General features: G+C 35.2%; 1 protein-coding gene across 1 annotated transcript; it reads left to right on the top strand.

The window, feature by feature from the left end:
• Nucleotides 1-23,155: 23,155 nt before the first annotated feature.
• Nucleotides 23,156-54,591, top strand: LOC149544179 (putative galacturonosyltransferase 13). The gene is made up of 6 exons (XM_089798703.1): nt 23,156-23,825; nt 24,141-24,196; nt 26,133-26,285; nt 52,800-53,387; nt 53,502-53,804; nt 53,932-54,591. The coding sequence occupies exons 1-6, from the start codon at nt 23,615-23,617 to the stop codon at nt 54,208-54,210; spliced, it is 1,590 nt and encodes a 529-aa protein (XP_089654829.1). The 5' UTR covers nt 23,156-23,614; the 3' UTR covers nt 54,211-54,591.
• The last annotated feature ends 17,498 nt before the right edge of the window (nt 54,592-72,089 follow it).

Below are 72,089 nucleotides of genomic sequence, written 5' to 3'. Positions count from 1 at the left end.
CACAAGCCAACTCTAGGGTTACTTGGCTAATCTTTTAATCCTCTAGACCCCTAGTGACTCTATGCAGCACTAGTATCCTTCCATACTGACAAGGCATACTAATGATGCATGGTCACAACCAAGCGTCCTCTCTACTCCCATCCTAGTATGTACTAGCACTTGAGGCATGAGCGAGGAAAGACAAAGACTATTATTAGGTTCATTTTATACTCATTTAGTGTAGTGTTTTCACTTATTAACTTCTTACAATGGGTTACCCATTAGCCTCTTTAGGGCCCCGTCCTCTACTGCAAGCCACTTCCCAACTTAACATATAGATAACCTACCCTAAGCTCAGCAAAGCAAAAAGATCTCAAAAGGCCAAAATCATACATCAGTTCTCTAAACAGGCAACTGACAAGTACCAAAATCGCTTGGTCAAAATACAAGCATCACAAATATGATCATTCTAATAGGATTGATCCAAGAAGGTACACATAAATCAAAATATAACAATACATATAATCATGAAAACAATACTTCTCAGCCTCTAGTAAACATCCTACGACTGGTCAACACTCTAATCAACCCCCAATTCTGACATACAAGAAGGGATTCAACAAACAATATAATATCATAGTTTTGTTTGATTTTGAAGACACATAGTATGAGTTTATAGTAGGATTTAAGTTTTTGTTTCAATAAAAGTTTTCGAGTTGATGAGATTCCCACTTTTCCTCTTACAATTTAACCCTTTCCCATTTAAAAACAATACGCAGAAATATTCTTAATTCTCAAGACAACATTATCTCTATAAAGATCTTAAATTTTAATTAATAATTATTAAATAATTAGTTGCTAATTATTTAACAATATTAGATTTTAAATAAAGAATTTCCATAATCAATTTCATTTATAATGTTCCATCAACAATTAATTAATTAATAACTAAATTAATTAAATTAATTGTTTATAACAAATATTTCAATATAAACCCTAAATGAATTATCATATTTTAATAATTTAAGAAAATTATTAATAAACATATTAAAAACTAACTTTTAATTAAATTACAATTTAAATAAATTTAAATTTAAATAATGAAAACCTTTAAAGTTTAATTAGATTTAACATAAATTTAAATTTAAATAAATTAAATTTAACATAATTAAAAATAATAATTAATAAAAGTTCAACATTTTTATAAGGCTTGTCGGCCTGCGAGATCCTATGGCTGTAGGCAATAGTACTATGTACTGTTACTATGTGTAGTAGTAAAACCTATCACGTGCAGCCTTTATGGCCACATGCAGAGGTGGGGGAGTGGGGTTTGGTGGCCCCACCCCCAACCTCATACAAATTATATTTTTAAATTTTTTTAAAATATATTTTGTGTAAGATAAAACAAAACAACCCTATCCCAAACAATTTATTTTATATATATATATATAAGAGAATTATAAAAATATTCAGATAGGGAAAACCCAAAAAAGCAGTCGATTTTATATTCTAAAATTTTGATTTCTTTTCAAAATCCTTCCCGATTAAATTAACTTTTTAATCTAAAGAACGGGGGTTTCTAATTTTTTTTCAATCCTCATATATAGATAGAATTCGATACGAATATCAATGAAATTCACAATGAAAGATTCATCGTCAACAAAATTTGAAAAATTAGATTTAACAAACATGATGTAGATAGGAATTTTGAAGAACATAATTCATTGTGTGAATAAAACACAAGATTCTACCTAAATCTGATGCTAATACGCAATTGCATGAAGAATGTGAGAAAATCCTCTTTCCTCTGAAACTCTTCTTTCTAAAAATCCTTCCTCCAAAATTCCCCTGGTCCCTCCAAAATGAACTCCCAATCTCTAATAAGGAGTTCTTCCCTAAATTTGGGGCACTGGCTGTGCAATCATGCAAGGTAGTTCTCATTGATCACAATCTTTTCAATATTTGAATTATTACTTTTTGAGTATTCATGCACACTTTTTGCAATTTAAAATATCTTTATTAAATTAATTTCTCTTTCTCTCTTTAATTATTTTTCGAAGCATTTTTTGATAAAAATATTTATTAAGTAATAATAATATTTAGCATTTATTTAAAAATGATCTCCTAAATATATTATTATTAAATTATTATGCTCTAAAATTAGAACTTTAAATTTCTCTTTAAGCTTAATTCTTTTATTTAATTAATTTCTTAATTAATTAAGTATAATTAAATATTGCAATTATCTTAATAATTTTCTATTAAATTAAATCATTAAGTATTCTTTTAATTTGATTTAATTAACAAAAAAATCACCATATACCCACAAGACGAAATATGAAAACCCATCATAAAATACAACATACAAGATCAAACTCAAGGGTTATAATCATGAGTTTACGTCATATGATGAATTCAGAAGGGTAATCATCTTAGATACTTGTCTTGATTTTTAGGACAATTGATTTTAAGGTTAGGATTTGAACTCAAGAATTTATCTACCCTCTCTTACCATTGAGATATTGCGATAGGGTACACTCATCCTGGCAATTCAAGGAAGTCAATACCCGGTACCTGCAATCTGCATAAAATCCATGCATGTACAAACACATATATTCTATACTAAACAAGCAATGGTAGGAAGTAGTGCATCGTGTAGATCCCGATTAGTAGGTGACTACGACTCCCTTCCTTGACCACATCAGAAATGTCAAACATAAAGAAAGCATACACACACACACCATACACATGCAATATGGGGTAAGTATCTATAAAAAATAAGTATAAATAATCCATCTAACTAACATTATTAAATAGCTAGAATCACTGTAAATAATCATCATCAAAGTATAATCATGCATACATAAAATAACTAGTACCAAAGTAGTCTCATCATATAATCAATTGTGTATAAAAACAATATCCAATAATCTAGAAAACAATGTCACTGATCATCAAGCATAAACATAAATTGGCCTAAAAGAGTTTGGCAATAATAACTGAAAAGTAAACTAGAGGTAGGCACTACATCCAAGCTTCTCAATTCAGGAGATTCCTTAGATAGAAGGGTTTAGAGAAGTGCACTCTTTTTGTGTGTACACCTCTAACCCAAATTTAGGCTCCTTATTTCTAGTGAATAATGATTCTCTACATAGAATATTTGTCTACCTCTTTCATTTTAGAACTTCTTGGAGATATTCCCCTCAAGAATTTGATCAGAGTTGCTTCCCACTCCTTTGTGCCAATATAATTATGAATGGAATTAAATGCTTCTGATTGTCTCTCTTACACCACTGACCATTTAGTTGCATATTTTCAATGAAAACTTAATTTGTGAAGTCCTCTATCAATTATTTTGTCCATCTTTAAGACACCGTTGAACAAAATTTTCCACTTCCTTTAGGGGGGTATAATTTTGAGATAACTTGTCATCCATTACTATATGTTCATTACCATTTGAAGATCTACAAATTTCTCCTTATGAGTTAAACCTTCACCATTGACATTATTTGGTCTAGGTTCTTCTTCATCTGTTCCCCCCTCCCTCAACTCCCTCCTCTTATTTGTTCTTAAAAAAACCCTTCCTTTTTGAAGTCCTTCACAAATCCATGATCATCTAGTGTATCATTCTTTTCACCCTCCTTTTCATAATCTTGACCAAACCATTATCATCTAGTGAAGCATCCCTATCTTTCCATTCCTATGAGCTTACTATTATAATGCCACTAGTCTCAAGGTTAAGGTTTATCTTTATATTGGTAAACCTATTCCCATAAAGAATACATTTATTTATGATGCCCCATTATTTATCTCTCAATTCTCATTACTTATGTTTCTCCAACTAGATCTAGTCCTTTTCTTCATCTTTGCAAAGGGGCATGCAACTGATAATCATCAACCTAAGCAAATTGTATTATTTCATCAACCATATGAGAATTTGATGACTACATTGATGACTAGGTTTCCTTCATTTTTTGACCTTATTATTCAACACTAGTCAATTTTCCAATATTCCATTCACCCCTACTATTAATTTCACTTCCTTCTCACATCTATTCCATTGGTTAAAATATTATCTAGTCCCTTTTTTTTTATAATAATATATAACCCAAAAGAATCTTCATAAGTGTTGAGATAATGGGTGTTGCACACATTGCATAATATTGTTATATTTTATTATTTTATTTTATTGTGTAATGTTGTGCCTAGATGGACACGCAACATGTAAAGATTCTCATGGAATATTCTTGATGAGTTGTATTGTAACATTGTGATAATATTTCATGTAATTATTTAATATTGGGAAAAAAAATTAAATGCCCAATATTAAATGTGGGGTCAGTGGGTTAGGTAGCACATGGTTTTAGCATATGGTTTATGTAATACCACTTAGTGGTTTTGTGGGACTTGCTACTATATAAGTAGCCACAAGGGTAGTTGTTGTAGAGAGAGTGACAAGGAGAAGACAAAAGGAAAGAGTCGAGCGGGACAAGGCTTGATAGGTTAGCCAAGGGAGCATTTGTGAAGGTTGGAAGCATGGCATGGGATGTGTGGATTCATGCTTGTTCACATAGTTTGCTCGGTTGTGGCTATGGCCATGAAGGCTTCCATGGTTGTATGGCAATGGTATTTTTGCTGAATAATACATGGTGATGGATGCTTTTGGAGGTTGGGTTTTTTTCCTCAATGAGGGTTTCACAGGGTATATCTTGTGTCACAATCTTGTGGGTATGTTGTCTATTCTCTTGCATGTGGATTTTAATTCTGTGTTTATTTCAGATCTATTATGGGTTATCTGGAAACGGTTATATTCTTTGTTGCTAAGTTTCCTTACAAGTGGTATTAGAGCTATGGTTTTATTATTGTAACCCTAGATTGAATCCATGGGAATGCATGAGAGGATAAAAAAAAAGGGGCAACATATATGAATGATTTATTGCAGATCTAAGAGTTTTTGGATTTGCTGTTATGATGGGATGGTAAAATATTTGAGCATGTGAAATTGTTGGAGAAAAGGATTTTTTCGGATGTTTCATTTAAATGAGGGTTTTGGGGGGTAGCATGCAGAAATGACCTCCTAGGTAAAAACAAACCTCACCATTGGATCCGGGTCGACATTTCCATAAAATTTGATATATAACATGCCCTAGTTTGGCCATGTTAAGAGGAAATGAAAGAGTTTTTTGGTTTTAGCTCATGATGGCCGTCAAATTTAATCCCGTCGGAATTTTCGTCACTGAAAAAAATAAAAAAATGAAAAATCGTACTGAAAATGGTAAAAAGACTATCTTAGTAAAATGGCCATAACTTTCTCTCAGAATATCAAATTTCAGAGTTCTTACAGGCGTTGGAAAGCTAATTCAGAGCACTACAAGATGTGTAGGTTTGGTTCTATGATTTTGAGATTTTGTCAAGTTTTAAGATCCCTAAAGTCAGATGTTGTTTATTTTGAGCATGAATTAGGGCATAACTTGGGCATACGGAGTTGGATTTTGGACTTCAAGTAGTCAACAGAAAGCTCTTGGAGAGCTCTACACATTGGTTCAGATTTGGTGCAGGTTTGACATGATTTATTTGTTGATATATTGATCTAAACTGTTTATAGATATATTTTGACTATGGTAACATTATGAGTTTATGGCATTGAAAATTTAAGATTTGATGTCATTGTATACTCAGTTCATATTTCAGATTGGTCTCATGATGATATGGTTATTAGTGTTTGGTTTGGATATGCATGATGACTTGTTGGGTCTACAAGTTGTGTAGTGTTGTAAGCGGTCTTACTTACAGGTTGCATTTATAGCTTGGTTATGGGTTGTCTTTGCCCATTGATCTTTCATTATTGATGCATATTCAGATTGGTGGCTTGGATTTAGGTTGTCTATGCCCTAAGTCACATGATTTTATCTTCATGTAGAAGGGATGAGATGTTGTTACCAGGTACAGTCATGGCAAAGGATTGTGGTTGACTATGCTGACAGGTTGGACACTTTGAGAGACAGATGCTCGGTTCATGAATGTGATCATGGTGTCATGGATTTTGGCATGACATGATTGGTTATATAGGTACATCCTTGATGTTCATTAGCTTGGATTTTCTGATTTGGTTATGGTGGTATATCTTCTTGGTTGAGGATCATGGTTATTTAGTTTCTTTTGAGGAGCTCATGATGTGCACTTTGAGTTCTTTGATGGTTTGATGCCTTGGTTGATTCTCATGGTTAGAGGATGGGTTTTTCATCATGATGTCATGGATAGCTTGGATACATGGTTTAATGAGAGCTTGTGATAGTGATGAGGTGACGGTGCAGGATTAGTTCCTGGTTTGGTTTATATCTTCTTAGTTTGGAGATGATGGATTTTATGATGCCATAGGTGACTTGGTACCACGGTTGAGTGGGAGTTGTTGGCATTGATATATTTATTGAGTGTTTGCAGATGTTGCAGTTTTGTCTTAGATCCTGTTGCTGCAGAAGCATTTTTTGACATTTGCATGGTGCACTTGTTATCTTCATGGTATGTGGAGATGGTTTTCTTCATGGTGTGTGGAGATGGTTGCATCTTGAGGACTTATGGGGTTCTTGGAAAAGGTGTGGTTTATGCTTTTATTTGGCATGTTATCCTTGGTGTGAGGATGGTTTCATTATTATGTCATGGTATACTCTTGATACGCATTTAGAGTTGTGACATGTTATAGTATGTTCATGTAGAGCATGTTGAGATGGTTAGATCATGTTGTCATGTTTATGTTCCTAAGACCATGGTTGGAACTTTGACATTGATCTTGGTTTAGTTTCTTGGTATTGAGTACACTGATCATAAGCTAGATACTTCATGATATTGATATGTTGCATTTGGATTTGGCATGGATTGATTGGTTACAGGTGCTCATGGATACTTAGAGACGGTGGTGATGCTGATTTCTCTTGGATTAGAGAAGTATTTTTTAAGACAGTTGATGGTTTCAGCAGGAAGTCTGAGGGGTAGTCACCTGATATGGACTTGAGAGGAGATTGTTCTTAGATGAGTCTTGGTTGGAGACTTGGGTATCTTGATGAGCATTCTCATTCCCCACTCTTGGTCTACTTGACAGTTTGCTACTTGAGAGGTATAGCCCATTGTTTCTCTCAGTTGCATTATATTTATGCTTGTCTTTCATGGATATGGATCTTGAGCTATGGTACATGAGTTAGTTCTGGAGGGTTCATTTGAGAGATGGTTTAGCATTGGTTATCTCCATGTGCATATGTTGTTATGCCGGTTGAATTTGGGAGATGGTTTTATATTGGGCATTTTCCTTGGATTAGGAATGGTTATTCCTTGGTTTAGGAATGGTTTATTGAGTTTGATCTTCTTGTGAGAGGCTTACATCCATGATTAGTTATATGATATGGTTTGGGTTTTGTTGATGCTTCTTGTTGGGGCTTTATGGAGGAGATCATACTTGCATAGTTTACATCTAGAGGTGTGTGTAGAAGGACATGATATAGGTTATGATTTGCATGGTTTCTCTAGTCTTGATTATCTTCTTGGATGTTTAGTTTTTCTTACATTAGATTTGAGATTGGTTAGAGATTGTGATCATTGGTTTGTGCTCATGTATGTCATGTGAGAGATGGCATGGTTATTTCTTTCTCTTTCCTCTGGTGGTTGTGGTGAACTTGGGAGAGCATTGGAGACTTGTTATGAGAGTTGTTCTTGCAGGATATTAGTTTATGTATTGTGGATGTCCTTGATACTACATGGATTCACTTCTTTGAGATGTGTTGAGTGGATTGGTTATAGATTTGACATTATCTTTTGCAGTGGGAGCTTCTTGGTATATATGTGGTAGGTATTGCTCTTGAGGTTTGTGATTGCAGGTTATAGATTGGATATGTCGGTGATATGAGATTCACTTGTTATACCTTTGAGGTATGGATAGTTGGATGGGTTTGGCACTTTGCTGTGGGTGCTATTTTAGCTATGAATATTTTGACAACTATGAATACATGTGATTACCTTTGGATCAGGTTTTTTTGTGCTTGGAATTTCAGTTGGTATAGGATTTTATGATCTTCTAATGCGACAGGTTGGGTGGTTTTCTCTTTGGATGGCTTCTATGTATGTCCAGTGGGAGTGGCATAATAGGAGGTGAGATCACTCATGTTCGAGATGCTAGATACTTTGATTTTGTTGCAGGTACCAGGATGGAGCACTTGGTGTATTTTGATCCATGATGGTGGATGTGCTGGGAGGGATTGTTCCCTTGTTCATTTATGTGGCTACGGATTGACCCTATGCAATGTATACAACAAGTGGGAGATTGTTGAGATAATGGGTGTTGCACACATTGCATAATATTGTTATATTTTATTATTTTATTTTATTATGTAATGTTGTGCCTAGATGGACATGCAACATGTAAAGATTCCCATGGAATATTCTTGATGAGTTGTATTGTAACATTGTGATAATATTTCATGTAATTATTTAATATTGGGAAAAAGAATTAAATGCCCAATATTAAATGTGGGGTCAGTGGGTTAGGTAGCACATGGTTTTAGCACATGGTTTATGTAATACCACTTAGTGGTTTTGTGGAACTTGCTACTATATAAGCAGCCACAAGGGTAGTTGTTGTAGAGAGAGTGACAAGGAGAAGACAAAAGGCAAGAGTCGAGCGGGACAAGGCTTGACAGGTTAGCCAAGGGAGCATTTTGAAGGTTGGAAGCATGGCATGAGATGTGTAGATTCATGCTTGTTCACATAGTTTGCTCGGTTGTGGCTATGGCCATGAAGGCTTCCATGGTTGTATGGCAATGGTATTTTTGCTAAATAATACATGGTGATGGATGCTTTTGGAGGCTGGGTTTTTTTCCCTCAATGATGGTTTCCCAGGGTATATCTTGTGTCACAATCTTGTGGGTATGTTGTCTATTCTCTTGCATGTGGATTTTAATTTCGTGTTTATTTTAGATCTATTATGGGTTATGTGGAAATGGTTATATTCTTTGTTGCCAAGTTTCCTTACAATAAGAAGATCACAATTTATTCCTTTTGTATAATATTGACAATAAAAAGCCCTTGAGAATTCATCTAGAAAAGCCACCTCATTAAAATCTTTCCAATTTTCATCATTCTATATAGACAACTCCTTTATAGAAATGGATAAGTTTTAGAACTTATAGATTACAACGTGTTGGTTAAGATCTTTAATGTAAGGATTCTGTGTTTCTTCTAAGAAGATAATGTTGAGGTCTTTTCTTATAGATTAAATTAATGGTTCTATTTGTTTAATTAGTTAAATGCTTCATTGGGCCAATCTTTGAGGTTCTACTACTAATGTTTTTGCTATTGCCTCTAGTAATACCCACTGTCAGAATGAACAACAGAGGTTGAAAACTCATGTTTTGATAAAGGTCATGCATAAGTGAACCAAGGAATGCACTAAGTGTTTCAAAGGGTGTCCAGAGGGAAAGTGATCCATAAAGCTAGAAGATAACAAATGAGGCTTCTAACCTTAGTGCATGTAAAATGATTGCATCCCTTTGAATGGTAGAGGAACTTCTCTTCCCCAATACCAAAATGCATAAATATTGTGCACAAGGCCTTGAGGAGTAATCATCTCCCAAGTCCATTGAATGTTATGAGTGTTTAGACAATCATTTGAATGTGTAGAAAGTCCATAAAGAATTCAAGAAGTTGAAAATCCTCTTTAATCAACAAAAAGTTAGTAGCTTGTAGAGATGATTGGCCCTTCTGGGGGTTTCTTCTCAAATTGGGTTTTCTTAATTTTCATACTTTTTTATGCTCTTGAACAACTACTATAATCTTTATCATGAATGTTTGCACCTAAAACAAGCTTGTTCTATGCATGGTTTGCATGAGGAGCAACTATATCAATCATGTGGTATTTGGAATGTAAGAGTTTCAAATTGATAAGCCTAGATGTGGAATATCCACACTGTTTACAAATCAAACATACAATAGGTTGATGTACATTCAATTTTACAATCATTAATCAAAAACTTAATTATCCTCAAACTAGACCATTATTGAAGTCAATTTTTTATATCTCTATTTCAAATGCATCCAACAAATAGGAATAAATAAAAAATCTAACTGCATTATTATTCTCTAATATCTTCCAATCCCAATATTCTCTCATAGAACACAATTGCACTTTCCTTGAAATCTCTTCAGGGACTCTCAGGTTATACCACCCATTGTATGTAATTGGGAAGGGAATGCAATTGTAATTGGTTACATCTATCAAATAATCTTTTATAGATTGGGGTGTAATTGTAAAAAGATTATAGAGAGGCATCAATGCCTATATGACTATTTACACATTTCTTTGAACATGTAGTGAGTCCAAAAAGTCCTCAAGAAGTCAAAGCTCCTCTAATCAATAGAGATTTGGCAGCTTGCATACCTAAAATTTAACTCTTATGAGGTTTCTTCCCACATTGGATTTTTGATTCAAAGGCAATGCTATGTTCTATTTTCATTCTTGTTTATGCTCTTGAATTTTTGTTATAGTCTTCCTTGTGAATGTTTGAACCTATAATAGGCATGTGTTATATGCATGTTTTGCATGATAAGAAGAAACTATATCACTCAATGGTGATTGGAATGTATGAGATTTAGATTGATAAATCAAGTCATGGCATATCCATATTATTGACAAATCCAACATGCAATAGGCTGATGTGAATTTGTTTTTTATCATCACTGATCAATAGTAATTATCCTCAAATTGGATCATTATTGAAGTCATTTTTTTATATATGTATCTTGGATGCATCCAAAAATCCAAGTGCATTGTTATTCCCTAACATATATGAACTCTTTAATACTTTTCTTTTTCAACACGATGATAGGCTTTTTAACAATATTTTCAATCTCACATTTATGCCAAAGCATGTTGTCTTCAATGTCATCTCCACTTCAAGACAGATTCAAGATTCCTTTCAATGCATGTCTCATGTTCTCAACCTCCAACAATATTCTCTCTAGTTATTCTTAATTACTGTATATAATATTTCTTCTACTTTCATATTAATGCACATCCTTCTACAATAGTTGCACTTTCTAGTTTTTATTATATATTTTTTAACTTTGCATTTTTCAGCACACCATACCTATTGTAATTCAAAATTATATGTCATACTCAAATGCCTTGTGAATATGTACACAAATCCCACCATTTAAAAACACAATGGAAGGTCATGTTTCCTCTCAAATAGCCTCCCTATTTAAACTCACCCAAGTTAATAAATGAAGGCAATGATGCATGTTAACCAAAAGCACCTATGTGTTAATCTCATTCATTGTACTTACCATGTTAAACAATTTTGATGCATTGTGATTGTTACAAACAATTTGATTCTCTAAGACTACACACATGAAAGCAAAGGCTTGGATAATTGTTCTTCATTGCAAGCAAGGTTATTACTCTTCATCAAGCATTTAAAGGTGAATATCAAACATGGAGTTGCAAATGGATCTCAAAGATGGTTAGAGTACTTTAGCCTTGGGGGCTTGGTATGAATTTTACATCATGCTTCAGATATGATTCTTTGTACCTTCATACATGCACATTTATGTGCTAGGGCTTCACTCATAGAGCAAATTCTTAGCATTTAAGAATATTTACATTCTAGATCTACAAATCTAGGACATGTACATACATACATACACATGACATTTTTTTTAATAGCTATTTGTGGCAGTGGAAATCACCAAAACGGGGGGTTGACTAAGGAAAATCCCTTCATAGCCACCCCCACACACACATTTGGTATAGATCTACTATTTGAGATTTTTTTGGAGTCATCTATTTTAGATCGCTAGACTATGTCAGCTTGGTTATAGGAGCTCTTCCCTAGTTGACCTAGTCCTTTAGTCTCAAATTTCGAGGAGATTTTTGGATTTCGCTTTTTTCGTCATTTTGTTTTGAGATCTGTGATGGAAAGTTCTAAAAAGGCTTAGATTTGTGAGTTATTCAACAAAAACATATCTTCCTCTACACATTTTGAGCTAAGTACTTTGTCATTTATTTTCCTTGTAGTATATATCTACTTTTAGATCTCTATTAGGTTTCTTTATATATATCTTAGATCTATATTTGTTATATTTTTTTTTACATTGCATGAAAGGGGACTTGCTATTGTACTTTCTCAATAACATCCTAATTTTTCTATTGGCATCTCTTCATCCACCTTGGGGTCTTTGCTAATCAAATCTAGGGCTTATTGAGAGTTATGCTTGGAAGCCCCTCTTTCTCTTGTATTGAATGGCTCAGGGAGAAATTGTTCAACTTGCCTAGTCTTGTTTGTATTATTATTAGTGATGTCATTTTCCCCCTGAACATTTTGGTGAACCTGACATAAACACTCCTTTTGTTTGATCTTTGTTGTTAGATCTTTTCTTTATGCATTGCATTCATAAATTCAAAAAAACAATTTAAAAAACATTTACATTTTTAGAGTTACTTTGGATTTTACATTTAGGTTCTTGAGTATTGTTACATTAATTCAAGATGTATGATTTCTTTTATGAATATTTTGATGATGTGTATAATAGTGAACCCAAAACTATTTATATCTCCTTCACCTCCATTTTTTTTCGCACTAAGTTAAGCTTTTTAATTTAATTTCTAAAAAAAATGATGATTTATATTTCCAAACATAATAATTTTAACAAATATTTTGAGTGGTGTTTATTAAATTTTTTTTGAAAGTATATTTTGTTTATAATTTAATTTAAAATTTTGACGTGTAGATGGTTGTCAAAATTTTAACCTCAAAAGGTAAAATATAACATTAACATAAAATTGTCTTTTGAAGGACAACAAAGACTAAATGTGAGCATGACAACTTATGTACTTTTATGTTTTAGAAAATTGATTGGTGAGTAAATTAAATGTCTCTCCTTTCATGATTGAGTAAAGATAATTTTTTATTGTAAGTAGAATTTAACATGACAACTCCAAAATAAGCAATTTTACAGTCTCTCTTCAAAAAATGGATGAAATAATATGACATCTAAGAAATAGTGAATGAAATAATAAACAATCATAATAATTTACAATAAATTGTCAAAAAAAATTATTATATATGTAAAATAATAATAAGACATTTCAAAAATTATCATGAAACAACATTATATGTAAATAATACAAAACACAATGATCATCTTCATAAAAGATAGAATGACCTTACATCCCAATATTTAACAAGTGTCATGCAGTAGCTTGCATTTGTCTTATAAGTTAATTAAGTAGAGTAGTTAAAATAAAGATTTAATAATTATAAATTTGATCAAAAAAATTAATAGATATAGAAGAAAAAATAAATTCATTGTAATGATAAAATTGAATATTATTTAATTAATATTTCATTCATATTTCAATATTTATTAATATTTTCATAATTTTACATGAAACATCTATATAATTTTTTAAAAACTATTAAAAAATTATTATTATATATTAAAAAATATAAAAAATATTATTTAATATTAAAATATCTAGACTTCAAAATAATTTCTAATTGATAAGTTACTATTATAACTTAGTTTTGTTTTAGTTTATTAATTACTATTATAGATATCATAAATAAATCAATCTAAATATTCATTATAAAATGATTAAAATTTATTTACTATATCAAAAACTATTTATATGTCCTTTATCTCCATTTTTCTGGCACTAACTTAAGATTTTTAATTTAATTTCTTAAAAAAATTGATGATTTAGATCCCCAAACATTATAATTTTAATAAGTATTTTGTGTGGTGTTTATTAAATTATTTTTGAAAGTATATTTTGTTTATAATTTAATTAAAAAATTTGATGTGTAGATGGTTGTCAAAATTAATGTAGAAAGATAAAAAAAAGTTAATATTAACACACTCACTATCCTACTCCACCCTTTCTACCATTGTAGAATGTCCATGGACATTAAGTATAGATATTTTAAATAAATAAATCTTTAGAAGTCCTCATATCAACTACAAAATGATTAAAATTTAATATACTTCACCCAAAACTATTTATATTTCCTTCTATGTTCATTTACTTTTTTGCACTAACCTAAGCTTTTTATTTTAATTTCTTTGAAAAAATGATGATTTATATCTTCAAATTCCAAACATTATTATTATAACAAATATTTTACTGTTTATAATTAAATTATATATGATTGTCAAATTTAACTCAGAAAGATAAAATTTAACATTGACACACTCACACCATTTCTGTCATTGTCAAATGTTTATCCATATAATTAGAAAGTATTTAATATGTTTGTATTTTCCATTTAGTTTAATTAAATAGAGTAGTTAAAATAAAAAATTAATAATTATAACCTAAAATTTAATTGTAATGAGAAAATTTAATATTATTTAATTTAATATTTCATTCATAGTTTAATATTTTAATATTTTTACAATGAAACTTTTACATAAATTTTTTAAAAAGATTTTAAAATTATCATTTTTTACATGTATATGTATATATGTATATGTGTATATGTGTATATATGTATGTATGTATATATGTAATATACATATACATATATACATACATATATATACACATATATACATGTTTGTGTGTTGCTTGGATATCAAAATTGCCTTGAAATCCTCACCTTTTTTGAGCTATGGTTATTTTTCGGAATGTGCCTCATTTTAAGCATTAAAATGGTCACTTTTTCTCAAAGTTTTTGAGAAATTTTGCCCTTCAAATACCTTTGGCTTGTTCTCAGCTCCGTTTTGCCTTTTGAATTTTTGAATTCTAATTCCTAAGTCTCAAATTATCAATGGTTAATGAAAGACACCGAAATACGTATTTTCAATCAAATCCTTAACCCTTAACCTTTAAAAAGGTTAAGGTTCGAGGGTCAAAACACATATTTCGAACCATTAACCTTAACCATTAACCTCTCGTCCAAAACAGTTAAGGTTTGGGGTCCAAAACACGTGTTTCACTTTGAAATCTTAACCTCTCCATCAAAAAGAGGTTAAGATAAATTTCCAAAACATGTATTCTGAACCATTAACCTTAACCTCTCGACCAAAAAAGTTAAGGTTAAAGGTTCAAAACACATATTTTTGAGATGGTTATTAACCTTTCAGTTGATAACGTAAAGAAAATGAAAGGTAGAGACAATGGGGATTACTCGAGTTTGAAAAGCTCTCAAACTGCTTACTCAATATATTGAAGAGAATCCATACAATGAGCAATGGGCTAGTTCGAATTTCCAAGAGTTGAAAGGTGAAGTAATAGCCAGTAACCTGAGCATGTGACTTTCTTGACAAATTAACCTTTATCATTTCCTCTGTCTAGCCCATGGCTTACTAGATGGTGTTATTAATTATTTTCAAATGGATTGAATAATTAATGTGAACATGGATTTTTTAATAGAAGCCATATCGGATGGATGTTATGAAGTGCCTTCATACAAACACAATCGATTGTGATTAAACCAAATATTTCACCTTGGCATCAAATGCACAATAGGAGAAGTCATCGAAAGCTTATTAACACTTTCTATAACTAGTGAAAGTTCTTGAAGTAGAGAGAAGACCACATTATCTTCCTTTGGAGATATCTAAGATTCCATTAGAGTTATCTCTTCCTACCTCAATGCATTGAATATTGTGCAGAACATTTAAATAAGCATTGGTTAGTAAGCCCAATATGGAATTGATCTAAGGATGGATAATTTTATAACCAACATGATAACTATTTGTCAGAATGTCCTCTAAAGCCGTATACTTGAGACATTGATGGATAACATGGAATATGTTTGATCAAATGTTCATGGTGAAAGTGTGGTGAATATAAAGGTGAAACATGAAACTGCAAATCAGGTCTGTGATAGCATTCTACAAAATGCCATGTTCAAGTTAGAATGTTTAAATGAATCTATAGAAAGTGAGAGTAGGCACACAACAGGGGAACCTCATTGGTGTTATCCTAAACTGGTGAAAAGTCTTGGAGCAAAGGAAAGACCACATCGTGGAAACATAACCAAGGCATGAGATCCGTGTGATCTGAGTTTTTCATCCTCCATCAGACCATGACAAAGCATGCAAACTCTTTAGCAGGATGTCTCTATTGTTAGCCGTTGCTTTCCTACTTCTCTCAACCTATGACACTTGATGATTTTTCTTTGAAGACTCTTAAAGACATGAGATAAATGCCAATGCCTGGCATAGACAAAGCACTCAAACTATTTGCCAAAATGTTTGTGTAAATGCACACAATAGTTTTTGAAGGATTGGGTGATATACCTTGAATGCAAAGTGGATAGGTATGCTTTGGAATAAAGTGGTAATTTCATATACATTAAACCCAAAATAATAGACACACCCCAAATTGGTGCAATCATAAATGAAGGAACAAGTTAAATTTTAAAAGAAAATCCAAGCTTCAGTGCATGCTGAAAGATGTAGATATTCATCAGATTACCTTAATAGGAAACTCTGAGTGATGCACAGGTATTTTATGAACAATTTTCAAATTGAATTGTGAAGTCTCCAATTTGTGAAGTACCTTGAGGGAATTGAAAGCATTTAACGTAATCAACAGGAAGGATCAATAGTTGAACCATGAAATACAAATATCAAAGGCCAGATTATGCTCCCATTTAAAAAAGTACACTTCTCGACATTGGCGATACCATCTAGGAAGTGTTTGCCTTCAAGATTTTTGGTCATCTCTTGAGAGTGAGGACAAGACCCTTTTAGCCAAAAAAATATTGGAAAGCAACATAGCTCGAGCAGGAGGGCACCCCATCTCAACACAGTGCCTTGATCTAGTGTTGGAATGCATGGAAGCCTATCATCCAAATGCTAGGGAAGTCATTTCATCAAATAATAAAGTGATCATCCATTTGGATCATGTTTCTATCACCATTGCTTTCTGATTACCTACCAGAGTGCAATATACCAACATCAATTTAAGAACTACCAAAGAGTACTATATGGCAAATCAAACCCAATGTTTAAACATCATTGTTAGATCGTGGCTCTCGCAACCAAGGAAAGGGAAATCTCAACTAGCCAAGTCCATCCATAGATCATCGTTAAAAGAAGACATAGCAAATATGGTAACTCTATTGAGTAGGATAATAGGACTTTGAGATTTGCATGAGTTCGAAGGTTGGATGTTCCTATTTATTGACATGGTCTGCAAAGGGAAGAAACACATTGATTGGGCAGAAATTATTAGTGACTCACTGCATAGGCAACTCATAGAACTCCAAGCAAGTGATTATTTCTACATGACTTCTTATCTTTTCTATGCTATTGCGAGCATCAAAAGTTGGCTAGGGCTTAACCGACAAGGTATATGTGATGATACGACTATTATTTACAACCATCTTCCTTAGATATAATATGATAGTAGCCTGCACCATTTTAAAAGAGTGAATGATGCATTCACAATGTTGAATTCAGGGAAACATGTGACTTAGAATTTCACCAGAAGCAATGATGAAAGTACAAAAGTATGGAAGTGTTTTCATACAGTTCTCAAAGTTCACTTATATCAAGTCAACCGCTTATGATGGGTATCCCCTTATGCTACCTAGATTTGCCGATGATAAATTGGTCTTGATTGAAATGTGCAGACATATTAGTCAAATTAATAAGCTTTGCAAGAATAGGAGGATAGATGAAATACCTTTCCCTATCGGCATTGGACATTATAGTTATGATATTGCATCAGATACAAGGAACATAGAGAGATCCATCACCATAATTAATTTGCATCCATATACCATGTGTTTTCCTTATGATAGTAAAGGCTATGCAGTTAATGAGTTAAGCTAACCCCTAGCCTTGGTCACTTTTCGACTTTAGAAGATTTTGGGGAAGATTGTGAAAGTGATTTCAAATTCAGGAAGAGAGATTGGATGCGACTTACTATAAGGCAAGTGATAAACTTCAAGGTAGATATCGATGTGATAGGTATAAATGATGATGAAGTTTCCTTGGTTGATCCCTTCTACTATGAGAAAATTGAATTAGTAGATCTTCCCCCTATTGATTGGTCAGTTCAAGAGTTAAAAAGCTTGAAGGAAAGAACTGCTTATGTCCTTAAAAGAACAAGGGACTGGGTTAATAGAATCAGAGTAGAAAAAGTGACCGATGAATTTCAAACTAAAGAGAGGAGAAGTAATCAAGGAGAATCATCTAGAATGACATTGGAGGCAACTTCTAGTGAGAAAATGAAGCAAATAGATACGAGTAATCTAGATAAAGATGAAAATCTAAATCGGCTGGCTAAGTTTACAGTCAAAAGAAGGAGGACAAAACTGAAAGGTAAATCTAATCGAGTGAATCAGGAATGAAATGAACCTAATGAGAAGGATCAAAGAACCCCTCAAACTATTGAACAACACATCCTAGTTACATCCTCTCATGATGTAGTAATTTTTTTTCCTTCGAGCCTCTCTCCTCTTGAGATATCATTAATAAACATCACACAGTTAGATAATCAATTATCTAATTCATAAGATTTGATGATGATTTCTGAAAATACAATAGATGATATGCAAGCTTCACTTCTAGCTACTACACATTCATGGCTCCAAACTAGTCTCCAAAAGAAGAATAAATTTGTTTAGATGATCCCACCTCCATTTGATGTAATCTCTAGTTTCCTTCAGAAGCCTCCTAAAGCGAAAAAGACTAAAGTGATGTCTATGTTGGTCGTTGATAAAACTTTAGGCAATTTATGCGTAGAAATAAAAAAGCCCATAATAGAGAAGAATGCTGATGAAGCATCTGAGTTATATTTCATTCTAAATAAGGTTGATCTTGGTCCATCTACTGTGGAAAGTGATTTTCAAAATTTTGAAGTTATTGCTGCCCAAATGTTACAAAGAGTGAAGAAAGAGAAAAGATCAAAGGAGCAACTCAAAGAGCAAGTTCAGATGCTAGTGTCTTACATCAATTCGATTAGCAATTCTTCTAATGTGAAGGCAATAGTCACTTCACCAACCTTAGGAGGCCCTGATGGTATTCTTGATCATGTCGTTGTTGAAAGAGTAAACAAACACAAGTCACATAGTATGATGATCGAAGCTTGGATGAATAGAATGATAGAAGATGCTTCAAAATTCATAACTAGAGTGAAGGAAATATATGGAAAAGCTATTGAACATATACAAGAGATGTCTAAAGAGCTAGAAAGTAGTAAGGAGCAAAAAGTCACCTGGCAAAAAGTAGCTGACGAACTACAAGAAATGTCCAAGTTAGATATAACACCCTAATTTTTGAGAAAATTATTGCTAATCCAAGTGAGAATCAAACACGCATCTGGAGTAAAAACATTAACTAGAAAATGATAAATATCAACAAAGGGATCACTGAATTTGAAAAACTAATAGTTTCATGTGAATAGTTGAAAATGAAAGTTGCAGATGAACTAGTCTCTACTATCATAGGTGGAGCAGTAGTAAATGATCTTCAACATATCGATTGCCAATCTCTTCTTGATTCCTTCAGTATCCAAATTCATTTAGAAATGGAGAATCAAATGTTAAATGCCGAAACTATGATGAAGCTTAGTCTAGTCGTAGTCACTCTAGAAGATTGCAACATTTCAACCTACCAACAAGAGTCAGAAATAAAGGATAAATACTTGATGACCAAACTCAGGATGGAAAACATGTTCATTCCCAATTATGATTCAATGGTGATCATCCTCGATGCTTATAGGACTTTCTGGGATAAGACAATCATGTCCAAATAGGTAGAGTTCATAGCTAGAAGACCAGTGATTGGATATATATGCATTCTTAATAATTCTAGCTTAAGTTATGTTTTTGGAGTTTTCCTTCTATAGGTTATTTTTAGTGAGGTTAATTAACCTCTCCAAAATTACGTATTTTGGAGGTAGTTATTAACCACGAAAAAGTAGTTTTTAACCTCCATGTCTATATAAGGAGTCATTTTTGGCTTTGTAAAGGGACTTTAGAAAAAGGGAATACTATGCTAAAATTTTGATCTGAAGATAATATTTGGAAAGTGTGTACAAATTTTGTCTTTGTAATAAAAAATTCCTCTTAGGTTCTTGGTGCAAGAAAATAAATGAACGTGCAATTGAGTTCTTTTCTTTTTAATCTAAATTGTTAGAAATATTGATTCTCTTTGCAGTGAATATTTTCACGGTACTATGCAAATGTTTATGAATCTTTGGATCAACATTGTGCTAGTAATAGCTCTCTCGATTGTTGTTATTAGTGGTTTTAAGTTAGTCCAGGAAAGCTTTGAAGTCATGTGGTGCATTTGTCATTGATGACTTTCTATTTATGCAAACAAATTTCCACAATCCATGATAGTTATACTAAGTTTCTGGATTAGATTGTGCGAAAATTTTTCCATCAAAGTTTCAAATCACACTATGTGATCCATCATCAGGATGAGAGAGTAGGAGGTGCAAAACAATGTGAAAAATCTCAAAATTATATCATACGAGGGAGTTGCCCCTCTAAACATAGAGGAAGGCCACATATCAAGGACCTATCCAACGGTTGTGAACAATTTGCTACATACACTCTGTTAGGCCATTTTTAAGTGACAAATCTGTTTACCAACAATGTGTATATGTACATATATGTGTATATATACATGTGTGTGTCTATATATATATATATATATATATATATATTTGAAAGGTAATATTATTTAGATATAAAATATTTATATTTCAAAAAAATTTCTAATTTATGAAATTATGTAATATATATATATATATATATATATATATATGTATATATATATATATGTATATATGTATATATATATGTATATATATATGTATATGTATATGTATATGTATATACATATACATATACATATAAATATACATATATATATGTATATACATATACATATACATATAAATATACATATATATATGTATATACATATACATATACATATATGTATATGTATATACATATACATATACATATATATATACATATACATATACATATACAGATATACATACATACATACACACACACACACACATATATATATATATATATATATATACATATACATATACATATACATATACATATATATATTGATGGAAACAATCGGATTACATAGATATCGACATCTCTGCCTTTACAAGCTGATTACAACATTATGAGGTAGAATATATCTAAATCAGAAGCCGTCCTTCGGCTAAGCCGCCACGTGCAGGGGGATCCAGTCTGTCAAAGTCACCCAGGGGTCGAACCTGGCCCAAACGTGTCTCCGGGGGTTTGAACCTTGGTGGATGGCAATTTCAACTGTACCATCATCCTCACCAATTGTGCCCAACCAATTGAGCTACAACCCTTTGACTATGTAATATGTTTTAAATGTTGTATATTTTACACATGTACATCTTAAATATTCAAAATATATGCACCAATCAAATTAATCTAAAATAATTTTAATAATTTTAAAACTTAAAAATTTAGTGTCTAAACATTAGAAAAATCAAAAAGTAACAAGAGCTGTGTTACAACAAGAGTCCAGCCTAATAGTAAAAAAAAAAAAATTGTTTGAATAGATTGAACAAACATTGGCATAAGTAAATGATTGTAAATAATTATAAGAAGAAAATTAAAATAAAGTAATATAAACTAATAATTATTAAAGAGTAAATCAAGTAAATTAATTTTATAAGTTTTAAAATAAAATTTAATTCTTTTATAATATAAGAACATAGAATAATGAAATAGAAAATTAGAGAAAATTAGAGGAAAGTGTTGTTTGAACATATATTTTTTATTTTAAATCAATTAGTACAATATTATTTTAAATCAATTGACTTAAATAATTTCATTTATATGATGACTTCAAATTTTCTTCATAATTTATGAATTTATTCTAGTGTATTTACTATCAATCCATTTAAATAATATGTATTTCATTACTATCTACTAAAATAAAAAATTACTCAAACTTTTTTTTCAATATAAACATTAAATGGGTAAATATTGTGGTGCTTATCTCTAAATGCAATTCTATTATTGACCCTAACCTAACATAATATAAATCTAATCTTAATTGAATTCCCATACTAAACTTTAACTTTACTTGTAAAACTAATTTGAATGCTAAACTGAAATCTCATTTTAAAATTATAATAATGAAGGAGATTAAGAATTTTATATATATATATATATATATATATATATATATATATATATATATCTCAAAAAAATTATTATATAAAATAAAGTATATAATAAAATTTAATAACATTTATAAAATTTAATTAACTTCTATAATAAATTTTATAATTTAATTCTTAGTCCTTTCCTTTCTCCATACTACTAATTTTATATATTATATAGCATATAATATATAAAGAGAAAGTCTAGAGATATGGAGACTTAAATTTACTTTAAAAAAAAGACTTTTAGTTGATTAGATATTTTTTTTGTAATTTTCAGAATGAAAAATTAATTAAACCCCTAGCAAAAATAGGATCAACCAATAAGAAAAAAGAAATACTTTTCAAGAAATTCAAAAAAAAAAAAGACACTTTTAATATTTTGTAAAGGCACAGCCTTTAAGGCAAACTAATAGCCTAAAATCAGGTGAAAACATAAGTCTCAGCCTATAAATACGCTGGACTAAAAATAAAAGAAAAATATTTAAATTTAATTGATTGAAATAGAAACAATTAACACCAAGTGAGTGCAACCTACAACAAATACTATAAAAAAATATCAAATATATTAAAAAAATTTAGATAAAAAGGATGCATAATGTACATTAACCTCATTTCAAATACCAAAACTCATTTAAAAACCGAAGCCTAAGCCACTTGAGAATGGTTGACATGTTCTAACTTGTATGAATCCATTGGCATTCAGGATAACAAGTCCTAGGTGGCATCCCAAATTTACAGCGTGCATATGAGACATCCCTGCGGCCACTGGAAAAACACATGATGTAATTATTTCAATTGAAGTTATCGAGATGGAAGGACACCAATCAAAATCAGTGTTGCGGTTGGCGCTCTGTACAAGGACTTGTGTCCCACCGGAACGCTTCTACTCAATAGTAAAACCCACTCTTTAACTCTCACCTACCTACCATCTCAAAAATCTAACTTCCAGACCGTAGAAAAGCCAAAACTAGGCTTCAAATCAGCAGAGATAAAAGAGTTTAAGCAATTCAATCAGACGCTACTCATAAAGAGTCGACTTTTAAGACGAATATTGTAGAAAAATCTCCAGTTTAAATTTACCCAGTCATGGTTTCAGAAGGTCCCAATTGAAAAGTCCACTGTTCCAATTTAAATACTCAAGGTTTCAGAAATGTCCCAGTTGTGAAATCCCCTGTTTCAATTTAAGCCCACATGCAAAACTGGAAATTGGATTTCAAAACGACACAATATGTTTGTTTAAAATCGTCCATTTGGCAAGCATTGGTATTTGATTAAAAGCACGGGGAAGAAGAACTGCTTTTTTGAAACATTGGTAACTGAGCACATCCATGGTGAAGAGGACCAGAGTTTTAGAAGATTTCGGTTCTAAGACATTTTCGGTACGAGAGTATTTCGATTGAGAGTTCTTATTTATAGGGATTCGGTACATAAGAAGCCATCAAAATGCAGGTCCATGTATCTCCTGGTATGAAAAGAATCACAATATCAATTTCTAGTGGTCTGCTGGACTTGATGAAGATTAAGGTTGGAGGGCGCAAGCTCTCATACAGAACTAAGTTGTATTGCATATTACTTGTAGCATTGTTGATGTCATCCCTGTTTGCTTGGATGGCAGTTGTTACTTTAGAGGAGGTCAGCGACTGTTCTTCTTTGAGTAAGTCATGCTATCTATTTAGAAAGGTCAATTTGGAAAACAGAGTTTATAATCTCATAGACAATTTCGACTTTTTTGTTGTATCTTAGAATGGGTGGTATCAAAGCCGATATAGAATTTCACTTTGCAAAAGCTGGTACATTTGTCAAACTCCTTGTTTTGGATTGAAATGAAAGTTTTATGGGTTTTTCTCTGATTTCAAATAAATCAACCAGTACTGTAGACAAGTTTCTATCATAGGTTTAAGGCAAAGGAATTTAGGACAATTTGTTTCAGAGGCTAAATACTGACTTGAAATTGGCATGATTTTTGCAGATTGTCTTGGGAGGAGATTGACGCCAGGGTTTTTGAACGACTCTTACAGCTCAAGAGTGAGTCATAGGTCTAGTCTTACATATTGAGGTCTTTGGTAAATATGTCTTTATCCTCTTTTCAGTTCTCTCCTTAAATGCCGTATATGATGTGCAGAGTTTTCTTTCAGATGATAGAGTGACTAAACTGTTTCTTTTGCTAGCCCAACGCATTTTGTATGATGCCAACTAAGTTTTGTACAAAAATACAATCAACTAGCTTTGATTCAAAATAGCCCAATGCCACAAAGCCTGGAGTCAGACAGTAGATAATTATGAAGTACCGGAAAAACCGTTAAAGCACTAACAAGACAAGTGTTAAACTCTTTATCATACCCAGAGATCGTTCTTCAAATATAATACCATTTGCTCAATATATATATTATTAATTAACAAATTTTTAATTTAACTTTTCCACATCTGAAAAAGACTGTCATGTACCATTTAAAGGAGCCCGAAACAAGAAACATGGTACCAAAGAGAAAGATGTTCTATATTTCTTGTTGAATCTGATTAAGTCCAGCTTCATTCCACAAAAGTTCAGATAGCATGATTCAGCAAACTTGCTGAATAGATTTATGATGGTTTCAGAGCCCATGTTATTCTTCCCCTTAACACAGCTCCCTCATCAAATCTACATAGATTACTTTGGTAAGCTTCTCTGACTTTGATATAATCATCCTCTAATATTTTAATTGTTAATTATGTGTTTCAACAGTGATGACATCCTCCCTCATGGTTGTCTGTTTCCCTTACCATGGCAGTTATCTTCTCCACATCTCATGGCCAGCAAATTATTTAAAATCCTTTTCCAGTTTCTAAATGTCTCCCATCCCCTCCGGTGGTTATTGACCAGTCAATCAAAGATATAATGCCCAGATTCAGAGCTATCTTCTTGATGCTATGATTCAAGTACTACAATGTTTTTTGTCACTCTGAAGCCGCCTTGTATCCTCAGGAAACTTGAAGCTAGAATTCCTTTCTTTCAAAAATCAGGATCTTTCAAACCAGTGCTAATCTAGATCTCGTTTTATTCAAAGCTCTTATCTTCTATTGAGAAAGCTTTATGTTCTTCTTCCTCCGTTACCTTTAGCCTTTGAAGCCCTTTTCCAAGGTCACCCTGTACATAGTACACTCAGCCATACCATTGAAAATCATGGTTTATCTCTTCCCAGAATGATACAGTTAATCAATCAAGTATCTATGTGGTCAATCAGAGTAAATGTATAGCATAAGAAAATCGTAGACCTTGAACAAATAATCTGCTGACAGAACACTGATTCCATATGAATCTATCAGAGAAGTTACCTTATTCCCAAAGAATACCTTCATGTTCTGTAGCCTGCAGGTATCAAAAGCTTCATTTTGGAATTCCTGAAGCCGCTGAAAATGTCTACGCCATAGTCCAATTACATGCCAAGCTATTCGGAATCAATATATAGCACAAATCATAAAGCTTGACCAACCAATCTGCTGACCAGTGTAACAATTATTCCATATGAATCCATGATACGTTGAAATTATTCCCAAGCAATACCTTAATGTTCTGTAGCCAGAAAGTATGGAAAGCTTCAGTCTGAAATTCCTGAAGCCACTGCAAATGCTGATACCATAGTCTAAGTACATGGTCTCTAGGTGCCATTACATAAGGGCATTTAGTAACATAGATTCTCCAGAAGCTCTACCTGCTTATATTGATCTAAGTCTCAACTTTTTAACCCCTTTATCTCCTCAATTATAAAATGAGTGCAGAGCCATGTTAACTAGGAGGTCCACCACCTTATCAGATCATCTTCTAACATAGGGGTAAATAAGGTTGTTAAACAAAGGGTTAAGATTATCACTGTATCAGATCAAAGAATTTACTTTCTGATGCTTATACTAAATAAATATGGAAAGATTAATTGTTTGGTGGTGTTCCTGCAGTTAACAGTGTGGTATATGTCGCTTGGTGCAGAGAATAATCAAGGATATGTATGAAGTTTTCAAAGGAAGCAGGCAAGCACCTCCGGAAGGGCTGTTAGTCCCAGATTCATATGCTGATCTTGTTGATGATCTAATGACAAGTGGATATGACATGAGACTATTTGCATTCAAGTTGAAAGCCATGGTATGCCTTCACATTTTTACATTGTTCTTTCTCGAGAGTCTATTTCCATATGTTTTGTGACTATTTTTATTGTTATCTCTAGGGATTCTATTTCCATATGTTTTATGACTATTTATTACTGCAATAATAGTTCAAGACTAAAAAGTTCACTATCCTCTTCTGTTTTTTTGACTTAGTGGTTCAAGGCTAGAAAGTTCATTCTATAATAGTCTTTAGAAGTGCTTCAGTTCAATGCAGGAAATAGACCATGTGAGTTGTCTCATCAACAAATAGTTCTTTTAAGATTTTATAGAAAATATTAGCTGATGAATGTAAGGTGGAATATATCTGTGATCCCAGTTTATCTGGATGTGTGAACCACAATAGCCTAAAAATGGCTCACCGATTGTATACAACTTTCAATTCTTTGTCAAGTCTTTTTACTGATCAAATGGGTTACATATTTTGACAATTACAGTCCTGATCTTTAGAATACAATGGATATTACAAATATGAATTGTATGTTTACACACATAGGGCCTTATCCAGATCTTAGGAAGAATTGTGAGAATTGAGGCGTGTTGAAACACAAGCAATATTAGGTGAGAGTTCAGAAATTGAAGTACAACTTGAAATGACACAAAAGAAAGATGTAGAACTTCAACAAAATTTCAATTAATTTGAATGTGATAAGTAGGAGTTTTTTCGATAGCAAGTCAAATTATGACATTGCTATCAGGATTCACCTATGTAGTATTTGAGTTGAACTCATTGACCCATGTTCCATGAGTGGTGGTTCACAAGAACCCATCTCTTGTGAGAACGAATGGAACACTTAGTACTCATCGGAGGTAAGCATCACTTGGATGCAGTGAGTGCTAAGTATTCCATTCATTCCCATGAGAGATGGGTTCTTGTGAACCACTACTCATGAATAATGGGTCAATGAGTTTGACTAATAAACTGCACAGTTGAATCTTGATAGCAATATCATACTTTGAATGTTTGATGTATGTTGTTATATAAAAATGATGAATGATTGATTATGTGTGTGTGTGTAAATGTACATGTGCATTATATATACAAAAAAAAAGAGAAATATACATAATTGTAGAACTAAATCATATATACAAAAAAAAAAGAGAAATATACATAATTGTAAAACTAAATCATTTCATAGTGTAATTCTATGATGCTTGATCATTGATCTATGCTCAAGATTCTAAAGAAAACCACCACATTGAATTACTAAATTACAAATGAAAATTCAAAATATAGTTCATTAAGTTTGAAACATGATTCAATGTTCATGAATCATGAAAGTGTCCATTGTTGGTCAATTATCAAATACATAATTAAAAAGATCTAGAACAAAAATAATAATAAAAAACCATTTTAAAGTGAGTTTGGGTCTACTTCATTTCACTTTGGGTCATGGGTCCTTGAGGTCTGCTTGGATTCACGCGGGATTTCCTTGGGTCCACATAGGATCCCCCCGGGTTTGTGCTGGGTTCGCCCAGGGTCCAGTTTGGACCTTTGGGTTTGAACACAGACCATCGATGAATCCAACATGGACTGCTCCGTGAATCTGAACCCACTTTCGACCCAGACCTAGTTCGATGGTCTGGGTGTGAATCCAGTAACGTAGAAATATAGAGATTTTCAGAGGATTGAAAACTTATATTATGCACCCTTTAATAAATCAATTTTACAGACATAATAAAGTTATCAATTAAAAGATACGTTAGTCACATACATCAGTAACCATTGATCAAATGAGTACAACAGTGGGTTTGAGATTAAGGAATCAACATTTTTAAACATATAATATTCTCAAGAGTTTTAGGTGTACAAAATTCAGAGATAACAATATATGTGGCATCAAAAACAAAATCTACATTATGAGGTCATGAATTGTGGTAGAGAGGAGCTTGTATGACTTAGTACAACATCACTAAGTCCAACATCACAGTCTATTCTTGGGGTCTTGCAGTCATAGCCTAGACAAGTCTGCAATTCTGCTAGAACCATAAGAGCTATTCAAGATCAAGATTGACTTGGCAGACAAAAGTAATTGGATTTCAATTTTGAAAAGGGTTGAGAGTAAAAATGGCTTCTTTTTCATATAGCATGGCCCAAAATGTTTTTTATATTTTTTATTTTATATAACTAGAGTAGGGATTTGGGTGCAACAACCCCTAATGGAGTTTAGGGATAACATCGATCATTGGAGTCTAGGGGTAGCACCTAATTAAAAGCCTTTGAGAGCACATGAACCTTCATGGTTCATGCTACTTTTCACAAATTTATCCTTTAACCAAGCTTGTGTCATCTACACTCCAAGCCGCTTAGAAGATACAAGTGTTGAAGGCATGAATAAATAATTTGGAGGTATTAATAGATTTTACTTTTAGCTTCAATTAACTTTTTCTCCTTGCTTTTTCTTGCAACAAAATGAATACATTGTGAAGTGTCAAAGGTCTTTTTAAAGTGCTTTTATTTTTTATTTCTAATTTCCCTCATAATTTCAAGGTCAAGTTTTCCATATGGGACTTGATAAATCTGACTAACTTGAGAGGTGCCTTGTTTCGAAGCCTCTATGTTTATTTTTGAATAGTTAGCGTCAAGAGTCCCTGCATTTGGCAAGTCTTGTACCATCGATTACATCTTTGGAGTCCCTAAAGCACCAATCTAGAGTTGCCTTGATTCCATCTCAAATCGTCATATCAAATTGAGCCTAGCATAAAAACATCATGTTCATTTGATTATCAAACCATTAAGAAACATCCTCACATAATGAGCTTTCATTTGCAAGCTTCCATACTAAGTTCTTAGTCTTATTATTCTTATTCACCATACCTGAAACTTGTAAATTCCATTGATAAAGCTCTTTTGGTGGTGTTTTCCCTTGACTCTCGATAATAATATTGCTATCTTCTTCCTCTATCTTCTAGGGCCTTCCTCTTACCAAATCTCCACTCCCCAAATTCTATTGTTGGTAAATATCCCCTTCAAACCCTTGTTTCAGATTCAAATGCTCTCCAAATATTTTTGCATGCATGTTAATGATTTTTAACTTCTCTCTATTGTCCTTCATCGCTCAAGCACACAACACCCATCAACAAACATCCTCCTAATATTTATTGGTTATTGCAGTACAACATATCATGAGCACCCCACATAGGAGCACACATCCAATCATTCCAAGATTTTGTTTTTGACGTTTGAAACTTGAAACATAGTCTCATGAAGAATTTTTCCTATCCCCAACTTAGATGTTAAAAAATTGAAGATTACATGGTCTCACAAAAAGGTTTTCCTGTCCCCAACTCAGATGTTGAAAATATAAAGATTCAAGAACTTGTAGGAAGCACGTCGCTTGATTTAGAGATAGTAGAAGTACAATATCATTCATAGAAGGTTCCAGTAATATTGAAAACATAGGCGTTTGGCATTTGGGTGCATATTTTCCCTCTCTAGCACCCCATGTAGGAATCCCAATTAAATTCACAAATAACAAATCCACAAATCCTCTAGAAATACATTATTTTTGCTATACATTTTTTTTCATTAAACAACACATTAAAATTTACCATTTTGATACAAATTACTAGGCATACCCTACATATGAAATTGATAACACCTTTGATGACCCTATTGACACTATAAATCTATATTTCTTCTTATTTGTTTTGTCCCTAAGATAGTCCAATTGCTATACTTCAATGATTTTTTCTGCAAATGGCACAAGTTGTGCATAATTGTCTTACTTGTAGGGAGAGTATTGCCCATAGAATTGTAGGGAAGCAACACCGAGGTTGGCCCAAAGATATAGGAATGAGAATGACTGTATGGAATGACAGAGCCCGACTATAGGCTCATTGGTTGGACCTGGAATGAGTCACACCCCACCCGAACAACAATAGTGGTTTTAATAGTGGGCTAACGCATGTATAACTATGGAACGAACTGAAGCTAATACAAAACATATGACCGGAGGTTGGCCCGGAAAAAAATGCACTGAGGAACATTAGAACCAAAGGGTAAAACATGCACGCAACATTGTTTTTAAACACAAGCATACATAAGTGTATCTCATAACCATATCAAAGGAAATAAACCACATGTCAAAGATAACATCACGAACATCACTCATTTACACGCAAGCAAAAGTTTAACAAGTACTTCCAAAGGTTCTCAAGCAACTAACACATAGAAGTTAATGGAATAGGCACATTCAAGCCACTACATGAGAGTTCAATTCACATCCATGAACCTCACGAATCTTGACCATACTATCGTTAATGATCTCCCATTGAGGAGACCACAAAAACCTTGTGGCCATACAAGGCAAGAAAATGACAACAGGAAAGGTAAAAACATAACTAGATGTAACTGAATTTGGTCTATTATGATTGAAATGACTCGAGGAAGATAAAGGGTATCCAAAACTAGAAATGCTGTTTTGGAAAACCCTTGACGAGTACTCCCTGTTCAAAAGCAACATTTCATAACCAATGTAGAAACTTGCAAAAGAAATGCAAGATTGATCAAAAGTGATGTTTCTTTGGTCAGAAAATCTGTTTCATGGGTTTAAAGTGATGAAATCATGGGTCAACCCCATGGTCTCGGGTTTGATTCTACCTCCGGTCTTTCCGATGAGAGTGACTTGCACATGGTTGCTCTTCACCTATGGAGGACTAGTCTCGCCTTAAGCTCGCATTGGCCGCTGATCATCGCTGGGCTTAGGTCACGGGGATACCTCCATGTAAACGAAAAAAGAAGTAATGAAACATCATTCAAAAGCGACCCACTGCATGATTTAGGCGAAAAGATTTAAGTTTGAAGCTCGAGAAGTGCTCAATTTGAATTCTAGAGCCAAAGAGGCTTGCCAACAACAACGTATAGCTAAAAAGTAGGTTTGCTCCACTCCAAGGAGTAATGGATACATGCAAATCAAGGCATTACTCACTCGATTGCGTTCAAGAACATCAAGCATAAAATAATATAAGAATTGAATGTGTACATGTTTATATTTTTATCGAATGCACATACATCAAAGAATCTACTTTGAGTTCAATAACTGAAAGAGCATATAATACATACAACTTGATCCAAATGAGAAATATCATGGAGCACTCAATGCTTGAATAATTTGAATGTGGAGGAAACCCACCACTTGTACATCAATAATTAGTAGTGTTGTAGCGAAAAGCCGCCCTACCACGTGTAACCCTTACACCCACCTAAAGTGATCCTGGAGATAGTAACCCAACCACAAACACAATGTCAATACACCAACAAGGAGTAGCCAATGCACACACCAAGTCGACACATAGCCTCATAAGAAAGGTACAATAATCCAATGTAAGTACATATTGCATGATACAAGAAACACGGAGATCACTCGACATGTGAACCAACATCAGTTCACAAAACAAAAACACATATCCCAATTCATTAAGGTGTTACACAACACTACTAGTCCTAGCCATGAGAGTGCTAACCATGGGGAGTATCGACACCTTACAGACTAATACAAGCATCTAAGGCTCAAGCATCATCTACCTCTCACGTGGATAACTCATGAAGTCTGGGGGATCAATGGTCTCGACCATTTACCTCTAGCATAGGTCACTCATGACATCTGAGGGATCAATGTACTCTATCATTTACCTATAGCACATGTTACTCATGACATTTGAAGATCAATGGTTTCCATTACATCAATTTCGTCTTATTAATGCTTTAGTTCCAACTCATTTCATTATATTTTCTCTTTTTAAGAAAACAAGTTGAGGCATTCACTATACCCACTTTTGGGGAGGGTGTGCATAAGTAGCTACTACCCATGACTTCTCAATGTACCTAGTATAAGTCTTATTATCAGAAGACGAAGACCTATACAAGCTGGTCAACTCGATCTGCACGAAGAAGCAATAAGCTCTTTGTAAACTTGGCTACAGAAGGACAGAATATGGACTTCGTCTGCTCATCTACTTGAGGACGGTATGACCCAAGGGTGTCTACTCAATCTTCATGAGGGAAAACATGAAATGTATCATCATTGGAGTCTACACTAATGAAGGAAAGCAAGAATGCATTTGAAAGAAAGGAATCAAGAAGAGTCTCTTAAGTCAAAATCCAAAAAGAAATAAAGTAAACTCAATTAGCCTCAATCCAAGAGTATGTGTCACTCGGACCTCGGCATAGGAGCATAGCTCAACTACATGATTAGATGGGATCTCAACACCAACATCCAAAAGTCACATGTGATCTCTTCTGAAGCATAGTAGATGTTATAACAAAAGACAAAAGTAACACCAAAAGCATGAAAGGAGGATATCTCAATTCCAAGACACTCAAAGGCCTACACCCAAAAAGCCCCCAAATAAACCCTCTTAATTAGCCACTTTTGAAAGAGCATAGATTCCCATGGAATCTATCATACATAGTTTTAGAACACGAGGAAGACTCGCAATGGTCGAAATGGCTAAGAACCCAATTTTTGACAATTCTTGGCAAAGAGTAAAATTCAATTTTTTTGAATCAACAAGGCATGTTCGGATTGTAATACAAGATGACCAAAATTTCCTATAACCTTTTTGTGTTTGCAATCCAGAAATAGACATGAAAGGATACCAATAACACTAACTCATTTGTGCCCAATAGGTTGTAAATATTCTGGGTGGCACACAAAATGAGGAAATCCCAAAAACCCACAAAATTCAACCATCTCAAAAATTCAACAAAATTGAAACCCAATTGCTGTTTTGCACCCAACATACAAAAAATACAATAAACTTCCAATTCCCGACACAAAAAATCCAATAGCATAAGAATTTAAAAACTTAAAAACCCAAAAGTAAAAAAATATAATTGCTCACAGCCATTTAACTAGGTGATGAAATCAAACACAAACTTGGGGAAATACTAAATCTCATCCCACTAATCCATTGCAAACAATTATATTCGAAATAATGAAGTGAAATGAGATAGCCAAAAAGCCCTACCTCTTAGAAATGGAGGAAAATCTGAAATGAAGAGAATAAAATATAAACCCCACTAAATTGGATGGAACCTTCGGCAAAGATGAGGAATCTCTTCCTAGAATGATTTACATGAGCTACTTCATGCAAGAATCTGACAACCTGATCGATTGCAATGAGAAAAAATGTGAATTTCTCCAAAGCAATTTGGAGCAAATTCCAAATTTCATAAAACTCACAATTGAAAAGTAAGTTGAAATAACCCTATTTTCACAATATAGCGCACTTTTTTCCAAAAGTCCATAAAGGTAAAGTAAAACAATCACTTACATAGATTACACAAGCTATATACTGTAATATCCCCATCATAAAATAGATTATTAATCAAATATTTGTTAATGGGCCGATTGATGTAAAATATCTTGGACAGTTTTGTTTCCATAGGTAAGTGTAGCCGTCGGCTATCTTTGTACACCTTCGAAAAATTTTCCCGATGGGTATTTAAGCATGACTTGTAGGTAGTTGTAGGTATGCAATTTTGGATTATTTTCTTTGTACTACGAATTCCTGTTGGAGTTCTCTGTTGTTCGCCATTTTTGAAGTGAAAGACCTTCCCTTTTTGGCATTTTGGTTTCAGTGGGCTTCAACCCTTACCCTATTTCGTTTTGTATTACTGCTCGGATTAGGCAAATCCGCGCACCATCTTTGTTATTGATTCATTTATATATATAGTTATATATCTTTGGGTTCCATTGCTCTGGCATTAATTGTTTGGCAAATCATGTTTTGGCATCTAGTTGTAACTCATTTTGCATTCATTGTGTGGCTCCTGCATACCCTTTGGCGTAACAGAACATACCATACGACCTCCAGGAGCAACATTACGGCCTCTAAGTATAAATCGTACGACCTCTAGAAGCAATTGTATGACCTCCAAGTAAAAACTGTACGACCTCCATAATTAACCATACGGTCTCCAAGTAGAAACCATACAGTCTCCAAAAGCAACCGTATGACCTCTCAGAAACAACCATATGGCTACTAGCAGCTACTGTTATTCTGATGTACACCCGGAGTGGAACACTTTAGCGGTATCAAAGCTTCGATCTTGCCAACCCGTGGATAGTGAATGAGAATTTATAGCCGAAAGAGAAGAAAAACCCATTCCGTTGATAGAATGGCTACCGAACTGGAACCCATAGCTGTCGAACTCGTGGCACTACTAAGAGAACTTGCGAGGAATTAGGCATAGATCAATGATACTCAACGACTCATGGAAGAAACTCTGAAGAAGTTGGTAGACAATAAAATATCTGGTCAACAAAATGGTCACAGCACGAACTTGGTGTTGTGTAAAGCAAACCCTCATCTAGCACGCTCTCGACCTTCCATGCTGTTTTTTACACCATGGCTCGAGGCACCACACGAAGGGAAACAACCGACCTTTGAAGAAATGCAAGAACAACTGAGGGAAGATTGGAAGAATGTGAATTTGGAGGAAGATATATCCTACAAAGATCACACAGATCTGAGAATGAGATACTTGGGAGGCAGAAACATAAGATTTTTTAACGATGATCTCAGGAGGAAGTTGAGTAAAGTAAATTTGTCTCCATTTGACGAATCTTGATCCATATCTGCACAAGCGTGGGTAATGAAGGCCGATACTTCCAGCTTAATCCCATGCCAGAAGAAGAAGCAATTAAATTTGCAGCATTACACTTGGAGGGAGTAGTGCACGAATGGTGGCATCACAACACCATCACACTTGGGCACGATAAAAAAAATACATATGCGGAATTCACTGAGAAATTGATAGATCAATTTGATGGTAAACATACGAAACTCAATTTCAAAGAAGATGGATATTGCTCTTCATGGATGGACTAACAAAACCACTGAAAGGTTGGGTAAAGGGGTTCAATCCTATCACCCTGTCGAAAGCCATTAAGAAGGCACGAAGTATGGCATCATCATTGGCGTCATCCTCTCAAATTACTCACATACCAAACCGCCAGTGTTTCTGAGGGACAAAGATAATAAACCTCCGCCCAGGAAACCGTCGTTGGACGAAGCTACCAGACAAGAGCTCCAAAGGAAGAAACTATGTTTCAACTACAAGGGACCTTGGGAACCTGGCCACAGATGCCTTAGAAAAGGAAAGATCCACTACATTGAGGTCGTGTCCAATGATGAGGATGAATGGGAAGAGATACCCTCCGAAGACAACCAACATCACGATGACACCAACATGGTTAGTTTGAACCATACAGTAATAATTGCAGCATTGGTATGACGTGGAGGAACTATCGCCCTAGCCGTTAGCCCGAGGTGAACGGTATTTCATGTATGGGGAACCCTTCAAGGATAAAGGGTAATGGTGATGCTCGATAGCGGAGCCACTCTAAACTTCATAAACTCATATCTGTAAAGCGAAGAGGTCTACCTACGGAGATGCACGTAGGATTCTAGGCTTTTGAGACACCTTGACAAGAATAAAAGATTGGCAATTGCAACATGTCTCAGCGAGGTCTTGAGAATTTCGGGTCTGAAATCACCGTATGATGATAACACCATGATAGAGATATTGCAATTTATAGTTGACAGCTTTGAGAGTCTCGATGACTTCAGTAGTGACCCTTTTGGTAGGAGATCTACAATATTGGAGAATTGTGCAAATGTCAGAGTAAGTAATCTTCTTTTAGATCTCAAATTGCAAAATTTGGTCCATGATATGTTTCATCACTTCTTGGTCACCACTGAGGAAGAAAATAGTAAACAGGGAGACCAGCTAAATAGCATGGCTAGTCTTAGGAAGCAAACAAATGCCCTAATAGAAACTATGGAAAAGCTTAAACAAAATCAAAAGAGGATGGATGAATTGCTTTCAAATCAAGTCCCATCATTTACGCAAGACAGGAGCTAGCGATTGAGAAAATGCTAATGACATGATATCCACCATTGATAGAAGCCTTACATCATTTGGTAGTAATGAAAAGGTTAGTCATAGAAGGTCTGATTTTTTTGATAGTAGTCCAATTTTTGAGGCTCTTGATGGTATTGATGACAAGGAAAGTGTGGAGAATGCTGTTGGTATCACTATTAGTTTTGACTCACATGACGAGAGTGTTAGTTTTGAGGATTGCCTGGAAAATATGAGCTCCAATAGCTCTAATTTTAATGACAACAGTTGTAATGGTGAGCCTATGCAGGAGACAACGACTTTTCCATGTGTAGGTGATGGTTTCTTAGAGTCCCCTTGTGTTCACACTCAGGATTTGGGTGTTAGAAGTGAGTTACATGATGTAGATTTATGCCACAATAATGTTGATCTACATGTTGACATTGAGTCATGTATGTAGCAATAGGAGATAACAAAGGATCTCAATTAGACAATGTGGATACTAGTATTATGGGCACCTTTGATGAGTTGAATGAGGATATTTCATGTTGCAACAAGTTTGGATTATCATGTCATACATTGAGTGATGATTCAGAGTAGTCATGGGATGATGATAGGTCTACGGGTCATGTTTTACAGGGACTTATAGTGAGGAAAAATCAAAGATTTGCTAGGAGTTGGGCATAGGAATGACTTCCACTTCAGATGAGTTGCTTGTAGAGGTACCCAGTAGCAGTACCTCATTGATGGACATGTGTGAAGTTGTTAGTCCACATGATGTTAGTGATCATGTGGTGAGTAGTGAGGATACAAATTCCTATTACAATGCAATTAGTGAGTTAGAGAGCTTATGTAGGAGCAAGGGTATGTAGAGACATCATGTGACCATACAACAAAAGATGAGCGATAGTGATGTCTTTTCAGCTCTTGAGCATTATGATGCTATCCAATAGATGTTAGTTGTATTTGGTTGGGGTGATCCTATGTCAGATGAGCACAATGGTAGTTGCCTTTCCCTAGAAGAGATTCATTCACTTCGAGAGACTATCAGGATTTTGAAGCATAACTATTTACAGTTGGTAGTTGACAAGGATTGCCTACTTGAGTGGGGTAACACTTGTTATGAGGCATTGTTAGGGAAAGAGGAGGCTGTGATTGCACTCGTCCATGAGCTTAAGGCAACTTCTAGGTTGTTGGAGAGCACCCAGGTGACTCTCCAGGAGTCGCAACTGCAGTTGAGAGAGGTGGTCATGGAGTTGAAGGGTGTATAGTCTACACATAGGGATGATGGATGTGATGAGGATGCAATTACATCCATCACTGACGTATGTGTAGTAGCTATAGATGAGATGAGTGCATCAGTGGAGTATTGCAAAGAGCTTCTTGTCATACTAGGTCCTTGAGTAGTTAGCACATTGATACATGATGCATAATAGGTTATCGAGAATTCATGTAAGGAAGAAATGGATTAATCAGTAAGTTGTGTGGCAGCTTATGACACTACTCCCTCTTCTTCATGGAATATATGCAGAGTATCATCTGGTTGGGAGTTTGATTCTCATGTTGGGTTGTTTCCCTCTAGAAACAATCCTATTATTTTATCCCATGCAATAGCTTTTGTTTGACAGTCTTTTGAGCCTCAGAGATGGAAAGACCAGTTGAGGGTTTTACGAAAGAACGTTGATACAACCTTGTTTCATTTTGAATGCACACAAATATGTTGATTTCTTACTTTAAAGAGTCAAGTTTGAGGAGATATGGTATGGGGTTGAGGCTAGTACTCATATTCGGAACTTGAGATTCATCCAGAGGGCATTCGAGGCACTTAATTAGAAAATCTCCACTTGTTTCATGATAAAGACTGTGTGATTGGGTAGGAATAGAGGCTTGGCGGTTCATCTACTGAGTCAATTAACTGGGGTTAGAGATTGGAGCCATCTTCTGATTCTTGAGTTGTCAGTAATGAGCCACTGACAAAGATTGAAAGAGTTTTATCAAGAGTTTACAGTTGTGAGTGCTCATCATTTGTCCTTTTATTCACACTAGGAGGACTTGATTTGTTGATGTGGATTGGCTCCGAGATCATAACATCCACTGCGGGATGGTTTAGCATCATCTTTTGTAGATGAGATTAGCAATTGCAAGTTTGATCACTTGCAGTATGGGAAAATCTAGGAAAACTTAAAAGAGGATGGAGATAGTGGGTGTGTCACAAGCACCTATAGTTGTTACTATCTCTGTAGTGCAACTTGATGTGAGTGTTAGTTATGTTTCGACTTAGGTGTCGACAGAGTTAACACTTCAGTTGGGTTGAGTTTTGATGTGTTGTCTACTCCATGAGCACTTACAATTAGTTTCTAGATGATTCTTTTAGTGATGTTAGTTATTTGGGTATTGATGGTACAGAAGTTGGTTGTGCACAATAGGGATATTACACAACTTTACTCTTGGGATCTGGGTGGATTGTGATGTTTGTTTTTGCTCCTAGATTTCTTGGGGACAAGAAATCTTAGGAAGGGTAGATTGTAATGTCCATATTTTTGAGTTGCATCAGATTTGATGGTTTTAGCCTATCATTGGGTCCTTGTAGGCTAATACTTGTGTTTAGAGGACTTTGTTGTGGAGTAATTTGGCTCTCCAATGGACAATTGTGGGTTTTGGCTCCATTTCGAGGGAATTACTATTTATAGTAATTCAACAGGTGACTCCAATGAGCTCAAATGACTTAGAGAAGTTATATGATGCTTCCAGTTGTTACTTTTGACTTTTGGTGTGGGCTCCAAGATTCTTGGAGGGAGCGTCTATTTTAAGTTAGTCTCTCCATCTCTTATTCATCATTTTTATCGTTGGGATCATCTCCTGTGCTATCAGATTTTCAATTCTGCTGTTGTTAGGCCATTCTCGCAAGTTGGGCGGACCATTAGTTATAATTTAATTATATTTACTAAGGTTGCTATTTTAATTGAAATTGTTTAATAGGCACCTTAGTGTTATAGCTCTTTGGAATCGGGATGAAAAGTTTTAAATCATAGCCACATGAAAGAGGAACCTTGTGTGTTAGATACCACTTTATCAGTGAAAAGGTTAATTTTAGAGCAATGGGGGAGTTTAATTAATAAAGTGACTTTATTATTTGTCAACTTTAAGTTATAATATAAAGTTGCTTTATGAGAAATGAATTGTTTTAAGTGAAATGTGTAACCAATAAGCTACATGGCATTTGCTGTGAAGAATAAGCTTTAGCTCCAAAAAGTTATAAAGTGCATTCCTTGCAAGAAGTCGATTCATTCTATGATGTTTATGTTTTATTGCAATGGGAAGAATTGTAGGTTTTGATGTTACTCTTTTGAGGAATTGAGGATTCTTCCAGCTGGCTATGCACTTTGAGTTGGCTTTTATTGCCAATGAGTTGTGTTCCTGAACTAAGCTATCTGCTGCTAGTAATTCTTAAATTCACAAGGTAATTATTGAAGGGTTTGTGATTAAATTACTGTTGGTGTTTGAAATAGTGGCTACCTGGTCTGATTATATATTTGCAGTTACAGACCTTTTTCTTGGGGTTTTGGCATCATACTTTGAGGTGGAGGAATCATATTCAGGCAACATGGCAGCTCTATACACCTGTGAACTATTCATATAGCTAGCATTTGAGTTCAGACAAGCTGAGATCAGGTATGATGTAACAGGCTTGCTGAAGCTCTCTAAATCCTCATTCATGGTGACTAAATGTAACCGGAGATACCCCACATTAACGTGATGGGCTTAAAATATTCACATCCATCCATTTCTATAACCAAACTCACTGCTATATGTTTATATCAACTCAGATATCACCTCTTTCGGGTCTTTATTGATGAATAATCTATAAAGTTTGGGCTTTGTTAACTGTCCAAAGAACCGATCCTCATCACTATTTCTTACTTGAAATCGGGTCTTTCCATTCTTAGCACCCATTTATGCAACCCTCCAAGATCGAACAACCTCCTCACCATTGTAGCAACAACCATGCATGCGAAGTGATTCCCAATCACCCTGTTGGTCACACCCGGCTCCTGCATGGAGACTATAGTGCATCCGCCACCTTTCTTTGCAAACCCGAAGACTTCATTGGCAACCCAAATCCATTAATTTTCTGTTGTAACCACCATTTAGCCACCATTCTCGGGTCTCAACTTTCACATATTATTGAGCCACAACTCTCTAACATCCAATGTTTGAATCATGATCTAATAAGTCAAGCCAGTTCCATGGAAAGACCCCACGTGACAGCAAGACGCTAATGTAGCAGCGACATGAAAATGGCAGAAGTTGGTAATTTTATGAAGGCTGATAGCAGAAGTTGGTAATTTTATGAAGGCTGATAGCTATCGGCTGCACTCTCCAAATGATCAGGCTCACACAAGGTGACCCTTCACCATCTCCAAATACCATGTTAAGTCATGATGACCATCAGCCACCCTAGCTTGTTGTCAAAGCCGCCTCGTACTCATTTCCTTATATTGCTGCGAAAGCTGAGCCCTCTCACACATTTGAACAAAAGGAATGTCTCCACCTTGTTGAAGCACACTCGATAATGGAGGGAATCAAATAAAACTTGTGCTGTGATAACATGAACAAGCTGACTGCTTACTAACAAGATAGATAACTTCTAAAACCCGATATCATTCAATTTTTCAACCCAAGATTCGCATAATGAATTCTTGTATACCGTTGCAGAGTGAAATAATATTCATAACTAGGACTGATATGACTTGATACATGTATCACAGTGATATATCTTTATTGCATCCTTCGCCATACCACCACCGTTCCCTTAATCCAAAACAACAAACAAAAAAACCGAATCACATGACAGGAGGGGAAACAACACGAAACTGAAACACTATAAACACAAGCTATTAAAAATATTTAACTCAAAATTTTACATAGCATTGTGACTCTTTGGCTAAAGGCCAGAGAGTCGATCCTTTACTCTTAATTCCTTTCTCTCTTTCTCGTAGTTTCTCTACTCCCCCTCTCTTAACTCCAACTTCCCATTCGGTTCCCACTCTTTCTTTTTAAAGAGTTGCCGGTGGTTATACAAGGTTGGTTATTAAAACCATATCTCCTATTTTAATGCATTATTGTCTCCTCATGGAGATCTCTTTCCTATTACAAGGGAAACGCGTTTATAATACATTTTAATGCTATATTTCACCATTAAAACATAATATTGCTACTTCATAAACAATGTGTACCCCATGGTTCCTAGATTTGAAATTTCTCCACTATTGCAAACTCTTGCCATGATTGGCCATGTTCGAGGGGTCTCCCATCAAACTCCCAGACTGAAAAATTTCCTTGTCCCAAGGAAATGTGCTTGCTTCTTCTTCGTGGTCTTTCACTCTTTAGCTTTCGCTGCGTCACTCTGATGACATCCTTGCATTGTCGTTGCTGTCCACCATTCTTCCTGCTACTGCTATACGGTCATCATACCCATCGAAGATTCTGGAAGATGCTTCCCAATTCGGTTTACAGTGGAGAGTTTTACAAACAAATCTTTTACTTCCTTGTCTTTATCACCAACTCCATGCTTCTTCTGCATACTCTATCTTTTTCAAATGACTCCCATCAATGGAGTAAAGACTGGCTGCTGGCCATCATGCTTCATGCTGCTTCTTCATACCACCTTATTGTCATCTTACCCAACAGTAGACTCGGTCCGGTGATGCACTTCCCACTCTCGCTCAGTGGTTGCTCTCAACATCCTATTCCAGACGTATCTCTGATGGAGACAATACCAAGATCCCAGCTTGAGATCTTCACATGCACAATTGCAAATGCATCCTTCTTGCAGCTATGATGGATCCACATACCACCAGTTATCTCTACCCACAAAAACACCAGACTTTTCGCTGGCTCTGAAAGATTTCCATGGCCCTATGGAAATGTCAAGATCATACTGGAATGAAGCTTGTGCAGATGCTTCCACTGCATACTCTGATGCTGGACTAACTCCAATTAGATGGAGTGTTGACGGGTTGCTTTCCATGGTGTTGCTTCTTGTCCACCTCACAACACTGCCTTTGGACCTCTCGCGCAGGCCCACGAACCAACATCTATGGTCCCATTGACAGATCACCTGTCTGCCTTGCTTGCTGCAGCGGGTGGACTTCCACCATGTAACTACAACCCCATTAATATTAACAAATACCAAACTCCGCCCAGACCATTCGCTGGCTCTGATACCACTCTGATGTAACAGGCTTGCTGAAGCTTTCTAAATCCTCATTCATGGTGACTAAATGTAACCGGAGATACCCCACATTAACGTGATGGGCTTAAAATATTCACATCCATCCATTTCTATAACCAAACTCACTGCTATATGTTTATATCAACTCAGATATCACCTCTTTCGGGTCTTTATTGATGAATAATCTATAAAGTTTGGGCTTTGTTAACTGTCCAAAGAACCGATCCTCATCACTATTTCTTACTTGAAATCGGGTCTTTCCATTCTTAGCACCCATTTATGCAACCCTCCAAGATCGAACAACCTCCTCACCATTGTAGCAACAACCATGCATGCGAAGTGATTCCCAATCACCCTGTTGGTCACACCCGGCTCCTGCATGGAGACTATAGTGCATCCGCCACCTTTCTTTGCAAACCCGAAGACTTCATTGGCAACCCAAATCCATTAATTTTCTGTTGTAACCACCATTTAGCCACCATTCTCGGGTCTCAACTTTCACATATTATTGAGCCACAACTCTCTAACATCCAATGTTTGAATCATGATCTAATAAGTCAAGCCAGTTCCATGGAAAGACCCAACGTGACAGCAAGACGCTAATGTAGCAGCGACATGAAAATGGCAGAAGTTGGTAATTTTATGAAGGCTGATAGCAGAAGGTGGTAATTTTATGAAGGCTGATAGCTATCGGCTGCACTCTCCAAATGATCAGGCTCACACAAGGTGACCCTTCACCATCTCCAAATACCATGTTAAGTCATGATGACCATCAGCCACCCTAGCTTGTTGTCAAAGCCGCCTCGTACTCATTTCCTTATATTGCTGCGAAAGCTGAGCCCTCTCACACATTTGAACAAAAGGAATGTCTCCACCTTGTTGAAGCACACTCGATAATGAAGGGAATCAAATAAAACTTGTGCTGTGATAACATGAACAAGCTGACTGCTTACTAACCAGATAGATAACTTCTAAAACCCGATATCATTCAATTATTCAACCCAAGATTCGCATAATGAATTCTTGTATACCGTTGCAGAGTGAAATAATATTCATAACTAGGACTGATATGACTTGATACATGTATCACAGTGATATATCTTTATTGCATCCTTCGCCATACCACCACCGTTCCCTTAATCCAAAACAACAAACAAAAAAACCGAATCACATGACAGGAGGGGAAACAACACGAAACTGAAACACTATAAACACAAGCTATTAAAAATATTTAACTCAAAATTTTACATAGCATTGTGACTCTCTGGCTAAAGGCCAGAGAGTCGATCCTTTACTCTTAATTCCTTTCTCTCTTTCTCGTAGTTTCTCTACTCCCCCTCTCTTAACTCCAACTTCCCATTCGGTTCCCACTCTTTCTTTTTAAAGAGTTGCCGGTGGTTATACAAGGTTGGTTATTAAAACCATATCTCCTATTTTAATGCATTATTGTCTCCTCATGGAGATCTCTTTCCTATTACAAGGGAAACGCATTTATAATACATTTTAATGCTATATTTCACCATTAAAACATAATATTGCTACTTCATAAACAATGTGTACCCCATGGTTCCTAGATTTGAAATTTCTCCACTATTGCAAACTCTTGCCATGATTGGCCATGTTCGAGGGGTCTCCCATCAAGGTATTGGGGGCAGTGTTCAGCATGGCTGCATCAACAATTGGTTATACTTGTGACCAACAAGACCAGATGTGGTCTCACATCCCTATGAGGTTATGAAAATTGATAAATTAGTTTGGTGTTGCTTGAATTTGCAACCATTTGCAATTTCTTTAGCAAATAAAGTTGATGCTATCGGTGTTGAGTTGTAAACATTTATTTTGTATTCCAAGTTTGTCATTACTTATTGCAAAATCTCAGAAAACCTATAAAACTTCAAAAAAAAAAAAAAAAAAAAACTGAAATTCTACAACATTGATTTAGTAAGCCAGCAGGGTTCATTACATGTTGTTGAGATGAACAGACTTCTTCTAATTGTTGTTGAGGCCAAAATCCCTCTTCAATGTTGCTAGTTCAGATTCTTAAATTGTAATTCTTTAGTAAATGTATCCAATACCACACTCCTAGCACTCATTTCAGCTTTCCACTCTAGGCATTTCTGGAACCATCGTTATCTTTACATTAATATTTAAATCAAGAATGAGTCCTATCCTATTTTCAATCTCAACACTCCTTTTTGGGCCCTTATTTTAGTGTGCCTTTTACTCTCTATCATCTGAAGCTCATATGAGTTGCTATCCTATCAGTCTAATTAAAGCTCTGCTTCAATTTTGTCAACATCCATATCAATTTAAATCTAATAGAATGTGCCTATTATCATTCTACCCTCAAGATTTGAGCCAATTTAGGTAGGACTATTTTCTTATCCATTGACTATGTCAATAATTGACAGTGATCAACCCCTTTTTTATTGGCAGAAATTCTAGGAGGATAACATGTAGTCCTTTGCATTTCTAGATCTAGCCTCAATACATGAATATGATTGTTGTAAGTCGGCTGATAAACAAAAATACCTTGAGAACCTTATATAAGACATCAGTCTTAATCCATTTCAACACATCTCAATCTCTAATTCACAAGTGCATTTCAAGAGCGTTTCTTCTCAAGAGAAGATCTAATTAATGAGAATCAAGTTACAACAAGGCATTTTCAGTTATATTTTTATGATGGATTTTGTGACGACTCATCATATTATTACATCTACACATAGAGGACTTATTAGTCAAGATTATAATCATTTCATTCAAGCATTTTCTTTAGATGAAAGCTTTCCTTTTATCATCATTGTTGTACCATTGATTTCCAACTCAAGGTTTGACTTAAGTAATACCCTATACATCCCAATATCATTTTTCTTTCCTTGTGTGTAGACACACATGTAGAAATTTGTTTTTAGGTTCAGTTTTGAGTGTAAGAGCCTAGTGTAGACAAAGACAAGCAATATAGCATAGTTTTTTGAAGGGATTAGGGCACCTAGTAGTATAATCCTATTGGTTTGGCCTAAAAGTTGGTCCAGAGGCATGAGGCTCTTTTGATCAGTTTGACATTTGTTCTATGCATGGGATACCTAGAGGACTATGGTGCCTAGTGATTGTGCCTTGCCATTTTAAGCTTAGATTTTACAAATGGATTGCTTTAAGCATCCCCTTACTAGTTTTATGTATCTCAGTTGATCCTAAGACTTGCATTTGTTTGTTTGTGTTGATTATTGTCAATTTTGCACCTTTTAGCCTAGTAGTTGCATTGCCAATTTCCAATCACATCCAAATCAAATCAATCAAAACACATTACAAAGTGATGAATCATAGTTGCCAGCTCTTCCAAGGGTTTGTTGTTGGGACTATTGGTTGTCCAATGCAATTGATGGGATTAGGTTTGATTCCTAGTTTACATGGTAGACCAATGAGTTCATTTTTATGAAGATTTTTGGACTTGGGGTTTCAGGAAATAAATGGTGGTCTTTAAGGTATTTTAAATACAAGTGCATCGTTAAGTTCAAGATTCTTCAGTAGAGATTTTGGCATTGTTTTTGTGTGGTCTTGTTGATGCAAGTTTTGTTCCACTACAACATGCATAATCAAATACTTAATGTTTCAAGGAGAAACAACACACACTCAATCCTCTATTGATATAAGGTCATCTCGTGTTAATCTTGTAAAGTAAGATCATGAAATGACTTCAAGGTTCGTTCTTAATTGTGGATTTCACTTAGTTTTGTGATGTGATATGATGGTTATCACAAAGGGACTTACGCTTTTCATTCAATGGAAATCAACTCTTGCACTCCTAAAGATTTGGCTCTACAATGTGCAATGGAAATATATAATCTTGATCTTCAAACATCCACTTCAACTCAAACTTTTAATCTCTATTTCTACTTCCACTTCCACTATGAATGCAAGGAATCATGGATGACTTGGATTCAACTAGATGGAATCTCGCCAACGACTCTGGTGGAGCTCAAAATTTGAGCCTCCAATTTTTGTTAAGATCGGGCAAAAGTGGAAAGTTTTTATGGATTGTGGCTAAGTAGACTAGGATAAGATACTCAAACATAAATGATACAGAGCCAAAGGAATATGGGAGCCTCCAACAGTAAGGTATGATGATACCAATGGGAGGAAAGCATTGTTGACCTTGCCAAATCCTTGCGATAATATATGGTGGACAAGCAGATGAGGTTTCTAATAACACTCAAAAAACAGAATTGACTCTATGTACAGTTTTGAATATGTATCAAATACTAATCCGTATGGTTTGCCGTCAACCATGGAGGGACTGCTTTACATGGACAAAGACACAAAAAGGCATATTTACATTTAGCCTGATATAATCACAAAGATTGTGATTAAACTTCATGAGAAATATTGTTAACGAAGCTAGGTTGAGTTTGAGAAGTTTCGATAAAGCTCAAATGGACAGAGTCAAATCTAAAGACGGCACATTAAAATCAAACAAGGTAGAGATATACTTGTGGCAACTGGACATCTAGAGATGACTTATGGATTGGTGATAAGAAGAAAATTATAGTTTTGAATGAGAGTTGGCAAGAGTCGCAAAATCATTATCTAATAACTTTAATACAAGGAGAATGGACCTGCTAAAAGTTTTACAGAACAATAATAAGGAGATTACGTCAGGTCAAGGACATGATACATGCATTGGGAGTATGCAACAATCACCATGCTTGGAAAGAAATAACATTGAGCACAAACAACATAAAGGAGGCATCCATCTAAGCGTTTGGCTATCTTGGTACAGCATCCACGTCATCATTCAAAGCATTTACACTCAACAAACTTGTGGAGAAGCCAGAAGGATGTCACAATAATATGAAGAGCACCAAATGTAGACTGTCGATAGTCACATCTTTGTATTCCAAATTACATTAATTTAATAATCTCAGGCAGCGAGCATAACCTGCTGGACGTCAATCGTCAGAGAGGTTCTTTCAAAAATGTTGAAGCTAGTCTATACTCTGCGGCAACAATCAACGCATGAATGAAGGAAAGAGGCCGCTATGTCCACACCACGAGCAGAAGAGAATCCTTGCGAGCACAATAATCAGTCATACAATAAGCGCAAATATGAAGGAAGCGATGTAAAGAAGCCACAAGTCTAGGATTTAAACATTCATATTTTACCAATGTCATCCTTGTATGGTCGATATATCCTTATTTTAATTGTTTAATTAAACCTTTCGGTGATTATTAAATCCGAACTAATTTGCATTATGTGATTAGACCAATGAGCGTGTTAGTGCATTTAGAGGTTCGCATTGTCACTAAAGTTGTTAAGGAAAATTCTGCGATTTTAAAGTTTTCGGGCTTTATTTCATTTTATTTTAATTTTTGGCAGCTTTGCCATAGATGAATTCCAATTACTTGGAATAGCCTGTTTTCATTTGGGTTGATTCAGAGTTTAACTAGGTTGGCTGGATATTTACCCTAATTGATTATTCACTTGAAAAGTGAAAAAGTATCCAAAAAGGAATTTAATTTCTCATTTTTTACTTTTGAATTAGAAAGTTTGAGAATAAAACCCAAAATCCTCTTTGTGAGGATTTATTGTTTTGTTCGTTGTGGGAGCTATGGGTGTGGGATTTCCGCGAGGTTGATCTCATTGGATCTAGCTCAGGGAGACCTTGGATTGTCGCGATTTTTGGCTACTTCTGCGGACTTTTTATTTTACGATTCAGATTTCCGTTTTGCCCTTTTGGTTGTGAGGTAGGGTTCTCCCGTTTTATTGTTTCTGCTTCGTTTTTGCTTTTTTTTTTGGTAGCCGTTTGTTAGGAGGCTAAGAACTAGTGTTCCCCTCCATTTTTGTTTGTTGGTTCTGCTTGGTTGGTCGAGTATGAACATTTTCCTTGTTTTTAAGATGGGGGTTTGGGGTTTTTCACTGTTATGCTGGCTGTTTGTTTGCATACGGTGTCTGAACCCAAATTTTATTGAATTTTCGGAGTTTTTGTACCCAAAGACCAAATGGGTTTTGATTTCAAAGCTTTCTAGTTTTTGGGGTTTCTACCTCATTTGCGCGCGACCTTGTTTTCTTGGGTTTTCTTGGCATGAGTTTGGTCATGGACCTGGATCAACCATTTGGATGTTATTCAGACCATTGTTGCACTTATGTTGCATTGGGATGCGTGCCGCATCTGTACTCTCGACATAGTGTTCGGTTGAGTGATTTTATACTTGATATTATTGTTTCTTTTGGACCCTTATTGTTGTTTTGTGGACACTAGGATTCGTGTAGAATCTATACTCTTGGACTGAGGCCGGTTGAGTGAGTTCATGATGTGTGGTCTTGTTGCATCATTGGAATTTGTGTAGAATCCATACTCCCAGATTGAGGCCGGTTGAGTGATTCCATGATGTATGGTTTTACTGTCTTGGGATTCATGTAGAATCTGTTCTCCTGAGTTGTTTTTGGTTGAGTGACATTTTGCTTGTGTTTTCATCCAATCCTTGTGTTATGATCCTCGTGATAGTGGTGCACCACACACGAGTATGTACGCGTTTACTTGTCAAGTGACTTGTGAGGCTTGATTTTCTGTGGTACTTTCGGAAGTTATGATCATTGGGGTTGGGTTGGGAATTTGCATGCCTATGGGCACTCATCGTTGGATGAGCATGGGTAGGGTAGGGTAGCATATGGAGGGGGCTTCTATCTCGCAACCTGGCCATCATGGCGCCATAGGTTGGCAGAGGAAGTTTTAAGTAAGTGATAACTAAATATAATATGTGAGTGGTAATAAAACTTAAGATAATAAAACGTGTGAGCACCTGATTAAGTTTGAGGACACAATGTGTGAGCACCCGTTTAAGTTTGAGGACATACAATCCGAGCTCGGGCTTTTCGATGCCAAGTGACTCTCCATAATGTTAGCCCCTACTTAGTAGCCCTTTGAGTGCCTGACCAGGACTTGTAGTTTCTGCATTGTCTATGTTCTTGGTTTCAGTCATCATATTGTTTGGCGTGAGTGTTAGCCATGGATATTGTGCTTTATGTGTGTTTGTGGTTGGATCATTATCTCCATCAGCATGGCGAGAGTGGACCTATGGGTTCCACGTAGTTGGGAAGCATAGCTACCTATACCACTGTTGGGGACTGATGTATAGAGATAGTCTTTTTTCCTAGTACAATCGTTGCTAGATGTTTTCACTTTGTACTTCAGGTTCCACAGTATGCTTCCTTGTGATTTATGCTTTCATTGGAATGCTTGGATATCATGTTTAGATGATGCTAGTTCATTTGACATATTTCTATATTATGATGTTTAGCATATGATTAGATGATGTGAATTGCTTCGTCCACGTATCTATTGCTTATTGGTTTAACATGTTAGATTTCCTATTCATATGATGTTTAGCATATGATAGATGATGTGGTTATTTATTGGATTATCTAATGCTTTACTTCTAGCATGTTAGATTTCCTTATTCTTATGTTGTAGCACGTTTTAGTAGTGACATTCTCATAAGATAGCATCGACGATCTGGTCGGTAGTTTGGGATGTTACGCGCTGGGGATGGCTAAGACCCACAATGGTTTTATAACGCTATTAACAGTTGGGAGGAACTGTGCACTTTGTTTGTTATTTTAGTACATTGTGATCTTGCTTCTACACATTGTGATGTTGCTTTTGGTTATTTCCCTTTTACTGGTATGGTTTAAATGGATAGATGTTCCTCTTTCTTGCTTCATGGCATCTTGTTGTTTATGCACTCAATTTAAATTTTAAAAGCTGCCATTTGTTGCCTGAACTATGCAATAAACTGCTTTAATTTGGTTTTGTTTTTGTGCCTTTTGTAACACTCTTTGTACTAAAATACCTTTATTTATTATTTCTTCCCTACATAGAACTATTCCTACAAGCACACACACAGTCTTTGTGACCGCATTTCTTATGTGTGCCACTTGGTAAAATTATTTGTTCTTCCTACTGCATCATTTATATGGTGTAGATTGATGCTTTGCTTCACCATGTTTCTGATGTACTTAGCTGCCTCCATCAGTCTTGGCAATGCCCACCTGCAATAGTCACAATATTTTATAGTTCTACTGTTATCTATAGCATTCAGTGAAATGCTATTTCTCAATTACTTTATCGAATTAGAATATTTTATTTTTCAAAAACTTTCAATTTTATATAGTTCTCATATATTTTGATATTTTACAAATTTTAAGAAAAGTATTTTTTTCCAATCTTATTGGTTGTTGTCTTGCTACAGTCATGGATTGGCTTTTAATTTTCTATTTAAAATTTATTTATTTTTCCAAACTTTATAGCTACCATATTAAATATGATAAGACAACTCAACAAAATGAAATAAATTTGTCGTACAATATGTAAGAATATCTTCTTCATATTCTGACATATCTTATCTAGAAATTAAATTAAAATATTTCTCCCCTCAATTTTAGGCTTTTTCTCAATTGTATTTATATTCTACTAGGTAACTAAAATATAATGTAATCTATTTACAACCATTCAAGAATTGAAAGTACTTTGCTCATTTTAATGTAATCTATTTACAACCATTCAAGAATTGTAAGTACACTGCTCATTTTATTTGAGATTGATTGTTCATGTCACATATTATAATCAATTTTAATTGAAATCTTAATTTTATATTAAAATATTATTTTGTCATCAATCATAGATTTTAATTTAGTTGAACTAATTAGTTTAATTGAAAAATGCTCTTGCTACTATTTTCACTCAAAATGAAGTCTTTAAAAATACATTAAGGTTTTTAGACCTATACAAACTTCAAATTGTTGAAAACTATAAATATAATAAATAATTATAAACATAAATAGTTATACAATAATTATTGATATTATATTTATATCATATTATTATATTATTTTAATTTAAATGAGTATGTACATTTAACATTCTATACATAGAATAAAAATCTCTTATTTTTTTACGAAGGAATTTTTTTTTTGGCATTACAAGAAAAAAAAATTAAGCTAAGTAAAAGTCTTAAAGAAAGAAATAAAAAAGAATTATTTTTTCCTGGTAAAAAGATTGAACATTCTATATAGCTAGATTGCATACATTTCTCATACTTTGACCATAATCTTCAACTAAGATGCAATATTGGCAGGAACTAGACCCTATGCGTCCTTGTTAGAGGAATGTGAATTGTTTTTAAAACTTCAACATCCGGGACAGCTAGCCCAATGTTTCCAAACATTTACAAGGTGTACTTTATGATGGGAAGGTATTTCCATGGCATCCTCAAAACACCCCCAGTATAGGGACACCTGAAATAGAGCATGGGACAAATCCCTGCTTTCCTTGGAAAAATATCAAATACAATTAAAAAGGAAACATTGTAGCTGTGTTTATTGACCTTTTTCTGCCACAAGTAGAACATTTTTAGTTTTGACACATTTTAACATCATTTTAATTGCTTAAGCCATTATTAGAAATATTATGGAATGACAGGAATAACAGTTTAACCAGGTGGTGGTTTATGGTCATACCTTTAACATAGGCAGTCAACTTTCCATCATTCTATTCCTTACTAAAAAGGTTGAACTATGGTACGCTGTAAAAAAATCAACAGGTTGCAAATACAATCTGGGTTTGATATAAGACTCTCCATCATAAATAAATAAAGAGATAAAATTGTGGTACACTATATGGCATCCTAAATTGATCAAAAATCCACTTCAAAATACTTGGTTTTTTTTCTCAAAACTGTAACTGCTGTCTTGGGATGCTAGCAAAAGCTGGGGACACCCTGTGGGGATGGAAGACAAACTTTTCTCAACAAGAAGGGGGATTAAACAGCTTGGGGAGGTTTCTGATGTGTACCCACATCTGCAAAATGTCATTGGAATGGGGATAGTCAGAAAATCCCCAGGGATGCATCCCTGTGCACTATAGATATTGAGGATAAGGCATGTTCTTTGACAAGATCCGAACCAGATATATGATATCTGCTAATGTTGATTTCATACTGTGGTCAGGTCTATTAAGTGAATGGAATCATATAAACTACGCTACCAAGCTCCCATTTTAACAACTCTCCACCGACACATTCAATCTTGTGTAAGCAAATATTTGTTAGAATTCACTAAAAATTGAACAGGTTGTATTGGCCTTGTATTATTTTAAACTGGACCTTGCCACAAAGCCTTCTTAACTGAACTTCTTTCTGTAGTAATTTGATTCAGCAATGCAAATCATACATGATTTCCCACTCAACGAATATATATTGCTAGAAATGCATGTGAGTACTAATGCAGGATGAACGTAATATTGTGTAAGATAGGATGGTAACATTAGGACTATCAGTTTCTGTTTGCAGCTGCTTAAACATTCAATGCGCATGCTCAAGTTAGTGTTATATGGTTCAATGCACTTTTCCAGGTTGAGCAAATGGAATGGAAGATTCACTCTCATAAGCTAGAAGAATACCAATATAGACAGATTGCATCAAGCAGCATCCCAAAAGGTTTGCATTGCCTTTCCCTTGGGCTCTCTGACGAGTATTCCTCAAATGCTCATGCCCGGAGGCAGTTACCATCTCCAGAATTAGTGTATCATCTTACAGACAACATCTATTATCATATTGTCCTGGCATCTGACAATGTCATTGCAGCATCTGTAGTAGTTTCATCAGCTGTGAGAAATTTTGAAAAGCCAAAACAATTGGTCATCCACATAATTACAGATAAGAAGACATATTCAGCAATGCATGCTTGGTTTGCCTTGCATCCTCCTAATCCTGCCATTGTTGAAGTGAAAAGCATACACCAATTTGACTGGTTGACGGAGGATCAGGCTCCAGTTTTAAAAGAATTAGAAAACCATGTTAAGGTTCAAAGATATTACTATGGAGACCATTCAATTGGGAAAGCTACTAATGATAGTCTTCATGTGCTGAACTTGAAACTGCAGTCAAGAAGCCCCAGATACATATCAATAATGAACCACTTACGCATATATCTTCCAGAGGCAAGTGAACGCTCATAAAATCTCTCTTTCTTTTTACAAGAATGCCTAAATGAAACTATAACAAGGATAAATGCTTGCTTCAATCTAATTGCCTTCTTAATTCTCTGGGTTCAGCTCTTTCCAAATCTCCAAAAGGTTGTGTTTCTTGACGATGATGTTGTAGTTCAGCGAGACATATCCACATTGTGGGATATTAATCTTCAAGGAAAGGTTAATGGTGCGGTTGAGACATGCAGGGGGAAAGATCCATATGTTATGTCAAAGAGTTTCAAAAATTATTTCAATTTTTCTCATCCACTTATTTCAGGGAATTTGGACCCAGATCAGTGTGCATGGGCATATGGTATGAATATCTTTGATCTCAAAGCTTGGAGGAGGACGAATATCAAGGAAGCCTATCATTATTGGATCAGAAAGGTAAATATAATGATGATTATTTGATCCTTGAATGGCATTCATGTGTGCCAGATCTCTTATTTGATCCTTGTATGGCATTCATGTGTGCCACATCTCTTACTGATGGAAACTGTGTTTTCTGTGGCAGAATCTGGAATCTAATTTTACTCTCTGGCGATTTGGAACATTGCCCCCAGCATTAATCTCTTTCAATGGTCATGTTCATCCCATCGATCCCATTTGGCATATGTTGGGATTAGGATATCAATCTAAGAGTAATCTTGATGATGTACAACAAGCGGCTGTAATCCATTACAATGGGCAAGCTAAGCCATGGCTGGACATAGCATTTCCACAGCTAAAACCTTTTTGGACGAAGTATTTGGATTACTCTGACGAATTCATTAAAAGTTGCAACATTAGATAGCCTTACCTTTGAAGCTTTAAGCTGTTTGTGTCCATTCAATCTAATTCTTGTGTTGCAGTATGAACCGCAGGGAAGTGAGGGCAAAGGAAAATTACTTGGTTATTTTCCTTTTCTCTCATTTCAGAGAAACAGTGTCTGTATATCCGTGTATGAGCAAAGATGTGTTTCAGAAGTTAATCCTTTTGTATTTTTGTGTGCTGTAAAATCTCATCCGGAGCAATTTTCCTTGAACATTGGTTACAACATCAGAAGAATTTCATTGCAAGCACTGTCTGTATGGGTAACATATAAGTGGTGTTATATTAGAGTTCAGATACCTAAGGAGCTAATTGTATAAAATCACCCATTCAAATAAAATAAGGAATAGCAGATTCAACTCTACATTTGATGAATTTGTTCTAACATAGAATTATATTGGACATATCCCAGCAAGAGTGTTGGAAGGACTGTAGATCCAATTCAATTAAATTGTAGTGCAGCCATGTTGATATATAAATTTACTCAAGGTTTACAAGATGTAAACCATGTCAAACTTTAAAAATCTTATTTAATATTTATGAATGAACTGAAGTGAAAATATAAGTCTCTGCCTATATATGCCTGACCAATAAAATCTTATCCTATCAGAATTAATAGTATTTTCTCGGAGGACTATAGTCTTTAAAATAGTTTTTATAGTGTACAATTTAACATCCAGCTAGAAGCAATGAGTTTATTGAGATTAAAATAAGAGTAAAAAATTAAAATTTGTTGATGTTTGGTAGCTTTAGTAGGATAAACCTGTGAGATTAATTAATATAATAATGATTCATATATATACACATACACACACAACTATAATTAAGATTATCATTATATTAATATTGTTAATGGGTTGACATGTCTCATAAAGGGACATGTCTCATCTTGGTTTATTGCTGCCATTTGAAAAACACATACTGAATATACAGTGCTATTATATTTGTAACGATCCTCATAAAATAACATGGTGTCAGAACAGGCTGCAAATGCATCAGTGAACTGTGGAGAAAAGCGGAGAACATACCAACTTAAAACATATGGAGAAAGGACAGAGATTCAACAATCCATATTAATGCAAAAAAACAAAGATCGAATCACCGGTACCATTTAAAGCAAATCCCAGTCCAATGAAGTGCACGGCAACCTGGACAAATAATAATAACAAAGGTAAATATAGAAGAGGACACGGGGTCTGATGTATGGTTATCATGAAGACATCAGCATTCGCCAACATACAAAAATAAAATAAAAATTATGGGAGCTTTAAATTGGGCAATGCATATTTAGAAAGTTAGAGGTGGTAGTGCTTCTATGTAAGTGAAAGAGTAGATATATAATGAGCTTTATATGGATAGCAAATACGGGTGACAATTATGGCTCATGGCTCCCTGTCTAGTTATCCAAGAATTACAAAGGAAGACTCCCCTATGTGTGAGCATGAGTGTATCCTTCAGCGAAGTTTTGTCATTTTAGGATAAGTACAACTTCATATCGTGTTAGTAAGAATTCCTAAAATCATTTCTTGGCATAGTTAGGTAAGGCTATTTGCAGGGGCAACTATTTTTAATTGACGTCATCATGTTATTAATTATCATGAAACATAACTTATCAATAGGAGGAATCTGCTTTGAGGTTAAATGTGTGCATATAAGTCAGACATAAACAATGACCAAATCAATCACCTACCACATGGCATGCTCGGTCAAGTGTGCTAGCATTGATAAAGATATAATACAACATTCATAATATAAGTTAAAGAGAACAAATGCATTGCCATGACTGTAAGGGTGTTGATTGAGGTCAGAGGGTCAGTGAATAGAACAATGGTGGTGTTCTTGTAGAAGATAGATTATACTTGCAGCTGCAATGTTAGCGGAGTGATGAAATGGTGCAAACACTGATAGAATGTCACTCATAGACACACATGGAAGATATGGAAGCCATCTGCAAGGCATACCTTTGACAAAGGCTTTTGATAGCGGTAGGCATATCAACGCACTTAATAGCCGTAGGCATATCAAGACACATAAGTGCTTTCCTTCATCAAGCTCGTTGTTTGAGAAAGATATTTATATTGTCTTACACAATCATTAATGTTGCAGGGTATTGTTGCTTATGTTTAAAAATTGGAAAGCCATAGCCTCCACTATAAGGTAATGAAATGATGTCTGGTATATGATCGATCATACCATTTTGATTAATCAACGGGTAGTTATTGTAGTTTTGAAAATGATAAATTCTCCACCCAAGTGAAGTCCAGCAAAGTAACGCAAAGGATGCAGTCAGATAACCCGAGAAAGAACACATCATCAGTTACAAACTGAGTGCAATATTACACAACGACCAAAGAAGAAAGAATAACAAATGCTACCCCATCTGAGAGTCCACATTTGATTATAGCCAAGGTGGAAAGACATAAAAGAGGGCATCGACCATACAGATAGGAATACTTAAAACTCACACAGCCGACCAACGAGGATATAAGTATTGATTTTCATCAGGCAAAGCATTGAGAAGGGCAAATATCATTTATCTGACCCATTGTTCCATTCAAACCATTAGAGATGTGTACGTGCCTTTGAGTACCCATCAGTGGTATCCTTGAATCACATAAAATTAGCCAGTGGGTAACTTATATGCGCCGATATCAAGTGTTAAATAGTCTGAAGGAGTTATATTTTCATTTGAAATGAGTGCATATAAGTTGCACTGTAGACAGTGCCATAAAAATATATTTGGAGGACATTGGATAACAACCCAGATTATGACCCCTTAATTAATGTTTTGGTCAGTCATATTGTTCTTACCCTATCACAAGTTTGTACCCACATGTGATCGGGTGTACTAAGGAATAGATTCACGAAGTGTATGTCATTAGGCATGATAGGGGTGATCGGTTGTACCAAGGAAGAGATTCATGAAGCGTATGTCATTAGGCATGATAGGGTGCATGTTAGCTCATGTTACTTTGAGGTTATTCATCAATCTTGCTAAATGATTAAAGCGTCGCTTGAGAGTGGGCATACCAAAGTGGCACTATATACATTTGTATGCTGTCCTAAAAGGTGACATAGGCACCACACACACACACACATGTACATGTACACATATACACACACACACACACACACACACACATGTATGTATGTATGTATAACTACCACTATGAAATAGGCTCACCCAGGTTTGACAAGGCAAAAAATATAAGATAATTAAAATATTATAAATATTTTTTCATAGCCATTCTTATGGAGTGGTACAATAATGTGATCACATTTATATTCTACCATTCCATAAGAATGACTATGAAATAATATTTACAATATTTAAATTATATATTGTACCATTCTATAAGAATGGCTAAATAATATTCACAATACTTACCTTATATTGTTTACTTTTTATATATATAGTAGAAAATTTCTAATAGATAATTTATACATAGATAATTATTTAAAATCAGATTTCTAATGTTCTTCTAGTTCAAACATAATAATATTAATATTAAGAATATTTATTAAAAGTGGTTAAATTACTGTAAGAGCTATTTGCCTTGATATTTTTCGAGGATGTTCTTGCAGAAAAATGAGGATTGATATCAAATTTAGAGGTAGACACTCTTCAAAGGAGCGCCAAGATTGATGTTCAAAGGGAGTCTAACACATCCATCTGAAGGAGCAGATAGAGGATATGTTTTAGTTGATCTTTGAAGATTTTAATCATATCAGATTTAGAGAGAGTTTTGACCTTGAATGTAAACTTTTGGTATCATGTGTATGACTGCATGATTTAACAGGCCTACCCCTGTGTACATCATGAGGGAGTGACAACTTCCAAATGATCATCACTTGTATTTGTAGAAGTTATTGAAAGGTGATGATCTTACAATAACTTAATTTTCTATTATAATAGATATCTTACAATGTCTCTGTAGATAATGATAGATTGTACCTTGCATGGTGGATGTTTATATGGTAAGCTTTATGAGAATGTGTATGTACATACCTTATAAACAATTTTTTGAGTACTTGGTGAATGTTATGCAAATTGATGTTCTGGAGGGCCATTACACAGAGTACATGGTGAATACCATGCGACTTGATGTTCTGGGAGGCCATTACTCACACTACTTGGTGAATATCTTGCATCTCGACATTTTGGAAGGCTAGAATTGAAAGAATATTTTTTGTGAATATCATGTATTCTGGAAAGCCAGTACTCAAAGAATATTTGGTGAATATCATGTATTCTAGAAGACTAATACTCATGATATTAGATGTGATAACAAATCTTAGAGTAATTGGTGAATATAATGTAGTTTGGGAGACTAATACTCATGACATCATATGTGATATCAAACCTTATTGAGTAATTGGTGAATATCACGTATTATGGAAGACTAATACTTATATTATCATGTGTAACCAAACCTTATTAATTGGTGAATATAATGTATTCTGGGAGACCAATATGCATGATATTAGATTTGATACCAAACCTTTTGAGTACTTGGTGAATATCTAGTGTCGGTATTCTGGAAGACCAATACTCATGATATCTAATGTGATATCAGAAAAATGAAAATACTTTGATTTCCTTTATGTATCATTGCTAACATTACCAATGGTTTAATATATATGTCTTGTGTTTAAGCTCCCTAGCTAAGACAAGACATATACTAATACATGAAAATCCTTACAACATCAACTAGATAATATCATAGTTGTGGCTTCTTCAAAAGAAGCTTACACAAGAAAAACTTCCACCACATGAGCTTTCATCCAAAGAGCTTCCCCAAGAAGAGCCTTCATCCCAAGATCTTACACTTGAAGATCTTCTACCACAAGAACTTCTACTAGAAGAGAATCTTCCACTTGAAGATCTTCTACCACAAGAACTTCTACTTGAAGAGAATCTTCCACTAGAGCTTCTATCACAAGAGATTACACCTTCAAGAACTTGCTTACAAATGCTCATATGCCTTGCTTATATAGGCACTTACTACTCAGGATATTACAAACACAACCAATGTGGGATAACAGGTAAATGCAACTACCTTATAGCAAATATTAAATTTCCACCCAATTACAACTAAGCACCACCATGTGGGCCCATTAGAAAGCTACATTGCCTTGGTGGATCACAACAAATATTAAATGCATGATTTAAGAAAATTTTCATAAACTTCTAAAATACCACCTACACACCTCAATAAATAAAATGACAACATTTTTTTTTCTTTTATTCCACCTATGCACCTTGATAAATGAAATGACCTTTTTCTCTTTTTTCCCCTTTTATTAATTTTCCTTTTATTTTTGTCACTTTCTCCCTCCTCCATATATATATATATATATATATATATATATATATATATATATATATATATATATATATATATAAGATTATCATTGTATTAACTATATTAATGAAAAGAAAGGGACATGTCTCATCTTGGTTTATTCCTCATACAAATACAAAAAGATTGCCACCATTTGGAAAGCACATATCAAATAGGCAATGCTATTACAATTGCATCGATACTCATGAAATACCAAAATTAAAATTTAAGTTAGATATTTTCACATGACCAATACTGATGTAGTGAGAATCCGAGGGTACCCCTATTGGAGGTAATTTTGGATCCCTGCAAATAACCACACAACCGAAACACAATAAGAAAACAAGATCTGATACCAAATCACAATGATTTATTCATAAATAACTATTTACATGCAATGTGCTCGACTGTAAGGCCTTTCGAGATAAGGCCAAATACAACAATTACATAAACAATTTTGTAAGATCCCACAAGATCTAACTCACAACCCTAATCTCAACAAGTTTAGATCCACACTTTGGAAGAAAAACTCAAGGAAATCTTAACTTGTGCTTGCAAGCCCACCAAGCAATCTCCTAGTTTTCCAAGCCATAATTACTAGCCCTTCAAAGTTTGCTCCTACACTTCATCCTGCTCTCCAAGCTAGAATGAATGATTAAAGACTCCACAAGACTCCCTACTTATACCCAACTAAGACATAGGTGAACCTAGTTCATTACAAATTAAATTAAAACCTTTACATCACAAATTAAATATGCATACAAAAATTAAATGCCAAAAGTTGGCTCACAAAAAAATTGACCCCTATAGAACCAAAACCAGATCAAGTATTAGAGAAACCAAGTTGAGCATTAGCCAAACCACAAGCATTGCCGAGCTCCCAGAACATGCCAAGCTCCTAGAGTATGTCGATCTCCTAGTGCATGTCGAGCACTACAGTGAGTGCCAAGCAATCAGTACTGCCAAGCTCCTTCAGGGACTAAGCCCCTTTAATGACCAAGCTCCTTGGCCAAAACTATACCCAATAGTGACTGAGTAACACTTCCTTCTTTGACCGAGTCCACAACTTCAAGATCAAACCACACCACCCAGCAACACTGCCAGCAAGCCTAGGATGCTCCTGCATTAGACAATCCAAGTTCGAAAAGATGTTCTTACTAGCTAGAAGAACATCTTTTGTGATTGAACACATAAATTACAAATTGGTTCTTCACATACATATCCTCCAAGTCCTCAACTTGCACACTCTTTCCCTTGTTCTTCTTTTGCTTCTTCACATCTATCCTCGGTGTTCCATAGGTCTATTTTCCACGCTGATATCCAACCTTTCAAAATCCTTCAACTCAACTCGGCTGCCAATATTTAGGTTCCTCCTAAAAAAAAAATTTATTTAGTAAAAAATGCAAAATAAAGTTAAAGAAATCATTTTTATTTTGTAAAAAAATCCTTAAAAAAAGTTGCATTGATTCGCATAAGACCGCAATCCTATTATGTTGTTACAAATTAATACAAACCCTTCTTTGGGGACGATCGTTAAAAAAGTAGTCTAGTTCAAGGAAAACCACCTTGTCCACTGATTGCATAATGGTTTACATAAATGATTAGCAAGACAAGAGATGATCAAGGAACTCTAACCACATTGGAACTCGTAATTATTATTTTTTCATTTGAGATAGTGAAGTCTCGAGACCAATGCTAGAAAAACAAAGAAGGAAGAATAGACTGACCATGGCCCATTGCCAAGAATGGCATCAACCTGCAAATGGTTGGAAAAGAGAAATAAAAAGAAGCTTCCCATTAAAAATCTACTTTGATAGGTTACACATTTATAATTGAATGCAAGGGTCATGTTCTTCCAAGACAATTATATTGATATGGGCTAATTTTGTAAGTATGAAAATTATCAAAGAATTTTTTCATTTGATGAAAAAATAAGTACCACTTAATTTTCAAAGAGAAAATATTAATAACATGATTTGTAATGTTCTATTCCCATTTTTAGTCATCTAGTAGACAGTTGGCATGTTATGTTAATTTTCATAGGCTAATTGGTCAAGAAAGGTGAGCTCTATCTTCATGGGTCCAATATTTTAGGCTGGTTATCTATTTCAATGATATCACTTGGTAGTATGAATCTTTATAACACTTTAAGAAATGATTTCTAGTTTTTGGTGGCCTCTCCAAACTTCTTAGAGGAGTACGTCTATTTTTAGTTAGTTGTCTACTACGCTCTGCCAATTGTCTCATATGAATCACTATGACACTTCAAGAAGCAATTTCTTACTTTTGATGGGCTCTCTAGACTTCTTGGAGGAGTAGCTTATTTTTATCAAGTCACCTAATTAGCTTTAGTCATCATCTCAAGTCTTCATATCATGTTGTTGTATTCATAGTTTGATTCTAGAATCAAATGAATATTTACAAAGGTCATTCATGTGAATATTCCCCACCAAAAAAGTTTTATAAGGAAGATGTGGACTCATTTGAAGAGTTGGTTTGTTAATGATATATTATACTACTTGAATGAAATTGACTTCTTTTAAAGATTCTTGATGACAAAATCTTTCTTAGAATTTCTAGTTTGGGGATGAAATCCTCCCACCTAATCTTGATAATTTTATTAAGTATTACAATTGTGCTATTTCTTTGAATTTCATTGGAATTTTAAACATGGATGTGTTTGATGTCTTTTGAAGCTACACAATTTTTTTGGTACATTTTGTTGAGTTTGGAGGGCAAACTAAAGAGGTCCTTACTTTATGGTTGCAAAAACTTGATAGTAAGTAAAATGACTATATTGTTATGGTACTATTTTCTCTTGGGTGTTGATGTTAACATTATATGCCATACAACTCAAAGGAGATTAAAAATAATGAATTGTTGGTTTGTACCATCAAGTCCAAGCCATACCAAGCCTAGAATGACATGGTATTTCTAGACATAAGTGCTAAGTTTTGGAGGACCAATTCTATCTCCAAACAAGTGCCTTGGTCTTATTTGAAGGTTCTTGGACTTTGGGAGGTAGAAAAATGTTTTGTCTTGAGTTTGATGAAGTTTATGCTTCTTGTCCCTATTATAACAAAAAAAAAATCTTCCATCTCAGTGCTTCAAGTTTGATTATTATTAAGAAATCTAATATACTCATCTTTTCAAGTGATTTATATAGTTTGGACATGTTTTGAAGAAAGGTTCCATCCTACTATCTTTTGGTGAGTTTTCTAAGGTGGTATACTTACTGTTCATAGTTGTAGTAGCATGTTTTCATTTCTTTTAGGCTTGCACTAGCTTTATTCATGACTATTCAAGGTATTCCTTTGTTATTTTATTAATGGTTGTCAGGCTTGTTTGGCACATTGTAGAGCTACAATAGGTTGTTTTACATAATCAATTATACCAACAACTGCTTCTTTCATTTTTGGTGTTGATTGCATATGAATAACCTTATAAACACTAATTCTAGTACTACCATTTTTTTAGCATATGTTCATTGATTTATGTATTTACTCAAAACACATTGTTTAATTGTATCATGCTTGGAAGTGCCATGTATGTTCACCACAACTAGATAAGTGGAAGAAGGTTGATTTAATTTTAGTATTTTATAAGTTTGCTATTAAATAAGTGAATGCGCCTTTTGTAATATGTATTAATGACTATGACTAAAAACAAGTGCCACATAATGAGGTGTACATAAGAATAATATTTTTTAATAAAAAATTATATGTTTTACTAAATAGAATATTAAATAATTATAATAATAAGTTATATTTAAAAGAAATTATATGATTTATATATTTAAATATTTTTAAAATTTAATCACTTCTAATAAAATGTAATACAAAATGATGTAACTTTAACTTATATATATATATAGAAAATCAATATTTTAATGAAATAATTAAATATTTAAATAAAATAACAATATTTAGAATATTGGGATTGACAATGGGCCGCTCTCCCCGCTCTCCCCGTTCTCCCGCCTAGGCACTTTTTCAAACTGGAAGATCTGCTGCGACTCCCCTATCTTCGTCCTGTTCCATGGTGGCTGCTGGAGTCGCTGCCGCTCCTCCTGCGGGTGGGGCTTCTTCTGTGGGTGGGGCTAAGGCTCTTTCTGCATCTCGCCCGGCCTCTTCTGCGGATAGGGGTAGGGTCCCGTTTGCCCCTTTGTCGGCTTTTGGTTCTCCTGCTCCTGGTTCAGGCTCTTTTGGTTCCGGGGGAAGAACTTTCGCTGACGTTGCTGCCTTTGAGGCTGGGCTTCATGGTGCTTTCCCTCATGTTAACTCATTTGGCCCCTCTCTGGTTTGCCGGTAAGTGCTTTAAAGCCTATTAGGGTCCCTTTGGATCCAGATTTAGTTGAAGACATTTTCCAAATGGTAGATGACCTTTCTTCTTTTGCTGCAATTTTTCGCTTCCGTGGCTATTGGCCCTCCCTTGCTGATCTACATGGCTGGATCTCCAAGAACTGGTTGCTACTGATTGATAATAATGTTCACATATTTCCGTGTGCTAAAGGTTTTTTTATAGCTAAGTTTCAAGATTCTAATGACAGGAAGATTATTTTATGTCATAATAATTTCTCTTGGCAAGGCAGATTTCCACTTATGGCCAAACCGTGGCATATGGATTTTGATCCTCTCTCGGAATCCTTTAATAAGTACCCTATCTGGGTTCGGCTCCCTAATCTTCCAATTCATCTTTGGCAGGATTCAGTTTTTGAATCTATTGGGAACGCTATTGGGGATTTCTTATATGTGGATGCTGACACTTCGGATATTTTCCACTCGACTTGTGCTCGCTTCCTTGTTGACTTGGATGTTTCTAAAGGTCTTCCTGAGGCAGTTTTTTTGGATTCCCCGAGGGAGTCTTGGTCTCAAATGTTGGATTTCGAGGGAATCCCTTTTTGTTGCAGAAAATGCCACTTGACGGGTCACGTTGCTGCTCGTTGTGTAGCTGGAAAATCCAAACCCAGGCATTCCCCCTCTTGGTGGACTGGGGCCTCCTCTGAGCATTATACGGTGAAACAATCCTCGGTTGCTCCTGTGGTTTCTGAGGTTGAGGCTAGTGTTCGTTTCGTGCCGGTGGTTGCAGAGGTTGCTTTGGCGTCTCATCCTGTGGATTCAGTGGTTTTGGGCAGTGTTCTTTCCAAGCTGGTGGTAAAGGATATGGTCTCTCCCCCTGCTTTGGTTGACCCTCCTAGGGGTCAGTTGTCGATTGTCTCTCATAGGGTTGCTGAGGCCTCTGCGTCCCCTGGGTTCCACGGGTCTTTGTCCTCTGAGGATTGGGTGACCGAGGCAATGAAGTTTGAGGATGGTTGGATTGCGGTTAAAGGGAAGAAGGCTAAGCCTTATGCTCCCCCTTTAGATATGACCCTTCGGTCGCGTAAGGGTAACCTCATTTTAAAAGGATAATCTTTTGTTCCCTTATGCTGACTGGTTCTTCTGGGTTGGTGTTATGGTCTTGTCACTGGTTTTCTGGTATCTGGTTTGGATAGCCTTCCTAGCTGCTTTGCTCCAGTCTGTTTGTCCTTTCAGATTCCAGAGTTTTTGGTTAATTTTACTGGTCATATCTGCTGGTTTCAGGTCCTTGCAAAACCTGGTTTAGTTGTTTGGCTGGTTTCAGGTCCTTTTAAAACCTGGTTGTGCTTAATGTTTTATCTTTCTCTTTGATGTAATGGGTTTCGGGGCCCCTTCAAAACTTGCTTTTACCTTAAATCTAAAACAATATTTAGAATATTTTATAATATGATAATTAAAATCTAATTATATAATTGAACATGGTTTTTGTTCAAATGATATATATTATTAAGCAAACTAGCCCATCAAGTATAGATAAATTGAGTCATAGAGTATAGAAATAGAAAAACAAAATTTGTGTTGCAAAATCTTGCTCAAAACATATCAATATGGAGGAAGTCTTTGTAGAAAAGGGTCTTGTAATCCCTAATCAAATTGGTCAATCATAATTGAAATAAATAACTTATATAATAAAATAAATAAATAAATAAATAAATAAATAAATAAATAAATAAATAAATAAATATGTAAACTTTAAAAATATTTCAATCACAAAAAAATAGTTGCTTATGATAAAGTATTTTATTATTTGTATTCAAATTATGGAATCTTTGATTTCTTGAAAGAGATATGTAAATATAGTCCTTTCAAATGAGCTCTTGAAAAAATGGTGTAAGTCTAGAGTTCAAAAGCAACTTAACACCACAATTTAACATGGGAAAATATTAAGTTGTTTGATTAATAAAAATGATATTTAGATGTTGTTTAGAGGGAAGATAAATGCAATAAATTTAATGATGTTAAAATGATAAGATGAATTCATTACCTATCCACTTTCACATTAAGCTATTCAATACAAGAGAAAGAGGGGCTTCCACACATAACTCTCAATATAATTCAAGTTAGATTAGCAATGTAGATGCCTAAATCTAATCACATAAATATTTAATCATATAGAGTCATATTCTAAGGCATATTTTAATTAAATATTAAATATTTAAATAATTTAATGTTACCCCAAATTAATTAATTATAGTATAATTACTAAATTAAATGACAACTAACAATATGATTTATTAATCAAGAGTCCTTTCCTCTATAAAATAAAATAAATGCATAACCCATTTAATTTAATCACAAAAGCCCTCTCCATTTAATTAATTTAATCCTTCAACCAAAAACTCACCCTCTAAACTAGCATTTAGCCAAAATCAACTCATCCACCCAATAATTCCCCTTAATTAAAATCCTTCACCAATCTTTTTTTCTTACAAATCCACCCTCCAGCCACATCATCCAGCCAACTCAACTACCTCACCCACCTTAACTGAGACACATCACCCCCTTATCCATGTCTAAAATTCCTCTCCAAATCATTTGCACAAATCAAGGCATGATTCATGCTCACCGACTCCCGACTCAGAACCCAAGTCCATTCTCCCACAACATCTCTCTCTTCCACCTCTAAACATAAAAGTGTAATCTCCTACATCTATACTAGTGACATGAAGCCTATCTCACACCTTACTCAGTTAACTATTCATCAAGAATTCTTATCTCCTCCTCAGCCAATTTCTATAAATTGAACCCTTAATCCCTCAAAAATATCCACAATTTGAGAAAAGTTATTATACCATTTTGAGACCTAATTATTATCAAAGTGTTATTACTATACTCAATTTTCATACATTCATCCACAATCTTCCATTGTTGAAGCTTGTAAACCCATTGAGCATACATCCACATTCACAGCCACATCTATGCATCAAGGAGGCTATAGAGATTCACGGTTTTTATTTTTGTTATTTGGATTCCTTTTCAATCAATCTCATTTATTTGTTTGGATCTTAGTTTGTGAATTATTTGTTTCTTCTTCGTATTCTTAGCACACTAGTTTCTCTTGCATACATTTTAGCACTTCCGGTGGGACCCCACCTCATGGGTCATCCGTCCATCTTATGTTGGTTTACCATTTTTTTTACCAACAAACTAACAAATCTAACATTTGTGTCTTAGTGTTGTTGCAAGTGCGTTTTGCAGGTTGAATAGAGAAAAAGAAAACTCAGACGATACTAATACAAAAATCAAAATTCACACAACAATTGGGAATTTTTTCTTAGAATCACGATCAGAAGAACACGTGTACAAACTTATGAGAACATAATCTTGTGCCTGCGGGAATTAAGATGCAAACATAATCTAATAAAATATATGTTTCTCCTAATCTATCTGACCTTTGACATTTCTTTCACAGTTCCACCCTCATGGAACACGAGTTGACTCAATGGGAATGTGGCTTCATCCTACAGGAATGTTGTACTCAGACTGTGAGAAAACCCCTCTTCGAGAATGCTCCATGATAAAATCATCTGCAGGTGTCTAGTTTTTATTTCCCCCCCTATTTCTTCACCATTTTCTAGCACAATTCCAAAAGCTATAGGAATGCGAACCAGTGATTGCGGGAATAATTTGTTGACCACAAGAATGTGTCTTTGACCTGCAAGAATTAGTATTCTAATTTCTGACATGTCATTCACTCTGCATGGTCTTTTTTGATGGCATCATTTAGATTAGTTTACATTAGAATCGAACTCACACTTTTTTTTTTTTTTTTTGCAAAAAGAGGGGTAAAAATTTATTAAGACAGAAAGGAATACAACAAGGAGAGCTCAACAAGAAGCTCGATCCTAAGCAACAAGATCATCAAATTCTTGCACCATCTCAAAGGACAGTTGCCCCCTATCCCTAATATTCCAACCCGGATCATGACTAGAAGCCCATTTGGCTAAACAATCAGCAGGTCTATTCCATTCTCGCGGAATATACTTGAACCTAATGAACTGAAAAGAGGAAGAGAAGAAAAGAATCTGCTTAACAACAGTGGCCAGCTGCCAACTAACATCCTCAAGCTCTTGCGAAGAAAGCATGTTCACCACCACCTGGGAATCAGACTCACAAATAATCTTACTCCATCCCCACAAGCAACACTGTTCCACAGCATATAAAATAGCCTGAGCTTCCATGAGATTGTTAGTATAATCACCCTTATGAATTGAGAAGAAAAATTTAACATTCCCAGAACTACAACGAGCCACTCCGCCAATACCAGCCGGACCAGGATTCCCACGAGAAGAACCATCAGTGTTAATTTTCAGAACTCCACAGGGAGGAGGAGTCCAGTGCCCATCCCGGTTAACCCGACCCTTCCTCTGATGGTGAAGCTGCCTGGACATAGAAGGAAACCTATGAGCCGCAACCCCATCCTGCAGATGAAAATTGAGGCGATTACAGATAGCAAGATCAACCGGATCCATACCCCCATCAAGCTCACACTTCACAAGAATAGTTTCCTAGAGAGAATGTGATATTTTCCACCAAAGATGCAAAACACCAAGCCAAACATCTTGGAATATGCGACGATTCCTCTCCAACCAGATATGCCAAAGCATGAAAGATGGGCCATCAATCCAAGCAGGATGGAGAGAAGAAGACTTGGAGGGAGCACTACCCAAGCGAGCCCAGAACTCAGGCAAAGAGGAAGCATGCCGACAAGAGCAACCCCAAGCGCTCCACCAAAGGTGCCATATCTGAGTAGAATAGGAGCAATGGAAGAATAGATGGGAGACAGACTCCTCTCCATTACCACACAAAACACAATAAGAGGGGCCCTGAAAGCCATGTTTACAAAGATTATCCCAGGTAAGACAACGGTTGTGAGCCACTAGCCACATGAAAAAATTGCACTTGGACCAAGAAACTTTATTCCAAACTTGCTTCCACCAAGGGACCTCAGCATCCCCAAATAATTGTCTAGTTATCTCCTGATACCCAACAGAGACATGATATTGACCAGACAAGGTACCGCCCCAAGCCAATACATCTGGACCAAGCAAAGAGGAACACTCTCTAGAGGCCAGAATTTGAGAAAGCTCCTGATGATCCATGTCTGTACCTCCAGGAGGCCAATCAGAGGAATGCTTCCATCTATAACCAACAACAGGTCCCAATTGATAAGGAGTCTTGTAATGAGCGACTTTATCCCATCCAGCGGCAAGAAAAGAGTCACAAAGAGGCTGAAGATGAGGGTATATGGATAAAATGGAAGGGAATCCATCCCAAGCATCAGACCAAAACAAAGCCTGAGAACCTCCTTTACATATCCAGAACAGACCCCTCTTCACCAACATCGCACCTGTCTTCAAAGTATGCCAAACCATTGAGCCACGACCTTCAAGAGGAAGTGCAGAAATAGAGCAAGGATCAGCACCATGAAAATATTTATGAGTGATAATACAAGCCCAAAGTTGATGCTGTCTAGAGCACCATCGCCAATAAAGTTTAGCAGCCAAAGCTTGTCTACTCAATAGAGCATAACGAAGACCAAGACCACCCTCCTTTTTAGGCCTACAAACAGTTGCCCAATTAACCAAGCTCCATTTAGTACTACGCAAATTGCCACTCCAAAGGAATTGTTGAGAAAGAGCATCAAACTCCTTGAGAAAGTAAATAGGTGCAGCATGAGCCATGCTTCTATAAGTAGGAAGAGCTTGGATAACAGCTTGAAGAAGAGTAACCTGGGCAGCAGTAGAAAGCCATCTATGAGTCCAATGATTTACCTTATCCTGAAGCTTGGTAATCAAATTTTGCTAGAAGAGACGTGGCTACCTGGAAACAACAATAGGAATGCCAAGATAAGTCAAAGGAAGTGAACCTATCTGAAACCGTAGGATACCAACAATCCTGTGCTAAATAGAATCAGGAGTGTTAAAAAAGTAAATGAAAGATTTGTGCTCATTAACTTTCTGGCCTGAAGCTGCCAAATAAACGTCCAAAGCATGTCGAAAGACTTCAGCTTCCTTGATCCTAGCAAGACTGGCAAGAGCAGAATCATCAACAAATTGAAGATGGGAAAGAGAAGGTAAGCCATTACCCCACCGCCAGCCTTGAATAGAATTCTTGGACACCTGATGCTTAATGAATCTGCCCAAGCCTTCAGCCATGATGATGAATAGATATGGGGAGAGAGGGTCACCCTGGTGGAGGCCTCTAGAAGCACCAAATAGTTGTGAAGGTTGACCATTAATAAGAATAGAAAAAGAGGCAGAAGTAATGCAACTCATAATCCAACTCACCCAGTCAGAGCTAAATCAAAAAGAAAGAAGAATACTCCTTAGGAAGCTCCATTTAACTCTATCGTAGGCCTTAGCCATATCCAGCTTAACAAACATGGCTCTCTCCCTTGAAGTAGCCATAGAATGAATAGCCTCAGTAGCAATAACCACCCCATCCAAAATTTGTCTTCCAGCAACAAAACCACCTTGTTCTTCTGAGATAATAATGGGAAGCCACCTTTTTAGTCTCTCAGCAATCAACTTAGTAATAACTTTGTAGACCACATTACATAAGGCAATTGGTCTAAAAAACTCCAATTGATTAGCACCCTCTCTCTTAGGAATAAGAGTCAAGAATGTAGAGTTCAAAGCTCGAAGCATCTGCTTGCTAGCATAGGATTCTTTAACCACCTCCAACAAATCATGATTAATGATGTCCCAAAATTCTTGAAAGAATTCAACTGGAAAACCATCAGGACCAGGAGCCTTCCCCTTAGGCATGCCAAAGACCACCGCCTCCAGCTCTTCCAAAGAGATAGGACGCATGAGATAATCATTCATTTCCTGAGTGATAAGAGAAGGAATACAGGACAAAATAATATTTTCTTCATTATCAGCAGGAGGAGAGTCCTCAGAGAAGAGGGTAGAGAAGTACGAAATAGCCTCCTGGAACAAAGCTGGCAAGGAATTCAATTGGATACCTTGAGAATTAACCAAAGAAGAGATAGTGCTCTGATTTTGGCGAGATTGCACTGTTTTATGGAAAAAGGCAGTGTTTCGATCACCTTCCTGGAGCCAATCAACTCGAGCCTTTTGCTTCCAAAAAAATTCCTCTCGAAGTTCCCATTCTTCTAGAGCTCTAGAAGCAAGGGATTCAGCCTGGCCAAGATCCTCCGAGAAACCTCGATCTCTAATCTCCCTTGTGATGACATCAAGATTTTCTTGAGCAAGCCTCTTCATAAAGTGAAGATTCACAAAGCATTCCCTATTCCATATCTTGAGCTGCCTTTTAACATATTGAAGCCTTTTAGAAAATGAGAACATTGTAGTACCATATGTAGGGGCACCATCTTTCCACCAACAAAAAACAAAATCATGAAGAGAGGAGTCACGAAGCCACATCAACTGGAACTTAAAAGGAGGATGCTTCGGAACATAAGCCCCTATAGTGGAAAATTTGATTGGCCAATGATCTGAACCCCTCCAATCAAGGATTTTTGAAGAGATAGTAAGGGTGCCACTAAGCCAGAAGCAAGAAACAAGAAATCTATCCAGGCGTTCTGAGATAGAAGCAACACCAGTCCTGCGATTATTCCAGGTATAGAGGCCATTAGAAGGCTTAACATCAGAGAGATGCAAAAGAGATATGTGTTGCCGAAGAAGAGCAGAAGAAGGCCCCAATCTAGCCAAACCACCATGCTTCTCTTCCAGACTTAAAATTGAATTGAAGTCCCCTGCTAACACCCAAGGATGATAAGGATGACAATTTCTAACATATTGAATATGTTCCCAAAGTTCCTCCTTTCCCAAAAGATCAATAGGTGCATACACATTAGTAACCATGATTACCTCTCCCGAGTCTAGAGCAGAAGCTACCATAGAGAGAGCTGAGCGAGAAGACATCCAGCCAAGAGGAGAAATTTTTTGAGGATCCCAAAATATAGCTAAACCACCAGCACTGCCTATTGCCCCAACACACTGGAATTGGCCACGAGACCAAATACTAGAGGCATGTTGGACCATAGACTCCATAGAGAGCTTAGTCTCTTGGATACAAAAAACATCAGGACTATGATCAACCACCAAGTTATGAATAGCTTTTTGTCTAGGGATGCTATTCAACCCCCTAAAATTCCATGAGAGAATAATCATCATTGGGTAGATTTGGGAAAA

The sequence above is a fragment of the Cupressus sempervirens genome, chromosome 8 (genome assembly GCF_028749045.1).
Source record: "Cupressus sempervirens isolate cs-2001-9-10 chromosome 8, ASM2874904v1, whole genome shotgun sequence".
NCBI classification, from domain to species: Eukaryota; Viridiplantae; Streptophyta; class Pinopsida; order Cupressales; family Cupressaceae; genus Cupressus; species Cupressus sempervirens.
The sequence above is the reverse complement of the archived record's forward strand: the minus strand, read 5'-3'. Positions and strand labels throughout refer to the sequence as shown.

Excerpts from the sequence above, each read along its gene's own strand:
- LOC149544179 (XM_089798703.1), top strand. The coding sequence starts at position 23,615 with ATGCAGGTCCATGTATCTCCTGGTATGAAAAGAATCACAATATCAATT. Across the intron at positions 24,197-26,132 it reads ACGACTCTTACAGCTCAAGA|AGAATAATCAAGGATATGTA; the intron begins GTGAGTCATAGG and ends CGCTTGGTGCAG. Across the intron at positions 53,388-53,501 it reads TACGCATATATCTTCCAGAG|CTCTTTCCAAATCTCCAAAA; the intron begins GCAAGTGAACGC and ends CTCTGGGTTCAG.